This window comes from Hypanus sabinus, unplaced genomic scaffold (assembly GCF_030144855.1).
Source record: "Hypanus sabinus isolate sHypSab1 unplaced genomic scaffold, sHypSab1.hap1 scaffold_1307, whole genome shotgun sequence".
NCBI lineage: Eukaryota > Metazoa > Chordata > Chondrichthyes > Myliobatiformes > Dasyatidae > Hypanus > Hypanus sabinus.
The window spans coordinates 33,176-105,264 of NW_026779375.1; the positions used below are offsets into that span (position 1 = coordinate 33,176).

At 47.3% G+C, this 72,089-nt stretch overlaps 2 protein-coding genes across 2 annotated transcripts; one reads left to right on the forward strand and one right to left on the reverse strand.

The window, feature by feature from the left end:
• Positions 1-8,067: 8,067 nt before the first annotated feature.
• On the forward strand, positions 8,068-12,318 carry LOC132386776 (cystatin-B-like). The gene is made up of 3 exons (XM_059959107.1): positions 8,068-8,223; positions 9,648-9,758; positions 11,980-12,318. Exons 1-3 carry the CDS (start codon positions 8,161-8,163, stop codon positions 12,109-12,111), a joined length of 306 nt encoding a protein of 101 aa, XP_059815090.1. The 5' UTR covers positions 8,068-8,160; the 3' UTR covers positions 12,112-12,318.
• A 12,454-nt stretch (positions 12,319-24,772) lies between these two features.
• On the reverse strand, positions 24,773-41,207 carry LOC132386777 (carcinoembryonic antigen-related cell adhesion molecule 5-like). Its single transcript, XM_059959108.1, has 8 exons — positions 41,134-41,207; positions 30,960-31,247; positions 29,072-29,195; positions 27,025-27,080; positions 26,561-26,625; positions 26,324-26,365; positions 25,951-25,994; positions 24,773-25,591 (listed from the first exon to the last, which is right to left on the reverse strand). The coding sequence occupies exons 1-8, from the start codon at positions 41,186-41,188 to the stop codon at positions 25,588-25,590; spliced, it is 678 nt and encodes a 225-aa protein (XP_059815091.1). The 5' UTR covers positions 41,189-41,207; the 3' UTR covers positions 24,773-25,587.
• Between the last annotated feature and the right edge of the window lie 30,882 nt (positions 41,208-72,089).

The window sequence follows — 72,089 nt, forward strand, 5'->3', positions numbered from 1 at the left end:
AGTTTCTGAAATCAACATGCTGACGGTCCAACGGGATGAGAGGCCGTACTGGACCTCATGCCAGGTAAAGAGCTTGTCCAGGTGCCTCAAATGTCAATAGACAATAGACAATAGGTGCAGAAGTAGACCATTCGGCCCCTCGAGTCTGCACCGCCATTCTGAGATCATGGCTGATCATTCACTATCAATACCCAGTCACTGCCTTGTCCCCATATCCCTTGATTCCCCTATCCATCAGATATCTATCCAGCTCCTTCTTGAAAGCATCCAGAGAATTGGCCTCCACCGTCTTCCGAGGCAGTGCATTCCACACCTCCACAACCCTCTGGGAGAAGAAGCTCTTCCTCAACTCTGTTTTAAATAACTGACCTCTTATTCTCAATCCATGCCCTCTGGTACTGGACTCTCCCATCATCTGGAACATATTTCCTGCCTCAATCCTATCAAATCCTTTAATTATCTTAAACGTTTCAATCAGATCCCCTCTCAATCTCCTCAATTCCAGCGTGTACAAGCCTAATCTCTCCAATCTCTCTGCGTAAGACAGCCCTGCCATCCCAGGAATCAACCTAGTGAATCTACGCTGCACTTCCTCAATTGCCAGAATGTCCTTCCTTAAACCTGGAGACCAAAACTGTACACAATATTCCAGGTGTGGTCTCACCAGGGCCCTGTACAAATGCAAAAGGACATCCTTGCTCTTGTATTCAATTCCCCTTGTAACAAGGCCAACATTCCATTTGCCCTCTTCACTGCCTGTTGCACTTGCTCATTCACCTTCATTGACTGGTGAACTAGGACTCCTAGGTCTCTTTGCATTTCTCCCTTACCTAACTCGACACCGTTCAGACAATAAAGATGGCTAAGTCAACTGGACCAGGTGGACTACATCCAGAGTCCTGAGACAGATTGCTGAAGAGCTTTGGTCGTCATCTTTCAAGAATCACTTCCCCCGGGCATGGTCCAGAAGGACTGTTAAATCGCAAAGGTCACTCGAGTATTTAAAAAGGGAGGAAGGCAAAAGAAAGGAACCTGTCGGCCACTTCATCTAAACTCAGTTGGTGGGAAAGCGTTGGAGTCTATGATTCTGGTTGAGGTTTCGAGGTACTTAGAGACAAATGCTGAAATAAGTCAAAGTCAGCATGGTTTCTGTGATGGAAAATATTGCCTGGCAGATCTCGCTTGACCTGATAGACCCTGGAAAATTTCCAAAGTAATATATGTTCTGCACAACATTGTGGGCCAAAAGGCCAGAATTGTGCTGTAGTTTTTTTTATGCTTCTCATTAACGCTAGGTATGTAAATCAGCTAGATTTCAGGTTTCACGCGTTCAGATTTTCACCACTTCACTCTCAGTCGGGGTCAGGTTCCTGCAGAGACCCCAGTCAGCTCTCGGCGGTCCAAGGGAACAGATTGCAACACAGCCTGAGACAGTTGGAAGAACAAAGAGGAAGTGAGCTGATTACACAGCAGTGTCGGGAAAAGCAGATGACGGGTAATGTTTCAACACTCTCAGACTGTGGAGTAGGAAGCGTGCAATGAGACTGACAGGAGCCCCGAACAGCCTTCGGGACATTGAGGAACAGATAGACAATCAGATTAAGGAAATCTGTAAATATAAGGGTGTTGTTGACAGGGCAGGGAGGAGCTTGCCCTGGAGGATTAGAGGGGGACACTGTCGGGGATGACGGTAGACAGAATAGTTCACATTTGCCGGATAGACATCTCCCACAGAAGGAAATGCTCCGAAATGACAGGGTTAGGCAATTGTGGCTGACAGAGGAACTGAAAGACTGCACAAAAGTCAATGAAAGGGTGTATAGTGCACAGACGTCTGTGGGAAGTTGGATGATTGGGAACTTTTCCAAAGCAAATAAAAGGCAACTGAAAAGACATAAGATGAGAAAAGACGAAACACGAAGGCTGACTAGCCAATAATATAAAGCATAATGCTAAAGGTGTTTTTGCTCAGTGACGTAAAGAGTTAAAAGGAGGTGGAAGTTGATACTGGGCCACTGAAATGGCGTTGGTGGGCTAATTATAAAATAAGTCAAAGTCAGCATGGTTTCTGTGAAGGGAAATCTTGCCTGACAAATCTGTTCGAGTTCTTCGAGGAAGTAACAAGCAGTTTGGACAAACGAGAGGCAGCGGATGTCATTTACTTGGAGATTTCAGAAGGCATTTGATAAGGTGTCACACATGAGGCTGCTGAAGAAGATAAAATCCTGTGGCATTGCAAGAAGGATAGTGGCGTGCTAGAGGAATGTCTGTCAGGCAGGAATTAAAGTGGCCTTTTCCGGTTGGCTGCCAGTGTCCCTCAGGGGTCTGTTTTGGGCTCGCTATTTTTGACATTGTTTGTCAATGATTTCGATCGGAATTGATGGTTTTGTGTCAGGGTTTACTAGGATAGGTTGAGGGGTAACTAGTGCTCAGGAAGCAATGCGATTGCAGGAAAACTTAAACAATTTGGAGGAACGGGCATAAAAGTGTCAGATGTTATGTAGTGCTTGGAAATGTTTGATAGTAACAGGAGCAATGGTGCAGACTATTATATGAATTGGAAGAAAGCTCAAACATCAGAATTGCAAAGGAAGTTGGGAGTCCTCGTGCAAGACGCCAGAAGATTAATTTACAAGTTGTGTCTGTGATAACGAAGGCAAATGCAATGTTGGCATTTATTTCAAGGGGAATAGAATATAACAGCAAGGAGATAATGCTGAGCTTTTGTAAGACACTAGTCAGGTCGCACGTGGAGTATTGTCAACAGTCTCGGGACCCATGTCTCAGAAGGGATGTGTTGTCATTGGAGACAGTCCACAGTAGGTTCACGCGGATTATTCCGAAAATTAAGGGGTTAACGTATGAGGAGTAGCCGGTACTAATTTCCATGCTTGTAGATTTCCTATAATACTGTGGTCTCTTAACTTGTTAAACGGCCTCGTGTGGCTCCTTGCCAACGGCCTTCTGAAACCCAGGGGCACGGTACCCACCGACTCTCACTTGTCCAGCGTGTTTGCTATTTCTACAAATATTCCCAACAAATTTCTCAGGCAAGATTTTCCCTCGAGGAAACCACGTTGACTACGGCCTATTTTATCATGTGCCTCCAGGTCAACCGAACCGACATCCTGCACAATCGACTCCAACATCTTCCCAGCCACCATGCTACCATACATATTCTCGCCTCTCTTTTATTACTTAATAACTCGGAAGAAATGTTTTGCTACCTTCTTTTATGCAATTAGCTAGTTTATAATTGCATTCCATCTATTCGTTCTTTTTGACTTTTAGGAAGACGAATGCGTCTAATGGCGACTCCTTTGCTTCTATCTTCGGAAACAGCTCTATTTATATCTCTGATATCTCTTTCTTTTTTCCTTGACCAGTTTCTTTAGAAGACCCCGACCTGGAGTTACACGCTGACTTTGATTCCTTGCGGGGCCTCACGACCGGCCGCTTCTCGACATGCCAAGGGTGCGGCCTAGAAGACGAGTGCGCCTTCGGTGTGCCGGAATTTCCTGGCTCTGGAGACGGCCAGATTCCAGGCCGGTGACGCCGCCTGCTGGGTCGAGGAACACGAAAGATCGTCAACAGCGAGCAGGCTGCTGGCTGTGCACCCTGGGACCCGAGCTCGGAAAAAACAAAACGACGCAACAGACTTTTAACACCACAGATTGGCGAGCTGCTTTGTTGATTCTCCCCTCTCGCTGGGAAACCGAGATATCACTTTCTCCCTTGTTCGTGAGAGAGAGAGAGAGCCCGGTGAAAGGGTAGTCTTAGAAGAACATAGAACATAGAATAGTACAGCACATTACAGGTCCTTCGGCCCACAATGTTGTGCCGACGCACAAACCCTGCCTCCCATATAACCCCCCCCCCCCACCTTAAATTCCTCCATATACCTGTCTAGTAGTCTCTTAAACTTCACTAGAGTATCTGCCTCCACCACTGACTCAGGCAGTGCATTCCACACCAACCAATAAAAAACCTTCCTCTAATATCCCCCTTCAACTTCCCACAACTTACCTTAAAGCCATGTCCTCCTGTATTGAGCAGTGGTGCCCTGGAGAAGAGGCGCTGGCTGTCCACTCTGTCTATTCCTCTTAATATCTTGTACACCTCTATCATGTCTCCTCTTATCCTCCATCTCTCCAAAGAGTAAAGCCCTAGCTCCCCTAATCTCTGATCATAATCCATACTCTCTAAACCAGGCAGCATCCTGGTAAATCTCCTCTGTACCTTTTCCAATCCCTCTGCTATCTAGTCCGGTTCCATACACATTTTTTGAGGATGTGACTAAGCACATTGACGAAGGAAGAACAATAGATGTAGTGTATATGAATTTCAGCAAGGCATTTGATAAGGAACCCCATGCAAGGCTTATTGAGAGAGTAAGGAGGCATGGGATCCAAGGGAACATTGTTTTATGGATCCAGAACTAACTTTCCCACAGAAAGCAAAGAGTGGTTCTAGACGGATCACAATCTGCATTGAAGTCGGGCTCCAGAGGTGTACCTCAGGGATCTGTTCTAGAACCCTTACTCTCCGTATAGTACGAATGGGTAAGACTCTTGGTAGTGTGGAGGATCCGAGGGATCTTGGGTTCGAGTCCATAGGACACTCAAAGCTGCTACGCAGGATGACTCTGTGATTAAGAAGGCATACGGTGCATTGGCCTTTGTCAATCACGGGATTGTGTTTTGGAGCCGAGAGGTAATTTTGCAACTTTAAGAGGACCCTGGTCAGACCCCTCTTGGAGAACTGTGCTCAGTTCTGGTCGCCGTGCAACAGGACGGGTGTGGAGAGCATAGAGAGGGCGCAGAGAAGATTTAACAAGGATGTTGCCTGGATTGGGGATCATGCCTTATGAGAAAAGATTAAATGAGCTCGGCCACTTCTCCTTGGAGCGACGGGGGATGAGAGGTGACCTGATAGAGGTGTATAAGATAATGAGAGGCATTGATCCTGTGTATAGTCAGAGGCTTTTTTCCCAGGGGTGAAATTGCCAGCACGAGAGAACACAGTTTTAAGCTTCTTGGAAGTAGGTACAGAAGATGTAGGGATATTCTCATCGCAAAGTACAAGACGTATGCTAAAGGGGGATATCGCGACCATAGCTGACAAGAGAAGTTAAAGCCAACATTTAGCCAAAGTGCAATCATAAAAGTAGTGAAAATTTAGAGGATTGTGAAGGTTTGAGAAACCAACCGAAGAAGGAAAAAGCGGAATATGAAGCTAGCCAATAATATTAAAGAGGACACCGAAAGTTTCTTCAGATATATAAAACATAAAAATGAGGCTGCAACACATATTGGACTGCTAAAATAACGTGAGGGAGATGTGATAGGGACAAGGAAATGGCGGAAAAAATCTGAATAGTTATTTTGCGTCAATGTTAACTGCAGAACAGTCTGCTGTAAGTTCGAGAGTGTCAGGAGGAAGAAGAATGTGAAGTTGCCATTACCGGGGAGAGGGTACTTGGGACATTGAACGGTCACCAGGCAAGAAGATAGACATCCCAGTGTTCTGAAAGTGGAGGTGGAAGAGATGTTGGAGGCATTAATAATGCTATTTCAAGAATCAATTGATCCTGGCATGTTCTTGTTGGAATAGAAAATTACAAATGTTACTCCACTCTTCAAGAGGGGAGGGAGGTAGAAGGAAGAAAATTACAGGCCAGTTAGTCTGACCACAGTGTTTGGACTTGGTTGCGAAGTAGATGGTTTCAGTGTACCCGGAGGAACATGATGTAATAGGTCGCCGACAGTACGGTTTCCTTGGGGGAAATTTTTGCCTGACATATCTGTTGGAATTATTTGAAGAAATAACAAGCATGTTAGTGACTGGGGAATCGGTGGATGTTGTTTAGTCAAATCAAGTCAAGTCGCTTTTTATTGTCGTTTCGACCATAAGCTGCTGGTACAGTACACAGTGAAAACGAAACAACGTTCCTCCAGGACCCTGGTGTTACATGAAACAACACAAAACTACACTAGACTATGTGAGACAGCACAAGGCTACGTAAAGCAACATAAAAGCTGCACCAGACTACAGATCTACACAGGACTACATAAAGTGCACAAAACAGTGCAGGGCAGTACAATAATTAATAAACAAGATAATAGGCACAGTAGAGGACAAATTTCAATATAATAATAAATGCTGAAGGTGTCAGGCCAGGCTCTGGGTATTGAGGAGTCTGACGGCTTGGGGGAAGAAACTGTTACATAGTCTGGTTGTGAGAGCCCGAATGCTTCAGTACCTTTTCCCAGACGGCAGGAGGGAGAAGAGTTTGTATGAGGGGTGCGTGGGGTCCTTCATAATGCTGTTTGCTTTGTGGATGCAGCTTGTGGTGTAAATCTCCGTGATGGCGGGAAGAGAGACCACAATGGTCTTCTCAGCTGACCTCACTATCCGCTGCAGAGTCTTGCGATCAGAGACGGTGCAATTTCCGAACCAGGCAGTGGTGCAGCTGCTCAGGATGCTCCCTATACAACCCCTGAAGAATGTGATAAGGATGGGGGTTGGAAGATGGACTTTCCTCAGCCTTCGCAAAAAGTAGAGACGCTGCTGGACTTTCTTTGCTGTGGAGCTGGTGCTTAACAAGTTAAGACCTGATGATATTACAGGAAAGATACTGGCATGGAAAAAACATTGGCTGTTTGCGGAGTCAAGGGATATGGGGAGAAGGCAGCAACGGGGTACTGATTGTATATGATCAGCCATGATCACAGTGAATGGCGGTGCTGGCTAGAAGGGCCGAATGGCCTACTCCTGCACCTATTGTCTATTGTCTATTGTCTATTGATTGGCAGCCAAAGAGTGGGAAGTAAGGGAACTTTTTTTGGTTGGCTCCCGGTGACTAGAGCTGTTCCACAGGGGTCTGTGCTGTGACTGATTCTTTTTACGTTATATGTTAATGATTTGGATGATGGAATCGATAGCTTTGTTGCAAACTTTACAGAGTCATAGAGATAAACGACATACAGTCATGCCCTTCCGCCCATCTAGTCCATTCACAGCTGGATCATAGACTTCCAGAAGCCTCCTGTCCACTCCTGCTCGCAGTTCATTCCACACTCTCACGACCTTCTGAGTGAAGACTTCCCCCTCATGTTCCCCTTAAACTTCTCACCTTTCACCCTTGATCTTGATCTCTGCTTGCAGTCTCGCCCAACCACCGTGGATAAAGCCAGTAAACCTCTATCAAATCCCCTCTCAATCTTCTACCTTCTAAATAGTGCAGTCCTACCTCATTCAATTTTTCCTGAAAACCCGGGTCCAAGTCAGACCCCACTTGGAGTAATGTGCTCAGTTCTGGTCGCCTCACTACTGGAAAGAGGTGGAAGCCGTAGAATGGGTGCAGAGGAGATTTACAAGGATGTTGCCTGGATTGGGGAGTATGCCTTATGAGAATAGATTCAGTGAACTCGGCGTTTTCTCCTTGGGGCGACGGAGGATGAGAGGTGACCTGCCAGGGGTGTATAAGATGATGAGAGGCATTGATCACGTGGATAGTCAGAGGCTTTTTCCCAGTGCTGAAATGGCTAACACAAAAAGGCAGTTTCAAGGTGCTTGGAGGTCGGTACAGAGGAGATGTCAGGGGTAAGTTTTTTACTCAGAGAGTGGTGAGTGCGTGGAATGGGCTACCGGCATCGGTGGTGGATACAGATACGATAGGGTCTTTTAAGAGGCTTTTAGATAGGTACATGGAGCTTAGTAAAACAGAGGGTTATAGGTAAGCCTGGTAATTTCTGAGGTGTGGAGATATAGGGCACAATTTTGTGGGCCGAATGGCCTGTATTGCGCTGGAGGTTTTCTATGTTTCTATACTGACCCAGCAACATCTTTGTGAATGTTCTTTATGCTCTGTACATCTTTCCTGTAGATAGGTCACATTCGAGCAGTGCCTGGGTCAGGTTCCATGCCCCAGGAGGAGGGGAAGAGCCCAAGAGAGGGCAGAACGGGGAGGGGAATAGCTGAGCGGGGGAGGGGCCAGATCTTTAAAAGCAGCCCTGACAGGTTGCGAGACAGCGAGTGACTGAGAGAGAGAGAGAGAGAGAGAGAGAGAGAGAGAGAGAGAGAGAGAGAGAGAGAGAGAGAGAGAGAGAGAGAGAGAGAGAGAATCAGCGAACGAACAAGTGCAACAGAGAGAGAGAGATGGCTCCAGTGTGGACAGGTGAACGGCCGGCCACGTCAGACGTCCAGAATATCGCAGATGCGGTGAGTTGCAAAATCTTTCAGAACCCTTAAACTACCCTTCCTCGGGTACATACATGCGAGAGACGGGTAGAGATGTAAAGGCATGGAAAAGGCAGTGGAAGTCCATTTGGTGAAGGGAGAGGAGAGGATTGAGTGTAGGACGGGGAGGATAATGATGACACTGACAGGACAGAGGCTGGATGAAGGAGGAGAGTGCGGGAAAGGTGTGAGGGGGCTATATATGGGAGAGGATAGGGGAGGGCGTCGGTACCGGGGAGGGAAGGGAGGTAGAGGGAGAAGGGGGGTTGGGAAGGGAGGTGGACGAAAGTGGGAAGGAAGGAGGAGGAGGAGGGTTTGGATTAGGGTGCGGGAGGAAAGTTGGAGAAGGAAACGGAAAACGGAATGCGAGGGGCAGGAACAGTAGGAGAAAGGGAGGTGGAAGGAGGAAGAGCCAGGAGTGGAGAGAGCGAGAAATAGCAAAAGGGGGGAATAGCGAGATAATTGAAAATCGAAGAGAGAGAGAGTGAGAGAGTGAGAGAGTTTGAAAGAGAGAGTGAGATAGAGTGAGAGAGAGAGAGAGAGAGAGAGAGAGAGAGAGAGAGAGAGAGAGAGAGAGAGAGAGAGAGAGAGAGAGAGAGAGAGAGAGAGACGGGGAGAGGAAGGGGTTAGATCAGGGGAAGTAGGGAGAGGTGGGAGGGTGGAGAAAGGAGAAAGAGTAGTGGGAGTGGGGAGATGGGAGAGAGAGATAGGAATACGGGGAGAAGAGCAGGGAAAATAGAGATATGCGAGAGGCCAGAAAGGGGAGGGAGGGCAGGGGAATTTTCGAGCGCGGAGAGGAAAGGAGAAGGAAAGAGTGGGAGGTAGAGAGAGAGAGAAAAGGGAGAGACGGATGAAAGGTGTGAGTTCCAGCAGGAGAATTGGAGAGAAGGTAAAGGATAGAGACGGGGAGGGGGGAAGTGCGAGAGCGTGACGGGAAAAGTGTGAGAAAGAGCAGGGGCTGTGGAATGAAGTAACAGAGAGTGAGACGAAGGAGGTGTTGGCAAGGGCAGGGAAAGTGGAGAAAGATCAGTGACGGAGCGACGCGAAAGAGGAAAGAGGAAATGCCCGGATAGGGTAAAGAGTATTGAGGCACACAGAAAGGGGGATAAGAGCAGTGGAGGAGGAGAGGGGGGAAGAGGGAGACGGTGAGTGTGGGTGAAAGAGCCGGGGAGGCGGAGAGAGGGGGGAAGAGAGTGACGGATTGAGGATGAAATGACAGTTTGGAGAGAGTCGAGGGAGAGTGAGGATTAAGGGTTCGATGTGAAAAGCGTGCGTCGGAGCGAACAAAAGCGGGGAAATGGAGAGAGGGGTGAGAGAGAAAAAATGATACCGCCACTCGGTTCCAGACACCGTTCCTCGTCCCGCTCTCTCCTCTCCGGGAGATTCAGATGTCTGTGTTGTTCCAGGTGAAATCCAGTGTGGAACATCACATCGGCCATAAACTGCCAACGTACATCGCGAAAACCTGCCGTGACCAGGACCAGCCTTCTATGCTGGGAAAACTTTACCTGATCAAGGTCGAGAAGGGGGCGGGGTTGGGAATGGAATGGAGTCCGCGAGAGGGTGGGAGGGGAATGGAGATCGGGATGTGTGGGAGGGAAATGGAGACCGGGAGGGGGTGGGAGAGAAATGGAGACCGGGAGAGGGTGGGAGGGGAGAGGTGTAGGTTAGGAATAGCAAAGACGGGAAGGGTGCAGGGCTGGGAGAGGAATGGAGACGGGAGGGGAATAGAGACGGGAGGAGGTGGGAGGGGAATGGAGACCGGGAGGGGGTGGGAGAGGAGAAGTGTACGGGAGGTTAGGATTAAGAAAGACGGGAAGGCTGCAGGACTGGGAGGGGAACGGAGACCGGGAGAGGGTGTGAGGGGAGAGGTGTAGGGGAGGTGATCGAATGGGGTAGGTCTGTAGGGGTGGAAGGGGGCGACAGAGACGGAGAGGTGTGTAGGGAAGATTGGAAGTGCCGCAGACGGGGAGGGGCATAGGGGATGGGGAGGGGTGTCGGGTAGGAAGGGACGATGGAGACGGGGGTTGTAGGCGAGGGAGGGGTGATGGATACAGGGAGTTGTGTAGGAGTCGGAGGGGCAATGGAGACGAGGAGGGGTGTATGGAGGGAGGGGCGATGGAGTCGGGGGTGTAGGGGAGGAGGGGCGATGGAGACGAGGGTGTAGGGGAGGGAGGGTTGACGGAAACGGGAGTGGTGTAGGGGAGGGAGGGGTGACGGAGACGGGGAGGGGGTTAGGGGAGGGAGGGGGTGACGGAGACGGGGAGGACGGTAGGGGAAGGAGGGGGTGACTGAGACTGGGAGGGGTTAGCGGAGACGGGGTGACTGAGACGGGGAGGGGGTAGGGGAGGGAGGGGTGACGGAGACGGGGAGGGTGTAGCGGATGGAAGACGTGACGGAGACGGGGAGGGGTTGTAGGCGAGGGAGGGGTGATGGAGACGGAGTTGTGTAGCGGACGGAGGGGCGATGGAGACGTGGGGGACGAGGGGAGGGAGGAGTGCTGGAGGCAGGGTGTGTAGGGGAGGGAGGTGTGCTGGAGACGGGGTGTGTAGGGGAGGGAGGGGCGATGGAGACGGGGGTGTGTAGGGGTGGGAGGGGCGATGGAGACGGGGGGCTTTAGGAGAGGGAGGGGCGATGGAGACGGTGGGTGTAGGGGAGGGAGGTGTGCTGGAGACGGGGTGTGTAGGGGAGGGAGGTGTGCTGGAGACGGGGTGTGTAGGGGAGGGAGGGGCGATGGAGACGGTGGGTGTAGGGGAGGGAGGTGTGCTGGAGACGGGGTGTGTAGGGGAGGGAGGGGCGATGGAGACGGGGGTGTGTAGGGGAGGGAGGGGCGATGGAGACGGTGGGTGTAGGGGAGGGAGGTGTGCTGGAGACGGGGTGTGTAGGGGAGGGAGGTGTGATGGAGACGGGTGGTGTAGGGGAGGGAGGTGTACTGGAGACGGTGGGTGTAGGGGAGGGAGGGGCGATGGAGACGGGTGGTGTAGGGGAGGGAGGTGTGCTGGAGACGGGGTGTGTAGGGGAGGGAGGTGCGATGGAGACGGGGGTGTAGAGAAGGGAGCGGTGATGGAGACGGGGTGGTGTAGGGGAGGGAGGTGTGCTGGAGACGGGGTGTGTAGGGGAAGGAGGGGCGATGGAGACGGGTGGTGTTGGGGAGGGAGGTGTGCTGGAGACGGGGTGTGTAGGGGAGGGAGGTGTGATGGAGACGGGGTGTGTAGGGGAGGGAGGGGCGATGGAGACGGGGGGTGTAGGGGAGGGAGGGGCGATGGAGACGGGTGGTGTAAGGGAGGGAGGTGTACTGGAGATGGTGGGTGTAGGGGAGGGAGGGGCGATGGAGACGGGTGGTGTAGGGGAGGGAGGTGTGCTGGAGACGGGGTGTGTAGGGGAGGGAGGTGTGCTGGAGACGGGTGGTGTAGGGGAGGGAGGTGTGCTGGAGACGGGGTGTGTAGGGGAGGGAGGTGTGATGGAGACGGGGGGTGCAGGGGAGGGAGTGGCGATGGAGACGGGTGGTGTAGGGGAGGGAGGTGTACTGGAGACGGGGTGTGTAGGGGAGGGAGGGGGCGATGGAGACGGGGTGTGTAGGGGAGGGAGGTGCGATGGAGACGGGGAGGCGATTAGCGCGGGATGAATGACGGAGATGTGGAGGGAAGCCTGTCGAGAGTGCGGATCAGGGAAGTGGCAATGGGAAGGAGGGGTTGTCGGACGGGTCTCCCATGACTAACCGAGTGACTCTCCCCACAGATCGATATCAGCAACAACAACGTCCTCCACATTGAGGTGTTCGTTCCTCGTCAGCACTCTATCTCTGATTCAGTTCTGCTGGCGGTCGTGGAAAACTTCAGGATGAGCGATCCGCTGGAACCCTTGGTCTGAGAAACGAGAGTTTCCTGACCGATGCCAACCCCTCGCTGTGCTTGCGGCCCACCCCTCGGGAATATACCCCTCCCTCCCTACAAAGCTCGTCACGGGGTAGTTGGGACACCCTTCAGCTACCCACAGTTTAATGCGGGGTTTGGTTCTTCCTGTCCACAGATCCCAGACACACTCCCACCTCCCCGAGACCCTACAACCCCGCCAACTCACCGACAGGTCCCGCGGTCCAGGAATACCAGCAGACCCACCTCTCCAGCTCGCTGAGGCCACCTGAACCGTCAGCTGTTCGACGCAGAATCTTTTGGCTAATAAAACGCGTTGATCCGATTGGTCGTCTGGTCGTCTTTAACCATCCCCTCTTTCCGATGCTGGGGGCGGGGGCAACGCTGCGGGGCAGCCAGTGCGGATGTGAGGGGGAGAGGGGGAGCTGGACGTATGCGGGCCGCTGAACTACAGTCTGACGGAGATCCAATCGGAGGGAGGCGGTCACGGAGACAAGGGGAGGGGGCGCGGTTCGAGGTGGCGTGTGGAGGGGAATCACTGCGAGGTGTGGATGGTGTCAGTGGGATGAGAGGGCGGGGTGTGTGAGGTGGGCGGGATGAGAGGAAATAGAGGGCGGGGTTCGTGGGAGAAGGGGGCGCGTTAGGGACGAGGGGCGGGGTTTGCGGGAGGAGAGGTCGGAGACAGTGGAGAGAGGGGGCGAGCGGAGAGAGCGGTTCGCGTTGTACAATCTGCGGCAGGGAGCGCGTAAGAGGGACACTTTTCAATCGGGGCGGCGATCGAGATTTTCAAAGGCAGAGTTTCGGGGCAATTCACGAAGAAGAGCTCCGACCAGCGACCAGCCGGCCTCTGGGATTGGTTAGCTGGAGCAAGTTAAAGGAAGGCTGTGCCAAGCGCGGCGGCGGTGGTTTGCGTGGTGTTAGGTACACGCAACCCTGGGGAGAGTTCCTGTTACATGCTCGCAACCCTGTAAAACTATCACCCGCAATAGGACGCACTTTAGTTTGCGGTCAACAGTCACTATTTTATTAGTAACTGCTAAATATAGTAAATTAACCAGGTAATCAAAGGTTAGCAGCATTATGCGGACATAGGAGTACAGATAAAGTTCGCCAAACAAAGACAAGCTCAGCTGGTAATAGTTACAGTCTGACGATGGGATGTTAGAAAGTTCGGTTCAGTTCCAATGCAGAGCTGATTCGGTTGTGTTGAGGGAGATATTTGTAACCCAAGGCGAAATCCACGACAGGGGGAACGCCAGTAAACAGGTGTCGTCGATCTTCCCGCTGTCCTGCGAATCCTCGCACGCAGCTTCACCAACAGTAGCTGATCAAAGGGGGACCCGAGTTCAACCCGGGGAAGTGTGAGGTGTGCACTTCGGAAGGACAAACTCCAAGGCAGAGTACAAAGTAAATGGCGGGCTACCAGGTAGTGTGGAGAAGCGGCAGGGGACATGTCCACAGATCCCTGAAAGTTACCTCCCTGGTAGACAGGGTAGTTAAGAAAGCTTATGGAGTGTTGGCAATGGAACAACTTTGGTACCGTCGGTTCGTTGCTGCGTTATCAATTATAACCCAAACATTCCGACTAAACAGACCATTACCTCAGCAGTTACCCACAAAAAAACCACTTCTTTATAACGCTGCAGAGAAGCCATTTTATATATGCAGTTAACATACAGTTAATAATGTGGACCCTACCATCGTTTACCCCTCCCCGTGCTACACGTTTCACATCCTTACCCGCGGAGTCATTTCCACGCCACTCCGCATTATTCTTTTTGGAGTGGCTTTTGACTGTCAATTTCTGACGGCAGTTTTGTGTCACTTATGAGTTCTTGTTCTGCTTGGCCGTTCTTGATTGGAGTTCCGACCCTGTCTTTAGTTCTGCCCGTTGCACTGAGGTAACGGGAACCATGTTTCCTGAAGTCACTATTTCACATCCGGAAACAGCAGCCCACTCCAGCTATTGAAATTACTCTTTCAATCATTGAGGGGCCATCACTGTGCAGAATGAAATCTCAGGCAGAAGAAGAAACTGCCATAGATTTGGTGCGCTACCTCGGGAGAATATGTGCTGCGGCGTCCAAGGAGGGGTTGATTCAGGAGTGTTCATTCAGGAAGATATCAAGCTGTATTGTGCTGGATTGTAGATTTCCGCAACATAAATGGAAACAGGGTCTCAGACTTTATTTTCCTGTGTCACTTCCATCCTGTGTTTATCGTTAACGTCTCGGATAAGTGGTTTATCTGTAGCAGTGAATCTTAATTCAGGTGTAGACAATGGCGATTTAAATGTTTGAAACACTTTCAGTTCTTCATTTACAGCGACAGAGTCGGCTGAGCACTGAATGTCTCTCAGGAGATTGCCAATCAACTGATCAATTGTTGTTGGAACTGCCACCATTGGTGTTAGCTTGCTAATGTATTGATTAACAATATCGATAACCATATAACAATTACAGTATGGAAACAGGCCATCTCGGCCCTTCTAATCCATGCCGAATGCTTACTCACACCTAGTCCCACAGACCTGTACGCAGCGCATAACCCTCCATTCCTTTCCTGTCCATATACCTATCCAATTTTCCTTTAAATGACAATACCGAACCTGCCTCTACCACTTCTACTGGAAGCTCGTTCCACACAGCGACCAGTCTCTGAGTAAAGAAATTCCCCCTCGTGTTACCCTTAAACTTTTGCCTCCTAACTATCATATCATGTCCTCTTGATTGATTCTCCCCTACTCTCAATGGAAAAAACCTATCCACGTCAACTCGATCTATCTTCCCATTATTTTAAATACCTCGATCAAGTCCCCCTCAACCTTCTACGCTCCAAAGAATAAAGACGTACTTTGTTAGGTCTTTCCCTGTAACTGGGTGGTGAAACCCAGGTAACATTCTAGTAAATCTTCTCTGTCTATTTTGTTGTTATTTTTCCTATAATTCGGTGACCAGATCTGTACACAATACTCCAAATATGGCCTTACCAATGCCTTGTAGAATCTTAACGTTACATCCCAACTCCTAAACTCAATGTTGTGTTTTACAAAGGCCAGCATACCAACAGCTTTCTTCATCACCAGGTCCACGTGAGATTCCACATTCAGGGAACTATGCACCATTATTCCGAGATCACTCTGTTTTGCTGCATTCCTCAATGCACCTTTTACGAAGTATGTCCTATTTGGTTTATTCATACCAAAATGTAGCAACTCACACTTATTAGCATTAGACTCCATCTGCCATCTTTCAGCCCACTCTTCTAAATGGCCTGAATCTCTCTGCAAGCTTTGAAAACCTACTTCATTATCCACAGCGCCACATATCTTAGAATCATCTCCGTACTTACTAATCCAATTTACCAACCCATCATCCAGATCATTAATGTATATGACAAACAACATTGGACCCAATACGGATCCCTGAGGCACCCCGCTAGTCACCAACCTCCAACCTGACAAACAGTTATCCACCAATCCACCAACAGTTTCACCTTCAATCCTGGGTGAATTCACTCCCTTCACATGGCATATCTGTCCGTCTTTTTGTTTTATCGCTGTCACCCACGCTTGACGCGCTAGGGGTCGCAGTAGTGCACATATCATGACTGGCCTGCAGTGTCTCGGAGTTCGGATGGTGTCACCGTATCGGGAGACTAACCGGTGTGGTCTGAAATCCGGATGGGGCCGCTATCTCAGAAAGGTGATTCTCAGGTCAGAGCTTAAAAATGGCGTCACCTATCACTTCCTTCGAATATGGCCAAGCGCGGACAGACAGACTCTGAAGTAGGTCGGTAGTTCCCAAACATTCAAGCGAACAGAGCTTAGAGGGAAAGGAAAGCATTAAACGCTCGGTTTCTTGCGGTGAAGACCAGTTCGCTAATTTCTCTCCCAGCTTGACAGTGATGGGCGCTCAGGACTTCGATTGCAGACGCACCATCGCTGTTCGGCCAGATGGTGGCGCTCCAGTCCGTTGTATTGGCAGAGATGGGCGATCTCACACCGCAGAACACTGGACTTCTCATCTGAGGGCCCAGGCACCGTCGCTGCTCAGGAGCTGATTATAAACAATTCCGTCATGGACGGTGCCAAGACCGGCTGCGGAAGGAGGAGATGCAGGAAAGATGTCGCGACTTTGCGGAGGATGCAGACGAAATTTAGCAGGATACAGCCTTGGATCAAAGTGCATGTGCTATAACGAGAGCTTCGGGCAAGCTTGGAGGCTGTCAGGCACACCTGGAGTGGACGGTGGGTATATCTTTTGCAATGTCAAATAGCAGGGGTCAGAAATTTAAGATAAAATGGAATTATTCAAAGGAGATGTGACAGTTTGCGTATTTTTTTCAAAAAAAAACTGCGGTGGATGCCTCGGATTCACTGCAGGGGATGCCGGTTGAGACAGATGCAGTGGGCAATCTTACGAGATGTTTAGATGGAACATGGAGTGGCCGGGGTGGAAGCGGAGGGTCGGCGCACAGATGCGCTTGGATGAGGCGGGTAAGGAGAGTGGGCGAGGGAGCAAGGAGAGTGGGCGAGGGAGAAAGGAGAGTGGGCGAGGGAGAAAGAAGAGTGGACGAGGGAGAAAGGAGAGTGGGCGAGGGAGAAAGGAGAGTGGGCGAGGGAGAAAGGAGAGTGGGCGAGGGAGAAAGGAGAGTGGGCGAGAGAGAAAGGAGAGTGGGCGAGGGAGCAAGGAGAGTGGGCGAGGGAGCAAGGAGAGTGGGCGAGGGAGCAAGGAGAGTGGGCGAGGGAGCAAGGAGAGTGGGCGAGAGAGAAAGGACAGTGGGCGAGGGAGCAAGGAGAGTGGGCGAGAGAGAAAGGAGAGTGGGCGAGGGAGCAAGGAGAGTGGGCGAGGGAGCAAGGAGCGTGGGCGAGGGAGCAAGGAGAGTGGGCGAGGGAGAAAGGAGAGTGGGCGAGGGAGCAAGGAGAGTGGGCGAGGGAGCAAGGAGAGTGGGCGAGAGAGAAAGGAGAGTGGGCGAGGGAGCAAGGAGAGCGGGCGAGGGAGAAAGGAGAGTGGGCGAGGGAGAAAGGACAGTGGGCGAGGGAGCAAGGAGAGTGGGCGAGGGAGAAAGGAGAGTGGGCAAGGGAGAAAGGAGAGTGGGCGAGAGAGAAAGGAGAGTGGGCGAGGGAGAAAGGAGAGTGGGCGAGGGAGCAAGGAGAGTGGGCGAGGGAGCAAGGACAGTGGGCGAGGGAGAAAGGAGAGTGGGCGAGGGAGAAAGGACAGTGGGCGAGGGAGCAAGGAGAGTGGGCGAGGGAGAAAGGAGAGTGGGCAAGGGAGAAAGGAGAGTGGGCGAGAGAGAAAGGAGAGTGGGCGAGGGAGAAAGGAGAGTGAGCGAGAGAGCAAGGAGAGCGCGTGGACGAGCGGGAATGAATAAGCTGCCCCCGATTCCCCCACAGTCACACACAATTAACTGTCCGGCGACAACGAGTGACAGGTTGAATCCTCAGTCCCGTTTCTCACCGACACTTCGCATCCGGGAACCGGCGGTCAGAAAATCACACTTCAGGGCCGTGTCCGAGATCGCTGCAGATCCAGGGTCACTGCCGAGGGATTTGCCAATTTAACGTCATTATATTGGCCAGACTGTCGAATGCAGCGTCCTCTGCCCAAAGTGCGCAAAAAGATTCTCTCCCCGGATAATCCCACAACCGGATACTGGTTTCTCAGTCTGAGCACCGGCCCCCCGGGCTCTTCCTGTGTGTGAAATTCCGGCTGATCTCCCGAGAGCAAACAACACGGCGGATGCAGCGTCACCGGACAGGCGGCGGAGTCACGTGGGTGCGGGACCTCCTCTTACGTCACAGAGTGCTCGGCTGGAGCCAGCGTCGTTTCAGAAGTTGGGAATTACCTGAAGCGTGGCCCTTAAAGGGGAAGGCGGCCATTAAAGGCGATGCCAGGAAGTCGGCCAAAATGTCCCCGTCCCGTCGATGAGGATTTTTCACACATTCAGAAGTTCACAGTCACACAAGACCTCCGGCTCTGGTATCCGGGCAAAACTTCAGTTCCTCCTTCCCAGTCTCACTGAATTGATTACTCGTCAGTCTGAAACAGATGGAAGAACAAAGATGAAATAAACAGAATACACAACAGTGTCAGTAACAGGGGACCGAGGTTAATGTTTCAACAACACTCACAGACAAATATCACCAGAAAACCTGCGGATCCGCTGATATTATAGCACATTGAACATTAACACAAACACTCATAGGATCCGCTTCAGACTCGGGAGGGTCAGTATGAGGCGGCGGAGAGCGGGGACAGATCGGTCTGTCAGAGAGTTTAATCCCAGGTCCAGCCCCGTCAGTGATGGGTTTGTACTGAGAGCGGAGACGAGATCCTCGGCACCAGAATCTGTGAGACCGACACCGCTCAGCCTGGAGATGAGAGAGAGTGAGGGTGAAGGACACAGAGAGACAGGAGACGGTACAAATCCCCAGTGTTTATCAGTAACACAATTAGTGATCACATTAATGCTCAGTGTCAGACACCCAGTGACTGTAAACACAATCTCCCACAGTCTGGTACTTACCACAGTCTCTGTATTTTACACTCCGGGTTCCTCAGAGCCGCAGACACCAGTTTCACTCCTGAATCTCCCAGTTTATTATTGTTCAGTCTAAACACAAACGGACAAATTGATGAACAGATCCACCATCAGTCCGTGTCTGACTCCCTGTAGAGATCTCAGTTCCTTCATCCCGGTCTCACTGAACCGATTCACCACATTCAGATGTTCACAGATCCACTGTCAGTCCGGGTCTGACTCCCCACAGAGATCTCAGTTCCTTCCTCCCGGTCTCACTGAACTGATTCCCCCCCAGCCTGAAACAGATGGGAGAATAAAGATGAAATAAACAGATCACACAACAGTGTCAGTAACAGGGGACCGGGGTTAATGTTTCAACAACACTCACAGACAAATATCACCAGAAAACCCGCGGATCCGCTGATATTTTATCACATTGAACATTAACACAAACACTCACTGGATCCACTTCAGTCTCCGGAGGGTTCAGTAGGAGGCGGCGGAGAGCGGGGACAGATCGGTCTGTCAGAAAGTTTGATTTCAGGCTCAGATCCGTTAGTGATGGGTTTGTACTGAGCGCGGAGACGAGATCATCGGCCCCAGAATCTGTGAGACCGACATTGGAGCCTGGAGATGAGAGAGAGTGAGGGAGAAGGACAAAGAGAGACAGGAGACGGTACAAATCCCCAGTGTTTATCAGTAACACAATTACTGATCACTTTAATGCTCAGTGTCAGGCACCTAGCGACTGTAAACACAATCTGCCACATTCTGGTACTTACTCCAGTTTCAGTATTTTGCACTCCGGGTTCATCAGAGCCGCAGACGCCAGTTTCACTCCTGAATCTCCCAGTTTATTGCCCACAATTCTAAACACAAACAGACAAATTGATGAACAAAGTGATTCAAACCGCGGGTCTGGGGGTATTTCTCTCACTCGAATATTTCAGGAAACATTAAACCCTTCAGTCAATCACTGATCGGAGTCCCATCACTGTCAATGTCCCTCACTGACCAGCTCCACGGTATTCACCAAATGTCAGTAATTTCGTCTGTCGGTGTGACCTTATAGGCTCCACACATTCTCTAACGTTCAGGAAAAAAAACCTTCCTGACGTGAGTGGTCAGGAAAGAATGGCGGGAAAAAGACCCACCGGGGAAATCTGGCGTAGGCGGCTAAATAGATGGCGTAATAGTGATGGGAAGTTGGATGCCACAGGAGGAAGTATGTGGGAGAGAGTAATACCACAGGAGGAAGAGGAATGAGGAAGAGGGATCGGACAGGAGGAAGGGGGATGGGAAGAGGGATGCCACAGGAGGAAGGGGGATGGGAAGAGGGATTGGACAAAAGGAAGGGGGATGGGAAGAGGGATGCCACAGGAGGAAGTGTGCGGGAGAGAGTAATGCCACAGGAGGAAAAGGAATGGGGAAGAGGGATCGGACAGCAGGAAGGGGAATAGGAAGAGGGATGCCACAGGAGGAAGTGTGCGGGAGAGAGTAATGCCACAGGAGGAAAAGGAATGGGAAGAGGGATCGGACAGCAGGAAGGGGGATGGGAAGAGGGATGCCACAGGAGGAAGTGTGTGGGAGGGAGTAATGCCACAGGAGGAAGAGGAATGGGGAAGAGGGATCGGACAGCAGGAAGGGGGATGGGAAGAGGGATGCCACAGGAGGAAGTGTGTGGGAGGGAGTAATGCCACAGGAGGAAGAGGAATGGGGAAGAGGGATCGGACAGCAGGAAGGGGGATGGGAAGAGGGATCGGACAGCAGGAAGGGGGATGGGAAGAGGGATGCCACAGGAGGAAGTGTGTGGGAGAGAGTAATGCCACAGGAGGAAGAGGAATGGGGAAGAGGGATCGGACAGGAGGAAGGGGGATGGGAAGAGGGATCGGACAGGAGGAAGGGGGATGGGAAGAGGGATGCCACAGGAGGAAGTGTGTGGGAGAGAGTAATGCCACAGGAGGAAGAGGAATGGGGAAGAGGAATCGGACAGCAGGAAGGGGGATGGGAAGAGCAATTGTATATGGATTTTAGCAAGGCATTTGATAATGTATCATATGCCAAGCTTATTGAGTAAATAAGTAGGCATAAGTAGGATTTGAGGACCAAGAAGTGGTTTCTCCACAGAAAGAAAAAAATGGTTGTAGACGGGTCATATTCTGCATGGAGGCCGGTGTGCCTGGGGGATCTGTTCTGGGACCCTTACTCTTCATGATTTTTATAAATGACCTGGATAAGGAAGTGGAGGGATGGGTTAGTGAATTTGCTGATGACTACAAAGTTTAGGGTTGTTGTCGATAGTATGGAGGGCTGTCAGAATATACAACGGGACATTGATAGGATGAAAACCTGGGCTGAGAAGTGGCAAATGGAGTTGAACCCAGATAAGTGTGAGGTTGTTCATTTTGGTAGTTCAAATATGATGTCAGAATATAGCATTAATGCTAAGCATCTTGGCAGTGTGGAGGATCAGAGGGATCTTGGGGTCCGAGTGCATAGGACACTCAAAGCTGCTACGCCGGTTGACTCTGTGGTTAAGAAGACATACGGTGCATTGGCCTTCATCAATCGTGAGATTGAGTTTAAGAGCCGAGAGGTAAAGTTGCAGCAATGTAGGGCCCTGGTCAGAACCCACTTGGAGTACTGTGCTCAGTTCTGGTCAGCTCACTACAGGAAGGATGTGGAAGCCATAGAAAGTGTCATTTTCAAAGATGTTGCCTGGATTGGGGAGCATGCCTTATGAGAATGGGGAGAGTGAACTCGGCCTTTTCTCCCTTGGATCGACGGACGATGAGATGTGACCTGACAGGTGTACAAGATAATGAGAGACTTTGATCGTGTGGGTAGTAAGAGGCTTTTCCCCAGTGCTGAAATGGCTATCACGAGAGAGCAGTTTCAAGGTGCTGGGGAGTAGGTATAGTGGAGGTGTCAGGGGTAAGTTTGTTACGTGGAATGGGCTGCCGGCGGCGTCGTTGGTGGCGGAAACGATAGGGTCTTTTAAGTGACTCTTGGATGGCTACCTGGAGCTTAGAAAAGTAGAGGGGTTGGGTAAAGCCTAGCTAGTTCTAAAGTAAGGACATGTTCGGCACAGCTTTGTGGGCCGATAGGCCTGTGTTGTGCTGTAGGTTTTCTATGTTTCTAAAACAACCTCTTCTGCAATGTCGCAGAAGGGAAGAAGCAGGCTGTGAACGACAGGAGGAATGGAGACATGCTCACCACTATTGATGTAAACATCACCGAGGATTTTACCTGGTCTGTACATACCGGCTGTGTGGTGCCTCATTCTCCTCAGACGGTGGAAGAAACCGGAGACGGTTGAAGGGTCCTCTATATCTGCAATAGTACCTCTCGGATCCTAAACTCAGTCCCACGATTGCTGAAGGCCAATACACCGTATGCCTTCTTAACCACAGAGTCAAAACACTTTGAGTGTCCTATGGGCTCGGAACCCAATATCCCTCTGATCCCCCACCTGCCAAGAGTCTTACCAGTAATACTAGATTCTGCCATCATATTTGACCTACCAAAATGAACCACCTCACACCTATCTGGGTTGAAATCCATCTGCCACTTCTCAGCCCAGTTTGGCATCCTACTAATGTCCCGCTGTAACCTCTGACAGCCCTCCGCACTATCCACTACAACCCCAAACTATTAAAGGTGTCATCAGAAAATTTACTCACCCATCCCTCTACTTCCTCACCCAGGTCATGAATAAAAATCACCGACCTCAATGCAGAATACGACCCGTCTACAACCTCTCTTTGCCTTCTGTGGGTAAGCCAGTTCTGGAGCCACAAAGTAATGTCCCCTTGGATCCGCTGCACCCTTACGTTCCCAATAGGCCTTGCAAGTGGTCCCTTATCAAATGCCATTCGTGAAATACTACATCTACTGTTCTTCCTTCATCAATCTGTTTAGTTACATCCTCAAAAAAAAAAATCAGGCTGGTAAGGCATGATGTGCCTTTGACGATGAATTGCTACAGGTTTAATACTATCTGATGAGAAAAAAATGTAACATTGTCTAACAGCAGTGTCTGTAAAAAGAATTCACCCGCCTTGGAGGAGTTTCATCTTTTATTGCTGTACAACGTTCAATCACAGCGGATTGAACTCGTCTGTAATGATACGGATCAACAGAAAAAGACTCTTTCGTATCAGTGAAAACAAACCTCTACAAAGTGATCTAAATTAATTACCAATATAAAACACAAAATTATTGATTTTGTTAATATTCAGTACTTTCCCACCACCAAATCATCACAGGTGCAGCCAATTGGTTTTTGAAGTCACATGATTAGTTAATTTGAGATCACCCTGTTCAGTGAAAAGTGTTTCAATTGATTCTGGTAAAATCAATTGTATCTGTATCTGGAAGGTCCGGCTGCTGTAGATCAGGATCCCGGCAAAACTACACCATGAACACAAAGGAACACTCCAAGCAACACCTCGAAAGGTGACTGACAATCACCAGTCAGGAGATTGAAGCATGAAAACGTCCATGTCACTGAATACTTCTTGAAGGACAATGAAGCCAATCATTAAGAAATGGAAAGAATATGGCACAGCTGTAAATCTGCTTAGAGCGGGCTGCTCGCAAACACTGAGTGACCATGCCAGAGGGGGACGAGTGAGAGAGGCCACCAAGAGACCCATGACAACTCTGGAGGAGTTACAAGCTCCGGTATCCGGGATGGGTGGGACTGGGCACACAACAACGGTTGCCCGGGTGCCTCACCGGTCGCAGCTTTATGGGAGGCTGGCAAAGAGAAAGCCGCTGTTGACAGGAACCCACATGGAATCTCGGCTGGAGATTGCCAGGAGGCATGTGGGAAACGCTGATGTCAGCTGGAAGATGTTTCTCTGATCTGATGAAACCAGAATAAGCCTTTTCGGCCATCAGACAAAATCCTACGCTTGGCCTAAGCCAAACAAGACATATCATCAAAAACACACCATCCCTACCGTGAAGCACGGTGGTGGCTGCGTCATGCTGTGGGGATGCTTCACTGCAGCAGGCCCTGGAGGGCTTGTGAAGGTAGCGGGTAAAATTAACGCAGCAAAATACACGGGAAAGTTTCCCGCTTATGCAAGAACATCTGTTAAAGATAGGAGAGGGGAGAGAGACTTGTTGATTTGCTATATTATGACTTCTGCGAGGGTTATTTATCTTCTACCATTTTGCTCATTAACATTCCTCAGTGGACAGCTGGAGTGTGCTGGTTTGATGGACACAGTCATTCAAATTTGATTGAGAGCTGAGACCCGGTGAATAGGGATAAAAGTCAGGTCTGGAGAGACACCCTTCAGGCACACCAGGAGACACACCAGTGGACACTGATTGAGTGTTGGAACCCACAGGAAAGGTGGGGGCACCTGAGACCGAACCAGGAGATCGGTCAGTAAAGCTCACAGTGTCAAAGCAGGGCCGGTGGGGACTTGTGTGTGTGTCCACACATGCCAGAGTGACAAGTCTATCACAGAAGAACGGTCTAGCAGAAGGACGAAGAGGTCACAACTGAATGACCACACCGATCCGACAGATTAAGAAAGCAAAATAAGGTTTGCCGGACTGTAGCTGTTACATCCCGCTCGCTCACTCTCTCTCTCTCTCTCACTCTCTCTCTCTCTCTCTCTCTCTCTCTCTCTCTCTCTCTCTCTCTCTCTCTCTCTCTCTCTCCAGCGATTACAATACAACAACCATAACGACATAAGCACTCATGAACTAAACTGAACTTTATACTTTTCTATGACAATTTATTTACCGCTAGACATCGATAGCTTGTTTATTATTGATTATTATTATTCCTACACTTTTAGGTTTATTACTGTTAACTTGTTTTATATGTTTATTTGCATTATTGATATGGTTTTTTGCTTATTTTTTATTAATAAACACCTTTAGTATAGTACCACCAGACTCCAACAAATTCTTCTTTCTCTGCTGGTTAGACACACAGTTACGGGGTACTAACAAATTGGGGGCTCGTCCGGGATTGATAAATGAATTGGGGTGCCAGTGAATCGGGATAAAAGTCCCTTAACTGATCTAGTTGCATGGATAACCAGGCGGGAAACCAGAAAAGATGGAAATAGACATATTTCTAAAGAACTCGACTTCGGGGTCATTAGAAGGTGCCAGGAAGGCGGAATTGGTGAGTGTTGGGAAACAATTAAATCATTCAGCGGTGAAATCGTGGATGAGAAAGTTGAATATAGAGAGCAATAGCTATGCATTATGTATCAGTGGGCGTGTTCCAATCGGCTGTATACAAGTATACGATTTTCTGACATTAGATTCTACCTTTGAAACTTTTTAACATTGGAGAATGATCCCAAAACAAATAGGGCTGGATGTCACGGATAAAAATCTGGTTGCTGGATAAGACGAGACTCACATCATACCGCTCACTATTCAGTGAGCTAATTCTTATAACTTGCTGATACGAAGAGCCGGGACGGGAAGGACGGAATCATTGGAATTATTGTCACGTGACCGTTTCAGCCGCTGCACCAGTCTCCCGGACAAGATGAAATAGAGGCTTGTCTGAAGGTTGAGAGTCACACACTGCTACTTTTCAGATCTGTGCGAAACATGTCTTTAGAAACTGAACCGCCTATAATGTGGACAATGAGTTTATTGAGATCGTAACGCAGAGCAAAGTTGAGAGGGCAAAGGTTGGTGAAAGCGTGAGGCTGCCTATCATGGGCTGGAGGAGTCTAGGTTGAAGTGAGAGAACTAAGCCGCTACGATAAAAAAAATGTGTCACACCCTTCAGTGATGTCTCGGAGTGAAGATGTGACACTCGAGAGAGAGATGCCGGAGACACGGATAACGGTCGCATATAAAAAGTAAGAGACGTGCGGCACGGTGGCTTCTTCCACGATGGTTGTCCTTCTCATGTGTGAATTCCCGGCCAACCGTCCTCTTCTATTCAACAGTGACGTCATCTGACGGAATAAATAAACAATTCATGTTGGCTCTCTCGGCAACTGGAAGGAAATAAAGATGGTGAGATCAAATACTGGCGATATTTACTTATTCGGTGTCAAAGAGAATTTGCAGACAATTTACCTGTTTCGCAAGGCCACAGGCCCAGGACGATTATTCCTCTGAATAACAATGTTTGCTGCCCGGCGACGCCTGACCACAGTCCCACAGTGTTACATGTCTCTCATCTGTTAATCACTGGGTAACTTGGCAGCACGCACAGCCGGGGCTCTGCTCAACTCATCGGCTTGGCCATAATGGACATGTTCCCTTTGCAAGTCACATTTTTCATTGACAGCCTCATGTTCTGCTCACTTACCTCTTCAGATCACTGTAAACAGATCGATCCCCCAGAACCAGTCCCTGTTAAACGGAAATAAATCATTGTGATTAGCAAAAGTTAATAACAAACGCAGTCTGTGAGGGAGGAGAATTGAAAGAACTCCGAAAAGGACGTGGACACATGTAACAAATCGGCTCGGAAAGACCGTGGGACAGAGGGACCAGGTTGTGCTCCACAGTCCAGACTAACACATGATACTTCATGAGTTCATCCGCCATTTCTGCGGCCCCCATTGCCGCCTCTTCGACGTCATTATCGCTGTCGAATGTCTCACTTCAGGGTCTGTTTCTTACTGTGTGAAGTGGAAACAATTACTTCAAAAAGGGAGAGACGCAAATAATTCCCTCACCGTGTAAGTGGAGTTTCCATCTTGTGCATTGTGCCTTGCGCCCTGGAAAGAGAAATTAAAGATTTCTATTGTGACGTTTAACCTTGCGCTCGACAATTGTATTCTGTCTCTCCACGTGTAAACCCCGAGTGTATCAATCTTCACATTCATTGCTGCTCGGACGCGACCCATCACATTACTTATCTTCTTATCTTTGAAACAATGACTGAGATCATAAACATAATACAAAGATCCAACCTGTTCATCCCTTGAGAGATTTTCATAGATTCCCGATGAGTTCACCGTGTTTGTATCCAAGGTGCCTGCGGGAACAGTACAGATACGTCACAGCGGTGAAGAGCATCATGGGCCGTTGTTAATACAGCGGATGTCAATGCGGCCACAAAACAAAATGCCAGCGACAGCACGAACTACTTTCCCACAAACGCCAGAAACCGGTCACCCCCTGTATAGACGACCAATAATTTAGGTCAGATACAGAAAGGGAAATACCATACCGCCCCGCCAATGATATTGTAATCCTGTGTTGAAAATATTTACTTATTTAACCGGACAACACAACAACCCAAGCAACACTATTCGTGACCATTCTCTCGGATGAAACCCTGCAGATTCTGTGCACTAGGAACTGCCATATTTAAATGAAATGTTAAGAGTTCCAGGGGCCCAGTAACAGAACAGATGAAATGCAATTCACTCACTGTTCCGTCCGGAATCGATGCTCGTGTCGTATTGGGATTGTGGGGGATCTTTGATCCTGAATGAACAGAAACAATGTACAAAACATGAATTCCGGAGGAGTTGACTTTCCTGCGCTGATACACAGAGTGAAAACGGCTCCAATCATTCCATTGCATTCTGCCTGGTTACTCCTTGATACTGTCCCGGTTATCGGATGCCCGGTTCCAGGCCTGCTCGATCGCAACAACAGTGACGACAATGGGTTTCACAGAGAAAGAATTGCTTTGGCCAATTGGATCACCGTTTTCCAGGGGAAAGTGTCTTTCAGTCAAATGTTCCCATTTCAGGGGGAAAGCTCAATGCTGATTCTGACCACAGGTGACCCCTGATCTGTGGGATAATTCCGGAACTGCTGATCAATTTAACATGTCCTTGGGAAGCTAAACTCTTGTTCCCCTGATCCTGTTCCCGTTTACAACACTGTCCTATATCAATATCTTTCAGCCTCGTTCATCCCACCGAAAGACTGTAAGACCATAAGAGATAGGAGCAGAAGTGGGCCATTCGGCTCAGCGAGTCTGTTCCGCAATTTAACCCTGGGCTGATCCAATTCTTCAAGTCGTCCCATGTCCCCTGCTTTCACCTGATACCCTTTGATACCCTGGTTAATCAAGAACCTGTCCATCTCTGTCTTAAATGCACCCAATGACTTGGCCTCCACAGCCGCTCGTGGCAACAAATTCCACAGATTTATCCCCCTTGATGAAAGTAATTTCTCCGCATCCCGGATCTAAAAGGACGTGCTTAATTCTGAAGTCGTGCCCTCTTGTCCTAGACTCCCCTACCATGGGAAATAACTTTGCCATATCTAAACTGTTCAGGCCTTTCAACATTCGGAATGCTTCTATGAGATCCCCCCTCATTCCCCTGAACTCCAGGGAATGCAGCCCAGACCTTCCTCAAACGGTAACCCTTTCATTCCTGCAATCATTCTCGTGAATCCTCTCTGAACCCTCTCCAATGTCAGTACACCCTTTATAAAAATAAGGAGCCCAAGACTGCACACAATGCTCCAAGTGTGGTCTCACGAATGCCTTATAGAGCCTCAACATCACATCCCTGCTCTTATATTCTATACTTCTAGAATTGAGTACAAACATTGCATTCACCTTCTTCACCACCGACTCAACCTGGAGGTTAACCTTTAGGGTATCTCGCACAAGGACTCCCAAGTCTATTTGCATCACTGGATTTTGAATTCTCTCGCCATCTAAATAATAGTCTGCCCGTTTATTTCTTCCAACAAAGTGCATGAACGTACACTTTACCACATCATATTTCATTTGCCGCTTCTTTGCCAATTACCCTAAACTATCTTGCTCTCTCTGCAGGCTCTCTGTTTCCTGAACGCTACCGGTTCATCCACCTCTCTTTGTATCAAGGGCAAACCTAGCCGCAGATCTATGAATCCCTTAGCCCACATCATTGACATACATCGTGAAAAGTAGCGGTCCTAGCACCGAGCCCTGTGGATCTCCACTAGTAATCAGCAGCCAGGCAGAATAGGATCCCTTTATTCCCGCTCTCTGTTTTCTGCCGAACAGTCAATGCTCCACCCACACTAGTAACTTCCCTGCAGTTCCATTGGCTCTTAACTCGGTGAGCAGCCTCATGAGTGGCCCCTTGTTAAAGGCCTTCGGAAAATCCAATTAACCACATCTACTTTATCTCCTTTGTCTACACTGCTAGTAATTTCCTCAGAAGGGTTTGTCATGCTGGCTTTAGCCTATCTTGTCGTGTGCCTCCAGGAACTCCCTAATCTCAACCCTAACTATAGATTCCAACAACTTCCCAGCCACTGATGTCAGTCAATCTCCTTCCACAAAGGCCGTCGGTTCATGTTCCCCACCAGTAATGCCCGACTCGCCAGTTTCCTCCAGCTCCGGCTTGTGTAAATTGCTTCGGTCATCGGTTCCCGTTAAACCTTCCAATATCCCACTTCTGCAAAATAAAGATCTCCCGCAATAATTAGAAGAAGAAGCGATATTCGGAGAAAAGGGCATTTACCCGCCAATTTTCCTTGCGAATAACCATGCGCAGACTCCGCCGATCAGTCCTCCGGCAAGAGAACCCAGTACAATGCCCACGATCGCGGCAGCGCCTAGGGTGAAATTGTCGCCTGTTTCTGGGGCTAACACACACACAAAAAAACAACAAATATGTATCTTACATTGCGCAAACCCGTCTTTTTCAGTGTCAAATGGATTTTATAGAACCTTAGAACATCACAGCACAGAAACAGGCCTTTCGGCCCTTCTTGGCTGTGCCGAACCATTTTTCTGCCTACTGATCTGCACCTGGGCCATATCGCTCCAAACCCGTCTCACCCATATAACTGTCCAAGATTTTCTCAAATGTCAAAAGTCAGCCCGCATCTACAACTTCATCTGGCAGCTTATTCCACACTCCCACCACTCTTTGTGTTCCATTTAATCTTTTCCCCCTTCACCCTTAACCCATGACTTCTGTTTTTGTTTTCTCCCCTAGCCTCAGTGGAAAAAGTCTGCTTGCATTCACTCTATCTATACCAATCATAATTTTATACATCTCTATCAAATCACCGCTCATTCTCCTCCGCTCCAGGGAAGTCCTAACCTATTCAACTTTTCTCTGTAACTCCGTTGCTCAAGTCCCGGCAACATCTTTGTAAACCTTCTCTGCACTCTTTCAACCTTATTAATATCCTTCCTGTAATTAGGTGACCAAAACTGCATACAATACTCCAAATTCGGTCTCACCAATTTCTTATACAACCTCACCATTACATTCCAACTCTTATACTCAATACTTTGATTTATAAAGGCAAATGTAGCAAAAGCTCCCTTTACTACCCTATCTTCGTGTGACGTCACTTTTAGGGAATTTTGTATCTGTACTCCCAGATCCCTCTGCTCTACTGCCCCCCTCAGTGTCCTACCATTTGCATTGTATGTTCTACCTTGATTTGACCTTCGGAAGTGCAATGCCTCACACATGCCGCATTAAACTCCATATGCCGTTTTTCAGCCCATTCCTCCAACTGGTCCAAATCCCTCTGCAAGCTTTGAAAACCTTCCTCACTGTCCACTGCACCTCCAATCTTTGTATCATCAGCGAATTTGCTGATCCAATTTGCCACATTCTCATCCAGATCATTGAGATAGATGACAAATAACAATGGACCCAGCTCTGATCCCCGTGACACATCACGTCATTGTTCCCATTGCCACTGACACAAGGGTGAGTTCCTGCCCTGTCTGCCGGAGATTGTTCCCGTTGTCACTGACACAAGGGTGAGTTCCTGCCCTGTCTGCAGGAGATTGTTCCCGTTGTCACTGACACAAGGGTGAGTTCCTGCCCTGTCTGCAGGAGATTGTTCCCGTTGTCACTGACACAATGGTGAGTTCCTGCCCTGTCTGCAGGAGATTGTTCCCGTTGTCACTGACACAAGGGTGAGTTCCTGCCCTGTCTGCAAGAGATTGTTCCCATTGTCACTGACACAATGGTGAGTTCCTGCCCTGTCTGCCGGAGATTGTTCCCATTGTCACTGAGACAAGGGTGAGTTCCTGCCCTGTCTGCAGGAGATTGTTCCCATTGTCACTGAGAGAAGGGTGAGTTCCTGCCCTGTCTGCAGGAGATTGTTCCCATTGTCACTGAGACAAGGGTGAGTTCCTGCCCTGTCTGCAGGAGATTGTTCCCATTGTCACTGACGCAAGGGTGAGTTCCTGCCCTGTCTGCTGGAGATTGTTCCCGTTGTACACCAGGGACTGACAGAGCATTTTCAGGTTTAAAACAATATTTTAAACAACTAGTCGCTCCGGTAAAATTCGGACCTTCTTTGACCCATCTATACATTGCGAAAATATGTTTGTTATAGTGCTTACCGATATAAAAAAAAATGAATGTTGTTATTTACCTGTGCAGCCGCAGTAAACTTGCACGTACGTCTCTCCAGCGCCACCGCTGAAAGAGTTGCTGGCGATGCACTTGTACGTCCCTGTGTCGTTTCTGTTCACAGTGATTACAGTCAGTTTCGAGTTGCCGAAAGATGTAAATATTCTGCCGTTTTCCCGGATGGGTTGGTCATCCTTGAACCATGTCAGTGTCTGAACAGTGCCCAACGCGTCACAACTCAGTGCGATGGTATCGAGGTTTTCTAGGGGAGTGGAATTATTGGTCACCACGGCAACCCCACTCACCGACTCTGTAAATACAATTAAAATGCAAATAGTTCTTCACTTGCGTTTACCTGCAACACGTCCGCAATATTTGGATGCCGCCAACTGAAGATTGTCTCCATTCATAGCTCTTATCGCCCATGCCTTTCGATATCAGGTTTCATTCCTGATTGAACTAAATTCCGACACAGAGTTTAAAGTTTTAAAGCTGTCACTTACGGTGAACAACATATTTACCATATAACCATATGACAATTACAGCACGGAAACAGGCCCTCTCGGCCCTTCTAGTCCGTGCCGAACGCTTACTCTCACCTAGTCCGACTGACCCGCAGACAGCCCATAACCCTCCATTCCTTTCCTGTCAATATACCTATCCAATTTTACGTTAAATGACAATACCGAACCTGCCTCTACCACTTCTACTGGAAGCTCGTTCCACACAGCGACCAGTCTCTGAGCAATGATATTCCCCCTCGTGTTACCCTTAAACTTTTGCCCACTAACTCTCAACTCATGTCCTCTTCTTTGAATCTCCCTAACTCACAATCGAAAAAAGTCTATACACATCAACTCTATCTATCCCCTCATAAATTTAAATAACTCTGTCAACTCCCACCTCAACCTTCTACGCTTCAAAGAATAAAGACGTAACTTATTCAACCTTTCCCTGTAACTTAGGTGCTGAAACCCAGGTAACATTCTAACAAATCTTCCCTGTACTCTCTCTAATTTGTTGACACCTTTCCTATAATTCGGTGACCAGAACTGTACACAGTACTCCAAATTTGGCCTTACCAATGCCTTGTACAATTTTTACACTACATGTCAACTCGAATACTCAATGCTCTGATTTATAAAGGCCAACATACCAAAAGCTTTCTTCACCACCCTATCCACATGAGATTCCACCTTCAGGGAACTATGCACCATTATTCCTAGATCACTCTGTTCTACTGCATTCTTCAATGCCCTACCATTTAACATGTGTGTCCTATTTGGATTATTCTTACCAAAATGTTACACTTCACACTTAACAGCATTAAACTCCATCTGCCATCATTCAACCCACTCTTCTGACTGGCCTAAACCTCTTTGCAAGCTTTGAAAACCTGCTTCATTATCCACAAAGCCACCTACCTTGGTATCATCTGCATACTTACTGATCCAATTTACCACCTCATCGTCCAGATCATTAATGTATATGACAAACAACATTGGACCCAGTACAGATCCCTGAGGCACAAGACCAGTCACCGGCTTCCAACCTGACAAACAGTTATCCAGAGAATTATATATACCATCCCGAAGAATACTTTCCATTAATTTACCCACCACTAATGTCAAACTGACAGGCTTATATTTGCTAGGTTTACTCTTAGAACCCTTTTTAAACAATGGAACCATATGAGCAATACGCCAATCCTCCGGCACCATCCCCGTTTCTGATGACATTTGAAATATTTCTGTTAGAGCCCCTGTTATTCTACACTAACTTCCCTCAAGGTCCTAGGGAATATCCTGTCAGGATCCGGAGATTTATCCACATTTATATCCCTGAAACGCGCCAATAATTGCACCTCTTTAATCGTCATAGTTTCCATAACTTCGCTACTTGTTTCCCTTACCTTACAGAATTCAATATCCTTCTCCTTAGTGGATACCGAAGAAAATAGTCTGTTCAAAATCTCCCCCATCTCTTTCGGCTCCACACACAGCTGACCACTCTGCTTCTCTAAGGGATCAATTTTATCCCTCACTATCCTTTTACTATTTATATAGCTGTCAAAACCCTTCGGATTTATTTTCACCTTACTTGCCAAAGCAACCTCGTATCTTATTTTAGCTTTTCTAATTTCTTTCTTAAGATTGATTTTACTTTCTTTATATTCCTCGAGCCCCTCATCTCCTCCATGCTTCCTGTACTTATTGCAGATATCTCTTTTTTTCGGAACAAGTTTCCAATATCCCTTGAAAGCCATGGTACTCTCAAACTTTTAACATTTCCTTTCAACCTAACAAGAAAATAAAGATTCTGTACACTCAGAATTTCACCTTTAAATGACCTCCATTTCTCTATTATATCCTTCCCATAAAACAAATTGTCCCAATCCACTCCTTCTAAATCCTTTCCCATCTCCTCAAAGTTATCCCTTCTCGAATCGAAAATCTCAACCCTGGGTCCAGCCTTATCCATCTCCACAATTATATTGAAACTAATAGCATTGTGATCACTGGACCCGAAGTGCTCCACAACACATACCTCTGTCACCTGGCCTTTCTCATCCACAAACAGGAGATCCAACACACCCCCTTCTCTAGATGGTACCTCTATGTAATGCTGCAAAATAAAATATCCTGCACACATTTTACAAACTCCAAACCATCCATCCCTTTTACAGTGTGGGCTCCCCAGTCTATGTGTGGAAAATTAAAATCTCCCCCAATCACTAACCTGTGCTTAGGTGCCAGATGACCTAATATCACCTGGTCAATGCACACACAAATGACAGGACGCAGTTCATGGGCTGCAGCTCGGCATTTAACACTGTCATTCCCGCATCCTGACTGAGAAGTTACGGGGCCAGCTGTCCCCGTTTCTTTCACAAGAGGAAATCTTGCAGCTCAGTTTCATATCTTCAGTTCTGTTAACTATTGGGCAACGCTCTCCATTTCTGTTGTGTCCTTGAATCACACTGGTGTTGATGCTTGCAGAGTTTCCAACGGGGAAACACGGAAATACATTGGAACAGCAAGGGCCCCTCACGCACACCTCTTGTTGGTCTGTAACTGGCGTTGGAGTTGACAGTGATGAGAGTTTTGAATCCATGGTCGGATCAGTACTCCTCAGATCAACGCGCTCCAGACTTCCGCCGCCTCCTGTGAAGGAAGTCAAACCCTCACGAAACTGCGGTTTGTATCTTAGCAACCGACTGTTGCAATTCATTCCACCGCTGATGCACACTTCCAGTCAACGTGTTCTTGCCTTCCGAAAAGAGGACATGTTCAGGATGTATGTTGAGCAATTTCGGAAACAGAATCAGCTTATTACGGCCAAAAAGGCAACGGTCTGCGAGCTGGTGTTTCAACATCTCTGCCTCTGATCTCAACGTGCAAAATGTACAGTTCAGCGGTTGGTTCAGCAAAGACACTAACAGTTAGAGTCACACAAAGCTGAATCAGGACCTTTGCCCCAACTGGTTTATCCCACCGAATATTCTGCCTGAGGTGGTAGCATTTACTCGCTCTTGTTTCATCGCAATTGACCAAATCGATTTTAAACAACCCGATTACGTCCGCATCTACCAATCCCTCCGGCTGATCTTTCTACATCAGCATCAAGCTCTGTGTGAGATCTTTGCTTGTCGCCACCGCTTGAAATGAAACCCCTTTCATCTTAACAAAGGCCCCGTAGTGTTGCCTTCTCTGCCCTGGAAACTGATTAACAATTTATATCCTGTGTTATATACCTCATCTTTCCGTTCAACTAGATTCACTACAGCCTTTGAACACCACGGTTCCTGTACCCTCCCATAACATCTCTGTCTTATTGGAAAGTACCTTTGCAGAACTCCACACAAACATCCGCTGAACATTCGCCACATTTCTTCCGTCCCTTTCCCTGAGAACAATATGTTCCCAATTTAAGCCTCCAAGTTCTTGCCTGACGGCCTCATCGTTCCCCTTACTCCATTTAAACGCTTCGCTAACATGTCTGTTCCTATCTCTCTCCAATGCTATTGTGAAGGAGATGGAATGATGATCACTGTTTCCAAAATGCTCTAACACTGAGAGATGTAACAGCTGATGAGGTTCTATTCCCAACTCCAAACACCAGGTTCAATTCCCAATACCAAACACCAGGTTCTATTCCCAATAACAAACACCAGGTTCAATTCCTAATAACAAACACCAGGTTCATTTCCCAATAACAAACACCAGGTTCAATTCCCAATACCAAACACCAGGTTCTATTCCCAACACCAAACACCAGGTTCAATTCCCAATAACAAACACCAGGTTCTATTCCCAATAACAAACACCAGGTTCAATTCCCAATACCAAACACCAGGTTCTATTCCCAATAACAAACACCAGGTTCAATTCCCAATAACAAACACCAGGTTCAATTCCCAATAACAAACACCAGGTTCAATTCCCAATACCAAACACCAGGTTCTATTCCCAACACCAAACACCAGGTTCAATTCCCAATAACAAACACCAGGTTCTATTCCCAATAACAAACACCAGGTTCAATTCCCAATACCAAACACCAGGTTCTATTCCCAATAACAAACACCAGGTTCAATTCCCAATAACAAACACCAGGTTCAATTCCCAATAACAAACACCAGGTTCAATTCCCAATAACAAACACCAGGTTCAATTCCCAATACCAAACACCAGGTTCTATTCCCAATAACAAACACCAGGTTCAATTCCCAATAACAAACACCAGGTTCAATTCCCAATAACAAACACCAGGTTCAATTCCCAATACCAAACACCAGGTTCAATTCCCAATACCAAACTCCAGGTTCATTTCCCAATAACAAACACCATGTTCTATTCCCAATACCAAACTTCAGGTTCATTTCCCAATAACAAACACCAGGTTCATTTCCCAATACCAAACACCAGGTTCATTTCCCAATAACAAACACCAGGTTCAATTCCCAATACCAAACACCAGGTTCAATTCCCAATACCAAACACCAGGTTCAATTCCCAATACCAAACATCAGGTTCAATTCCCAATACCAAACTTCAGGTTCAATTTCCAATTCCAAACATCAGGTTCAATTCCCAATACCAAACACCAGGTTCATTTCCCAATACCAAACACCAGGATCAATTTCCAATACTCTGATCAGTTGGTCATGACTAGAATGCCACCCGCTGCAATTTGCTTTTCCCAAAAGCGGATCTACAACCGATACAGTCCCACTCGCTTTGCACTGGGCCTTGGGCCAACTGGCCGATATTGAAACCAATGGCAGGCTGTTGATCATTGACTGAAGTTCACCACTCAACAGAAACATTGTTCTCAATTCCCATTGATTCGCTCCCAACTCTGGGTGGCTGTATCCTCCCCTGCATCTGGATCCTTGACTTCCTCACCGAAAGACGGCAGCCTCTGTGGATCTGGAATAACGTCGCTTCCTCGCAGACAATCCACACTGGATGCACACGGATTGGGAGCAGTCTAAATATGCTGGTTGTCAACCTTTCTGAGAATCTATCCCGGGCCCAACATATTGATGCAATGGCCGTGAAGGCAATTTTTCATAAGGAGATTGAGGGAACTTGATATGCTACTGGAAATACTCGCAAATTTCTAAAGTTGTGCCGTTGGGAGCATTCTAACTGCTTGTAGTACGCGCTGGTCTTGGACCCAGCACGTAAGTGCAAAAGCTACGATGGCGTGGCAGCGCCCCCACTTCCTTAGGAGTCTGCGGAGATTCGTCCTGACGTCTAAAGCTTTGACAAACGTCGACAGATGTTTAATGGTGAGAGTATTGACCTTCTACCTCACGGCCTGGAATGAGGAAAGTCGATGCCTTTGAATGGAAAATCCGGCAAAAATTAGTGGATTCAACCCTGTCCACCATGGGTAAAGCCCTCTATAAAGAATAGAGGGCTATGGGAAACGATAGGTAACTTCTCTGGCAGGGACATTCTCGGCACAGCTTTGTATAGTCCTGTAGGTTTTTCAATGGTTCTACGTTTTTTCAAAGACCATTGAGTGCATCTGCATGACGCGTTTTCATCCATTATCAGACACCCTCACCACCCAGGAGTTGAGCCTCCCGCGATGCTGCCATCAGGTGGAAGGTACAAGAACCTCAAGACTGTCCCCATCGAGCTGAAGGATAGTTATAATCCTTCAGCCATCAGGCTCTTGAACAAAGCGGATAACAACACTCAGTTGGTTCCCACAACCAATGATCTCTCTTTAAGGAAACTTTATCTTGATATTTCATGTTCCCATTACTTATTACTCTTTGTATCTGCGCAGTGTGTTGTCTTGTCCACTCTCGTGGGTTTTCCATTAATCCTGTTAAAGTTACTAATCTACAACTTTACTGAGTATGAGTGAGAGTTGAGCAGTCCGGAAAGTGGGACTGGCCGGGTACACTGGAGGCCAGGTGCTGCGTCCACAGTCACCAATCATCGCCGAGGCCTGTCCGAGATGGACTTCAAACTAAATCTAATGCGGAACTGTGTTGTTCACTCGGTCTAGTTTTTCATTCGGAAAGAATCCGTCGTTCAGCAACGAACAGTAAGGGTTAGATTGTATTCTATAACAACGGGAATGAAATGAATGTTATAGTCGGAGATGGCAGAACTCTGTATAACTCTGTCTCACTTACCAAGGACATACAGATGGAGAGATGGTCGCTGAGGTTTGTGAGCCATTAGCTGGAACCATATTCACACGGTATACCCCACTGTCCGACGTGATCACCGATATCTGGATTCTGACGTCACAAGCGGCAGCGCTGATTGGATCAGAGAATCTGTGCTGAATATCTGGATCAAATCCTGTGTGCTGTTCCACAACTATCTGCTGTTGTGTGGAATCCGATAATGGTCTCGAAGAGAGTTTCTCTCACCCACCGACATGAAGAGAAAGAGAGAGAGTAAAGTGAACGTCATGCACGCGATCCCGAGAGAGCTGAGACTGTCTCTGTTACCCTGGGCGAGTGAGCCACATCTCCCGGTCACTATTGCAGTCCTCGGGAGTCTCTTATCTGAAAACCCGGAGCTGAATGGATCGCACAGCGAGAAGGCGGACACTGAACGCACATAAAACACTGCGGAAACAGGGGGCTATTCTGCCCTTGATATTCTTCTGCCGTCCTCTATCAGCACACGTAGCATTTTTCTCAAAACTGTTTTCCTGCGAGATTGATGGACTGGTCGGGTGATGTCATCGCATTTGAGTTTGCACACAAAGTCAGCGAGACCAAGGAATAGATTGTAACCTCAGGAAGGGGCAGTCGGGAGAACACTCACCAGTTCTCATTGAAGGGTCAGCGGAGGTAAGGGTGAGCAGCTTTAAGCTCTTTCTTAGGGTATCTCTGTTTGGCTGCACATATGTTTACCTTCACAAAGAAAGTCACGTCAGCGATTTTATCCTGTTACGTCATTGAAGAGACTTGGTATTGGTTTGACACCAAAGACCGGGAAATATGCAAGGTGGGGAGCACTCTGCCTCTGACTGTTCCCATTGCCCTCTGATCAGCACGCTCCAATGCCCAGGATCGGCAAAGATTGCAGAGGGCTGGGTACACAGTCACATCCATCACCGTACAAGCCTCACCATAATCCAAGACATCTTGAAAAGGTGGTCACTCAACAATAAAAGGTCCAGAAATAAGGGCCACCACCTTCCGTGACCTGGTCTCGTCTCATTACTACCATTGGGAATATGCTCTTGTCTCATTACTACCATCCGTGACATGGTCTCTTCTAATTACTAGCAGGCGGGACATGCTCTCGTCTTATTACTACCATCCGGGATATGCTCTTGTCTCATTACTACCAGTCGGGATATGCTCTTGTCTCATTACTACCATCCGGTATATGCTCTTGTCTCATTACTACCAGTCGGGATATGCTCTTGTCTCATTACTAGCCTCCGTGACATAGTCTCTTCTAATTACTAGCAGGCGGGACATGCTCTCGTCTCATTACTACCATCCGGAATATGCTCTTGTCTCATTACTACCATCCGGAATATGCTCTTGTCTCATTACTACCATCCGGAATATGCTCTTGTTTCATTACTACCATCCGGAATATGCTCTTGTCTCATTACTAGCCTCCGTGACATAGTCTCTTCTAATTACTACCATCCGGGACATGCTCTCGTCTCATTACTACCATCCGGAATATGCACTTGTCTCATTACTACCAGTCGGAATATGCTCTTGTCTCATTACTAGCATCCGTGACATGGTCTCTTCTAATTACTAGCAGGCGGGACATGCTCTCGTCTCATTACTACCATCCGGAATATGCTCTTGTCTCATTACTACCAGTCGGGATATGCTCTTGTCTCATTATTACCATCCTGGATATGCTCTTGTCTCATTACTAACAGCCGGATATGCTTTTGTCCAATTACTACCACCAGGAATATGCTCTGGTCACATTACTACCATCCGGGATATGCTCTTGTCTCATTACTACCACCAGGAATATGCTCTGGTCACATTACTACCATGCGGGATATGCTCTTGTTTCATTACTACCGTCCGGGATATGCTCTTGTCTCATTACTAACATCCGGATATGCTTTTGTCCAATTACTACCACCAGGAATATGCTCTGGTCACATTACTACCATGCGGAATATGCTCTTGTCTCATTACTACCAGTCGGGATATGCTCTTGTCTCATTACTACCATCCGGATATGCTTTTGTCCAATTACTACCACCAGGAATATGCTCTGGTCACATTACTACCATGCGGGATATGCTCTTGTTTCATTACTACCGTCCGGGATATGCTCCGAGGGAGCAGCGCCTGTGTCTGATATATCTGGGGACTGAGCCACACTTCCTGGTCCTCGGGTCAGATAATTGGACCCTTGAGTCATAAGCTTCAGTCTTGAACAGAAACAATATTTTCTTCAACAAATGATCAATTGTTGTGAACTATTTCGCAAACATCTGCCACTGTCTCAGAATGAATTGCTCGGTCTGGGCCTTCCTCCCTTCTTGGCTGTGCCGAGCCGTTCTTCTGCCTTGTCCCACTGACCTGCACCAGGACCATTTCCCTCCAAACCACTTTCATCTATGTACCTATCCAAGATTTTCTTAAATGCTAAAAGTGAGCCCACATTTCCCACTTCATCTGACAGCTCATTCCACACTCCCACCACTCTCTGTGTGAAGAACCCGCCCCCCATGTTCCCTTTAAACATTTCCCCTTCACCCATAACCCATGTCCCCTGCATTCCTTCTCCCCGAGCCTCAGTGGAAAAAGCCTGCTCGCAAACGACCATAAATCCTGCCTCTCGCGATCTTCTCCAACATCCTTCCCACCGCTGAGGTAAGGCTCACTGGTGTATAATCCCCTGGATTAATTTAATTATTCGTTCATTCATTTCTGTCATCAATTTACTCATTTTCGTGCTTCGTCTTCGCCCGGAGAATAGAGACGATTGTCTCCCCAATCCGCACAGGTAAAGTCCACCACAGCGAGAGGAAGGACAGGTCGGGTCTGTATTTTGGACAGTATTTCAATAGGCAAATGACACCTGAGTTACGGACTCAGAGACCGGGTCTGACTGTCACGTGACAGCTGAAGGATTATAGTTCATTATTATTAATATTATTATGATTATTAGTAGTAGTGGTAGTAGCAGTATTTTTTTCCTCTTCTTCTATTTCTGTATTAGGTATTGCATTGAACCGCTGCTGCTAAGTTAACAAATTTCACCACACGTGCCGGTGATGATAAACTTGATTCTGATTCTGAATCTACTGTGGAATGAGGTTGAAAATCTCACCGCGGACAAATATTGTCTCGGCACTGGAGTTCCCTCCTTTGGCCTCTCAATGTCAATAGAATTTCACCGGCTCCTCGGAACAGCAGCCACGATAAAATAGAGAGTGGACAAAGAACGTTGAACCAGGTGTAACTTACTGCAGTAAACACAGATTCTGTTTACAAACGGAGCAGCCACACAGGGTGTAGTGGCGACCTGACCTAATAGGGGGACTGTTAAGTGTCACTGGAGGCTGGAACCTGTGGCTCTGTCTTGTTTAGTCGATATCGTTTCTATTTCGCAACGAACAAACAGTAAAGGTGAAATTGTATTCTTTCACCACAGGAATAAAATGAAAGTAATCTTCCGGGAATGCGTGACTGAATACGGCGAAATCTCACTTACCGAGGACATGCAGAGTGACGAACGCTGAGGTCTCGGAGCCGCTGGTTGGAAGCATATCCACACGGTATTCCCCACTGTCCGCGCTGTTCACCGACTTCAGCAGAAGCGACCCGTTGGAGGCGAATAACTCAGCCCGAGAAGTGAATTCTTTGGTCACGTTCTGATTGTTCCAGTGGGCGATTATTTCATCCTTAACAAACCAGATCACTCTGCTGAGCCCGGCCGACGGCCGCACGGAGAAGAACGCATCAGCCCCCTCGGGGACATTTATCCGGCTGTGCTCCACGTGGATGGTAAACTTCTGAGAATGACCTGAGGAAGGGAAAACCGGATCAGGGAAAAGCGACAGAGGCGGATAGTCTCGAACTACACAGATACTAACACAGAACAATAAGTACCGACATTTAAGCTGTAACATCTCTCGTAATCTATTTTCTACAGCAACCACCTGCCGTTCTGTCGGTTCTCTGAACACTACCGGCCTGTGAGAGAGAGACCCTCACCCGCAGGAATGAAGAGACAAAGAACAAACGCCGAGAAGGACAGTCCCGCCATCCCGAGAGAGCAGCGCCTGTCTCTGTCACACTCGGAGACCGAGCCGCACTTCCTGGTCCCCGGGCCGGATCACTGCAGCCCGTCATCGGAAAAGGCGGAGCTGAATGGATGGCCGAGCGAGAACGTGTCGGGGAGAATGAACGAGCCTGAAACACGGAAGATGTAGAAGCCCTTTCAGTCCTCGCTCCTCTTCATTCCTCCTCTACCAGCTCACGTGACTTTTACCTGAAAACTACTTTCCAACCAGATAGGTAGACTGGCTGAGTGGCGCCGCCACGACAATTTTGCACACAGAGACAACACGACGAAGGAGTTGATTGTCGACTTCACGAAAGAGAAATCGGGAGAATATACACACGTCCACATTGAAGTGGTGCAAATGGCGAACAGCTTTAAGATCTTCGGCGCGGAACTTCGTGGAAGATCTCCGCTTGGCCTGACATACTGATACATTCACAACGAAAGGCACATCAGCGGCGGCAGCTTATTAAGAGTGTGAAGAGACTTGGCATGTCAGAAATGGCACGGGGTGGTGTACAGCATGGGCAGAGGCTGCAGAGGATTGTCGGCACAATCACATCCATTAACGGCACAATCCTCACCATCACGGAGGCACAAAGTCGAAACGCCCCTCAACACTCAAACAGGAGCTTCTGCCCATCTGCATTGACCCATCGACCTCGTTGTTGTACAAAGTTAATGCTTGATATCCCACACCCTATCGCTGCTTATTTGTTCATTTGTCATTCTTTCTGTATGTTTCATTCCTACAATGTGCTGTCGTTTGCAACCTGCTGTAACACGTCGTGGATTTGCCGTCTCCCTGATTCTAATACGGTTATCAAGCCATGGATTTACTAAGGATGCCACAAGAAAATTATCCCCGGGGTTGTATCTGGTTACAAAAGTGAACTTTGATAAACGTCCTTGAAAGAGATGGAGCAAGTAAATTTGTGTGCAGTTAGCCCCTCCTGATTCGTCACCATCGGTGGTGTCGTCAGCAGACGTCAACATGTCATTGGAGCTGTGCATAACCTCATAGTCTTCCATCAGTGTAAAGCAAATAGAGCAGGGAAGAGAAACTCGCTTCTGTTAAACCTAACTTATTGTACCAAAGACAAACAGCCACCATGAGATGCTCCAGAGCTGACCTCAGCATCCTGGATCGAAGCAGAAATCAGGATGCCTCAGTGAAGATGTCCCACACCTCCCTTGGGAGGACTGAGAAGGTTCACGTGTGAGTTTGTATCTGAGAGAACAGTGGATCAGAGAGATCACGTTTGCGACCGAGGAATTTATTTTGCACGATTTCAATGGAGGTGAGGTCAGAAAATTCAAGATACTCTGCACGTACAGACACATGAGTGGAACCCCATTTTACCGGGCGCATCCAGAAACACCGCTGTTTAGCCCCTCGTTAACAGGCCAATCAACACAGCGGTGAGAAAACTATTTTTCTCGAACTCCGCACCTCTAGCCGTGATATGACTTGTTTCTCACCAAACAGAGAGACCCGGGATATATTGTCCACCCTCACCCCAATCTGAGCGAAGACTGTGGAAATGCTGCCCTCTTGCAATTTCCCGTCCTCAAGATATCACCGATCGTACACTGTATACAATAGGAAAGGTTTATTTATGAAAGCCGACTTAATCAAACAATGGTTCAGGAAGAAAAGAAAGGGAGAAAAATTAAATATTATTGCCCATTATAATCAAGAAAATAAAAATGTGCACAAAGTTGGAGCTGAAATTTTCCGGAAGCTGGATGTGTCTTCCCGTCTTCAGCCTTCACCCGGCAAACTGGCCAAGCTGGCATCAGACCCTCCAGTCCGAAAGGCGTCGCCACCGAACGGTCAGCCAATTCAATCCGCAAACACCAGGAAATCTGCAGATGCTGGAAATTCAGGCAACACACACAAAGCGCTGGTGGAACACAGAAGGACAGGTAGCAGACGTTTCGGGCCGAGATCCTTCGTCAGGACTAACTGAAAGGTCAGATAGTAAGGGATGTGAAAGTAAGAGGGGGAGGGGAATGCGAACTGATAGGAGAAGACCGGAGGGGGTGGGGTGAAGTTGAGAGCCGGAAAGGTGATTGGCGAAAGGGATATAGAGCTGGAGAAGGGAAAGGAGCATGGGACGGGAGGCCTCGGGAGAAAGAAAGAAAGAAAGGGAGAAAGAGGGGAGCACCAGAGGGAGATGGAGAACAGGAAGAGTGATGGGCAGAAAGAGAGAGAAAAAAAGGAGCAGAGGGAAGAAAACTAAGTATATCAGGGATGCGGTAGGAAGGGGAGGAGGGGCATTAACGGAAGTTAGAGAAGTCAATGTTAATGCCATCAGGTTGGAGGGTATACAGCCAGTATATAGGGTGTTGTTTCCCCAGCCTGAGTGTGGCTTCATCTTGACAGTAGAGGAGGCCATGGATAGACATATCAGAATGGGAATGGGACGTGGAATTAAAATGTGTGGCCACTGGGAGATCCTGCTTTCTCTGGCGGACCGAGCGTAGGTGTTCACCAAAACGATTTAGCCAATTTAATCCTCGCTGAGAGCACCAAACGCCTTGTTACGACTCATCCTCCAGGCCTCAGTTGGGCGAATCTAATCTGTTGATCCTATCTCTCTTGCTTCCTTGACTACTTAATAGAAGAGACAGCTTCCAGTTCACGGGCCTTCAGCAGATCCTCCTCAGATTAGCCAAGTCAATAATGAAGGTCTTCTGTGCGATGTCTCTCACTGCCAGTCCTAAAACAGAGATCTACAGGCAACCTCGCATCGCGCCCGAGCGTCAAGTAGTTCGGCGAGTGTCCAGGACCCTCATTCTATGCCCAGCTGTACCCGCTGACCATCTGCCTGGAATGGTGACAGTACGTGTTCCTCTTGTTGATACCATGGCTCCGAGCAGGTCCCGCCGTATCCTGTTGAAACCACCAGGCTGGGGATCATCCTGAGGGCGATGAGGCGTGGTTTCCACTGGATCAGTCGTTCGCGAATCTCCTGTGTTACCCACAGAATCTAAGGGACGGGCGGACAGCACGCATATTCTTCAGCCGTGAATTTAGAGAAGATCATTACAGCACAGAAACAGGCCCTTCCGCCCTTCTTGTCTGTGCCGAACCATTTTTCCACCCAGTCCCACTGACCTGCACCTTGACCATATCCCTCCATCCACCTTTCATCCATGTACCTGTCCAAGATTTTCTTAAGTGTTAGAAGTGATACCACATTTACCACTTCAGCTGGCAGCTCATTCCACACTCCAACCCCTCTCTGTGTGAAGAAGCCCCGCCCCGATGTTGGCTTTAAACTTTCCCCCTTCACCCTTAACTCATGTCCTCTGCTTTTTCTCTCCCCGAGCCTCAGTGGAAAAAGCCTGCTCGCAAATGGCCATAAATCCTGCCTCTCGCGATCTCCTTCCCACCGCTGAGGTAAGGCTCACTGGTGTATAATCTCCTGGGTTAATTTAATTATTCGTTCTTTCATTTCTGTCATCAATTTACTCATTTATGTGCTTCGTCTGTCTGTCTGTTTGTTTATTCTGCCGCGACGTTCGCCCGGAGAATAGAGACGATTGTCTCCCCAATCCGCACAGGTAAAGTCCACCACAGCGAGAGGAAGGACAGGTCGGGTCTGAATTTTGGACAGTATTTCAATAGGCAAATGACACCTGAGTTACGGACTCAGAGACCGGGTCTGACTGTCACGTGACAGCTGAAGGATTATAGTTCAACTTAGCAAGTAAATCACAGTCAAAGTAAAATATATCATCAGTGTACATACATACACGTCACCACAAGCACCCTCAGATTCTTTTACTGTGGGCATGTCAGCAAATCTATAGAAGTGTAACTGTAAACAGGATAAATGTAACTGTGCAAATGCAGATATAAATAATAACAAGAAATCACGACTGCGAGATAACAGGATAACAGGGTCCTTAAATCAGCGTGGTAATCTCCTTTCGGTGAAGAGTCTGATGGTTGAGGGTCAGCGACTGTTCTTGATTCCGGTGCTGCCAGTCCCGAGGCAGCGTTACCTTCTACCTCATGGCAGCAGCGGGAAAAGTGCACACACCGGGTCGTGAGGATCTTTGTGACGGTGGATGATGCTTTTCTCCGACGCGTTTCACGTGGATCTGCTCAGTGGTTTGGAGGGTTGTGCCCGTGATCTACTGGGACGACTGCGCCACCTACTGGGTGATTTGCCGCTCGGAGACATTGGTCTTCCCACACGATGTCTGACTGCAGACTCTCAGTGCACTTCCCGCAACACATCCACAGAGGTTGTCCGAGGTATTTCATGACATGCCGGATCTCGTCAGGCTCCTGAGGAATTAAAACAGTTCTCGTGTTTTCCACGCAATTACATCTCTACTGTGGTTCCAGGCCTGGTCTGATGAGAGAGTAGCAACCAGAAATTTAAAGTTACTGACCCCTCCACCTCTGATCCTCTGATGATTACTGGCTGATGGACCTCTGATTTCTCGAAGTCCGAACATTTATGTGATGATTACGTCGCTTTGTTCGTGACTCTCCCTTCGATGAAAACAATTTACTATCACACATAGAGCTGTACAATGCAGGAGCAGAGCCTTCGCCATCGAAAAAAAAGTAAATCACATGCCCTCTCCATGACCTGGAGGAACTGACGCTGCGCCCTCCTCTTCACGAGCCCGTGTCTCGTGTCAATGTAAACATCAACTACTGCACTCTTAGAAAAAACAATGATAAAGTTGTTTTCCCCTGTGACGCTAAGGGCTCAATTCAGATAGAGCATGATTAGAATACATCTGACCGAACTGATATCTTGTATGTACGCAGTTGGATCATTACGTTAGTTTACACTCAATATCACCGATCACAGAAACAGCATACAACCTCTATTTCTGTTGTAGATGGGTCAGGCAACTTGGGGATTTAGCCGCAGGGTCCGGTTGTCACAGATACTGTAACAAGTCTGAAATTAACTTGTTCTGTCCAGTCAGTTCCCAATGCTGACTCTAGATGGCGCAGTGGAGCTGACAGCAGACAGGACAGGGCGACACCATCGAGTCAATTGTCAACGTTGCCAGTGGAAATTGTACTTGCCAGGTTCAGAACGACGTAACGGTGAAACGCAGCGGCTTTTCTGTAAAGATCAGTTTGTCGCGTAAATAAAAGTTTCTGCCCATATTCCACTTCAATGGACCGCTTAAACGTCCAAGTAATTTCATTTCACAATTTAGCCATTTTCATGCTATGCTCTTCTGTCGACGTCGGTCACCAGAGGGATAAAATGGAATATGGAGCAGAGTTCCAGATATCACAGAGGGTCTGGAGGGATTTATTTCGATGTCAATTTGCCGGAAATTTAAAATATTCATTTAAGTGTAAGGCGAATAATATTACTCGTGTCCCAGAGGATACAGAACTAAAGAGCGGGTAGAACTCTTCTGTTAAAGTTATGGACTGCCCTGTCGGGTTTTCAGCCTCAGTAACCGCGGGCCGGTGCTTGTCATCAGGATCGCTCAAAGCCGCTCTTCACAGTATCAGCTTCACTTGACATCACCACCTATTGTCGGGTGAAACTCCTGACGTTTTGAGAAGTCGATGCGTTTATCAGAATACAGATCCCCGAGCAGTGCAAGCCTGACTTCACTAAGTTAAGGAAGCTACCCCTTTGTGAATAAAATACAGCCGCCGGACACAGTGAGCGAACCATCTTGGAGCCAGTTACCGGGGGTAAGAGTAACATCATATTAAGGCGTAGAAGCATAAACCGCTGAAAAAACTCAGCAGATCGGGCAGCATCTGTGAAAAGAGAAGCAGCAGTCGACATTGCGATGCAGGACGGGAAGGCGGGGAACAACAAAGCGGCACTAAAATGTTAAATGAACCTTCGCCGGAGTTGGAGAGACATGGGAATGAAGACATTCGTCCAGCTGTTCTGACGGCGGATTTCAACTTGAAATCTTTAATGTTCCTTCTCCACAGGGGCTGCCCGACCTCCTGTGTGTATTCCGGGGAGCCCTTTCTCTTGATATTTCCAACAACCCCAGCACCTGCGTTGTCATAAAATTCAGTCAAATCCAGTTGAGAGGTGAAAGGAAAGATCTCTTCAGGTTACCCGTCCCGATGTGTGACCACTGGGAGATCCCGATTTTTCAGGTCCTCGGCAACAGGGTCTCCCAGTCCTTGCCGGGTCTCAGCGCTCTCTGTCTGTAAATCCGTCAACACCGTACACACCTCTATCCGAACCTCCCCTCCCCTTTACCCTTCCCTGTTTCTGAAGCATCCGGCAAGAACTACACATCTCTCCATTTCTGTCCCCTACAACCACCCTGTCTCTGTAAACACCTCCATTGCTGTTCCCATCAGAGTCTCCGCAACCCTCTCCGGTCCCGAGAACCTTCCCCATCTATGCAACTGTGTACACTGTTAATAAATTAAGATTCCCGGGGAGATGTGAACATTCTGTTGTGAAGATGCATTTTTCTTACCAGCTTCGTTACTATTTGTGGATGGGACAGAATTGCAAAATTGAATCCGTTGTGTTTGGGAAATTCTGTTCTGATTTCAGGAATCATCTACCCAGGGTGGAAGTTGAAGTCCCATGGAAAACAACGTTTTGGTTGAAATCACTTATGACGAACAAGGGAATTCCTCAAAGAAGAACATGGATAAATGATGATAAACCCATCCAGGATAATGACAGGAGGTCTCAATCTTCAGAAAAAGCTGATCTGAACATAGCCCATCTTTACAGAAACGACACAGGAAAATATAAATGTACCGTAAGCAATGATCTCAGTTGTGACCGCGCTGAGATCTATCTACCTTCAAGTGAACTGTAAGTTTGCAGGTAGCTCATTACGTCAAATTGCCTTCCGGATTACTGATTACAGAAACAATGATTACGGATGCTGACACTAGAGGGCGCAATGGGACAAGTTATGGACAGGACAGGACTACGCCACCGAGTCGGTAATCAACGTTGACCCTAGAAATTATACTTGTCAGGTTGAGTACAAAGTAACCATCAAACACAGCGGCCATTCTGTTAAGATCACAGTGCCGGGCAAGTGAACGTTTCGGTCAATATTCCAGATCCAACCACCGCTTCAACATCCGAGCAATTTTATTTTGAAACTTTCACGCTATTCTATTCTGTCTACTTTAATCGTCAGAGAAGAAAGAAGCTGCGTTGTCAGGGACGGGAAAGATGGAGCAGATATACTACAGGGCCTTAAGGGACATATTTGTAAGTCAAAGAGCCAGGTTTATTTCAAAACCAATTTGAATTAGATGCTTATTTAAGTCTACAGTGAATAATGTCTCATTCTTGTTAGAACATTTTAACTCTTTATTTATAAAAATAATGTAGAACCGTGCCGGTTTATCTGCCTCTGTTATAGAAGGCCGTTCTGTACCCGTGCTTGTAAACAGGATTGCCCATCGCTTCTCTTGACACCCGCAGCTCTATTTGGAATCACCACCGACTGTGCAGTGAACCTGCTGAAGTTTTGAGAAGCAGTTCTGTTTCTCAGAGTACAGACCTCCGAGCAGGGCGGACGTGACTTCACGAAGTTAAGGAATCGATCCGTTTGTGAACGAAGTTCAGTTGCTGGACATACTGAATGAACCAAATTCAAATCAAATTAAATTAAGCCAGCAGTGAAAAAAGAGACCGACAAAATAAATCCGTAGAATTGTGGCCGCGAACTCCTTTTCATAAACACCATTTAGTAACTTGGTCTACAGAGCCCAGCTGATGTGGTTGGACTGCAGTAGAAAGGAGAGATTCCATTCCTCCTTCAGTTCTAATGGCAGAGCCCGTGTCTCGTGTCAATGTAAACATCACTATTTCCCTCTCAGAAAAAAAACAACGATAAAGTTGTATTCCCCTGAGAGTCTAAGGGCTCAATGCAGATAAAACATGATTAGAAGACATCTGACCGAACTGACATGTTGTAGGTACGCAGTTAGATCATTACGTTAGTTTACACTCAATATCACCGATCACAGAAACAGCATACAATCTCTATTTCTGTTGTAGATGGGTCAGGCATCTTGGGGATTCAGTCGCAGGGTCCGGTTGTCACAGATACTGTCACAAGACTGAAATCAACTTGCAATGTCCAGTCAGTTCCCAATGCTGACTCTAGATGGCGCAGTGGAGCTGACAGCAGACAGGACAGGGTGACACCATCGAGTCAGTTGTCAACTTTACCAGTGGAAATTGTACTTGCCAGGTTCAGAACAACGTAACGGTGAAACGCAGCGGCTTTTCCGTAAAGATCAGCCTGCCGCGTAAATAAAAATATTCTGCCGATATTCCACTTCAATGGACAGCTTAATCGTCCAAGTGATTGAATTTTGCAATTTTGCAATTTTCATGCTGTGGTCTTCTGTCGACGTCGGTCACCAGAGGAAAAAGAAAGTATGTGGTAAATATAGAGCAGCGTATCATGGAGGGTCTGGAGGGATTTATTTCGAGGTCATTTGCCGGATATTTAAAATACTATTTTAAGAGCAAGGCGCATAATATTTAATGTTAAATCCCTGACGTTTTGAGAAGTAGATGCGTTTCTCAGAATACAGATCCCCGAGCAGTGCAAACCTGACTTCACTAAGTTATGGAAGCTACCCCTTTGTGAATAAAATACAGCCGCCGGACACAGTGAACGAACCAATCTTGCCGGGGGTATGAGTAACATAACATTAAAACACCCAGCAGGTCGGGCAGCATCTGTGAAAGGAGAAGCAGCAGTCGACATTGCGATGCAGGACGGGAAGGAGGGGAACAACAAAGCGGCACTAAAATATTAAATTAATCTTTAAAGATGGAGGACATGGGAACGAAGACATTCGTCCAGCAGTTCTGACGGAGGATGTCAACTTGAAATCTTTAACGTTCCTTCTCCACAGAGACTGCCTGACTGCCTGTGTGTATTTTTCTTGATATTTTCTTGATATTTCCAACATCTTCAGCGCCTCCGTTGTCATGAAATTCAGTCAAATCCAGTTGAGAGGTGAAAGGAAAGATCTCTTCAGGTAACCCGTCCTGATGGGTGACCACTGGGAGGTCCCGATTTTTCAGGCAATCGAAGCTTAGGTCCTCGGCAACAGGATCTCCCAGTCCTTGCCGGGTCTCACTGCTCTCTGTCTGTAAATCCGTCAAGACCGTACACCCCTCTATCCGAACCTCCCCTCCCCTTTACCCTTTCCTGTTTCTGAAGCACACGGCAAGCACTACATATCTCCCCATTTCTGTCCCCTACAACCACCCTGTCTCTGTAAACACCTCCATTGCTGTTCCCATCAGTCTCTGTAACCCTCTCCGGTCCCGAGAACCTTCCCCATCTCTGCAACTTTGTACACTGTTAATGAAAAAATTAAGATTCCCGGGGAAATGTGAACATTCTGTTGTGAAGATGCATTTTTTTACCCGCTTCGTTACTATTTGTGGATGGAACAGAATTACACGATCGAATCCGTTGTGTTTGGGAAATTCTGTTCTGATTTCGGGAATCATCCCAGGGTGGAAGTTGAAGTCCCGTGGAAAATAACGTTAAGGTTGAAGTCACTGGTGACGAACAAGGGAATTCCTCAAAGAAGGACATGGATAAATGATGACAAACCCTTCCAGGATAATGACAGGAGGTCTCAATCTTCAGAAAAAGCTCATCTGAACATAACCCATCTTCACAGAAACGACACAGGAAAATATAAATAAATGATTTCAGTTGTGACCGCGCTGAGATCTACCTTCAAGTGAAATGTAAGTTTGCAGGTATCTCATTACGTCAAATTGCCTTCCGGATTACTGATTACAGAAACAATGATTACAGAAGCTGACACTAGAGGGCGCAATGGGACAAGTTATGTGCAGACAGGACAGGACTACGCCACCGAGTCGGTCATCAACGTTGACCGTAGAATTATACTTGTCAGGTTGAGAACAAAGTTACCATAACACACAGCGGCCTGTCAGTAACGATTACAGTGCTGTGCAAGTGAAGGTTTCTGTCAACATTCCACATCCAACAAGCGATTCAACATCCGAGCAATTTTATTTTGCAACTTTCACGCTATTCTATACTGTTTACTTTAATCGTCAAGAAAGGAAATGCAAGCTGTGTTGTCAGGGACGGGGAAGGTGGAGCAGATATACCAGAGGCCCTTAGGACACGGTCATGATCCGGTCCGTGAAATTCCCATTCCTGTTCACGGTCCGGTCCTGGTTCCTTATTCCAGGTTTTCCGCGTTTCCCCAGCTTCTGTTGAGGCAGCTAATTCTTGTTTGCGCTGGCCTCATAAATAGCTTCAGGATTCAGCCCTTGGCCAAGCACCCTGGCTTTATCCCTTCGCTTCAAGTCCCTCCTGCAGCCTTGCCTCGCCTCGCTTTGCCTCTGCCTGGAGCCTCGCCTCGCCTTGCCTCTGCCTGGAGCGTTGCCTCGCCTCGCCTTGCCTCTGCCCGGAGCCTTGCCTCGCCTCGCTTTGCCTCTGCCTGGAGCGTTGCCTCGCCTCGCCTTGCCTCTGCCTGGTGCGTTGCCTCGGTTAGCCTCGCCTCTGCCCGCAGCCATGCCTCTCCTCGCCTCGCCTCTGCCCGGAGCCTTCCCATGTCCTTTGCTTGCCGGTGAATTTCAAGTCTGAAGATAAAATAATGGAGAACCGTGCCGAGTTATCTGCCTCTGTCACAGAGGGTCATTCTGTGCCCAATGCTTGTAAGTATTACACCGACAGCTTCATTTGGAATCACCGCCGACTGTGCAGTGAAGCTCCTGAAGTTTTGAGACGTCGATCTGTTTCTCAGAGTACAGACCTCCGAGCAGGGCGGGCGTGACTTCACGAAGAGAAGGAATCGATCCCTTTGTGACTGAAATTCAGCCTCGGGGCATACTGAACGAACCAATCTTAAATCAAATGAAAATATGCCGGCAAGGAAAAAGAGGCAAACGAAATAAAAGGCGTCTTCTCCATGATTCCGTACGACTGTAGCCGGGAACCTCTTTTCATAAGCTCCAAGTCATTTGCCATTCAGGCCAATCTGTCGGTCCCGATTGTATCCTGGTCTGCAGAGCCCAACTGATAAGATCGGACTGCAGTGGGAAGGAGCAATTCCATTCCTCTATCAGTTCGACTTGCAGAGCCCGTGTCTCGTTTCAATGGAAACATCAACTCTTACAGTTCTCAGGAAGAAAACAATAAAGTTGTATTCACCTGTGACGCTAAGGACACAATTCAGATAAGAGATGGTTAGAAGACACCTGACCGAGAGAATATCTCTGCTTTCTGAAAAACCTAATCTGAACATAACCCGTCTGAGCAGAAATGACACAGGAAAATATAGACGTACTGTCAGTATTGATTACAGCGCTTACATCTCTTACTCCCTTTCCTTAGTCCTGACGAAGGGTCTCGGCCCGAAACGTCGACATGTGCTTCTCCCTATAGATGCTGCCTGGCCTGCTGCGCTCCACCGGCATTTTGTGTGTGTGTTGCTTGGAGAATTGTGTCCAGTCCTGGTCGCCTCGCTATAGAAATAATGCGGCAGCGTTGGAAAGGGTAGAGAGGGGGTTTACCAGGATGCTGCCTGGTTTAGAGAGTATGGATTATGATCAGAGATTAAGTGAGCTAGGGCTTTACTCTGTGGCGAAGAGGAGGAGACTTGATAGAGACATGATAGAGGTGTACAAAATATTAAGAGGAACAGATGGAGTGGACAACCAGCGCCTCTTCTCCAGGGCACCACTGCTCACTACAAGAGGACGTGGCTTTAAGGTAAGGGGCGGGAAGTTCAATGGGGATATTAGAGGAAGTTTTTTTACTCAGAGAGTGTTTGCTGCGTGGAATGCACTGCCTGAGTCAGTGATGGAAGCAGCTACACTAGTGAAGTTTAAGAGACTATTATACAGGTATTTGGAGGAATTTAAGATGGGGTTTATATGGGAGTAAGGATTAATGGTCGGCAGAACATTGTGGGCCGAAGGGCCTGCACTGTGCTGTACTGTTCTATGTTCTATGTTCTATAAAGGAATACTGAGTTGCTCTGACCATATTTCTGGTTCAATTTTGAACGGCTGAAAAATGAGGAAATGATGACAACAGCTTCCCATTCTGTTTTCTATAATTAGCAGACACTGCAGTTTGAGACATTGCTGCAGAGCAAACGAATTCAATTACAACATGCACCTTCCCTTGCTCCAGGACCAGCAGGGAATGGCCGATGTCTGCAGTGTCTATAGAATGCAGCACAGTTACTCGCCAGGACTATTCTGCAAGAACATTCGGACCACCATTCACACCACTACCAACTACCTGACCCCCAACTAACAACCGTGCTCGTCAGCAAGGTCAAATAAGAGGGCGAAAGTCAGCAAGAAAAATGAGGAACAAGGCGATTAAGCGTCACTTTTGCTAGCAAGGAAATCGTTGTGTATGTATGTTATGTAAATTCTGCACGGACATGGGAAACAAGCCGACAGTCTTTCCCGCTGCCCACTCCCTTCCTGAAAGATTAACGAGGCTTTGCAGGCTTTACCTTGTAAAACATTTTCATTCTGATTGAATTTCATTTTGAATTTTTCACCCCATCCCCCCGTTGGCTCCTGGGATCTCTGCGACTGCGTGCAGGGCCTCAGTTTTGGCGACCCTACTTCTTCACGGGGGACGGACTAGAGTCAGGCACTGCTCGCTAGCTGGGTTTGAACAACAATGCCGACCTGGCTGATATCACCATCATCGGAAACTTGCAGGAGGATTGGTTCTGTAGCCTATATCTTAATATTTATTATATTCCTACGGAATAGAATCAGGGCTTGAGAATGGGCTGAGAGGGTCCTGAGTGCGGTGTAAGTATTATACCTAGTACAAGCTCCAACTACGATGAATAAACAGGCTATTATTTACATCGATGTGTAAACCGTGTTCACCGTGATCTTGGGGGTAGGGGGGTATGATCGGTAGAGGTGAAAATGGGTTGTTTTGACCGTATGTCAGGTTCAATTACAACAGCTGTAGAACTGTGAGGGAGTAATTACAACAATTTCGTATTTCTGACATCCATTATTAGCAGACTGTGTAGTGTTAGACCCAGTGTAGTGTCACGTACACCGTGACCGGGTTACCGAACCAGCAGAAATGTAATACACTTTAGAGTCTGGTATTACTGTAACTAACAGTGTTTATTAGTAAATTAACAAATACAGTACTGTAAAAGTGCAAATTTATGAAACAGGTTAGCAATGATATATACAGAAGTGCAGACACAGTAATCAAAACCAAGCGGTTTCAAAGTCTAGGGGTAAATGGATAGTCTTACGATGGTGAAGACTTCAGTTCAGTTCAGGTCGACGCAGCTGCTGGTGTAACGTTGGCTGGAGAGAGAGTTGGATTGAGACAGAGGGAGCGGAAGGCTCGTCACACTGACTTACCTATTATTATCTGTCTGGGTAGTGTTAGACCCTGCTACAGAACAAACGAATGGAAAGGCAACATGCAAGTTCCTTTCCCCCACAACCGGCACGTAATGGCCGATTTCTACACAGACTACAAAATGTAGCACAGTAACCTACCACGAGTATTCTCGTAGAAACTCCGGACCATCACTCCCACCACTATCAACAACCCCTTCCCCACCTTACCTAATGATCTAGAGTTGAAGACGAAGATCAGCAAGGAAAAAAAGTGGAACAAGGAGATTAAACACTACTATTGTCCTAAAGATTATTTTGTCCCGGACGAGCCCCCGATTTGTAACGTACGCCGTGACCGGGTTACCGAACCAGCAGAAATGGAATACACTTTGGAGTCTGGTATTACTGTAACTAACAGTGTTTATTAGTAAACTAACTAATACACTACTATAAAAGTGCAAATATATGAAACAGTTTAGCCATGATATATACAGAAGTGTAGACACAGTAATAAAAATCAAGCGGTTTCAAAGTCTAGGGGTAAATGGATAGTCTTACGATGGTGAAGACTTCAGTTCAGTTCAGTTCAGGTCGACGCAGCTGCTGGTGTAACGTTGGCTGGAGAGAGAGTTGGATTGAGAGAGAGAGAGAGAGAGAGAGAGAGAGAGAGAGAGAGAGAGAGAGAGAGAGAGAGCGGAAGGCTCGTCACACTGACTTATCTATTATTATCTGACTGTGTAGAGTTAGACCCTGCTACAGAACAAACGTATGCAAATGCAACATGCAAGTTCCTTTCACCCACAACCGGCACGTAATGGCCGATTTGTGCATAGACTACATAATGTAGCACAGGTAACCTACCACGGGTATTCTCGTAGAAACTCCGGACCATCACTCCTACCACTACCAACTACCACTCCCCCACCTTATCTAATGATCTAGAGCTGATACGAAGATCAGCAAGGAAAAAAAGTGGAACAAGGAGATTAAACACTACTATTGTCCTTCAGTTAATTTTGTCCCGGACGAACCCCCGATTTGCAACTTACGCCGTGACCGGGTTACCGAACCTGCAGAAATGGAAAACTCTTTGGAGTCTGGTATTACTGTAACTAACTGTGTTTATTAGTAAGCTAACTAATACAGTACTGTAAAAGTGCAAATATATGAAACAGGTTAGCAATGATATATACAGAAGTGTAGACACAGTAATGAAAATCAAGCGGTTTCAAAGTCTAGGGGTAAATGGATAGTCTTATGATGGTGAAGACTTCAGTTCAGTTCAGTTCAGGTCGACGCAGCTGCTGGTGTACCGTTGGCTGGAGAGAGAGTTGGATTGAGAGAGAGAGAGAGAGCGGAAGGCTCGTCACACTGACTTATCTATTATTATCTGACTGTGTAGAGTTAGACCCTGCTACAGAACAAACGAATGCAAATGCAACATGCAAGTTCCTTTCCCCCACAACCGGCACGTAATGGCCGATTTGTGCACAGACTACATAATGTAGCACAGGTAACCTACCACGGGTATTCTCGTAGAAACTCCGGACCATCACTCCCACCACTACCAACTACCACTCCCCCTCCTTATCTAATGATCTAGAGCTGAAGACGAAGATCAGCAAGGAAAAAAAGTGGAACAAGGAGATTAAACACTACTATTGTCCTTCAGTTAATTTTGTCCCGGACGAACCCCCGATTTGCAACTTACACCGTGACCGGGTTACCGAACCTGCAGAAATGGAAAACACTTTGGAGTCTGGTATTACTGTAACTAACAGTGTTTATTAGTAAGCTAACTAATACAGTACTGTAAAAGTGCAAATATATGAAACATGTTAGCAATGATATATACAGGAGTGTAGACACAGTAATCAGTTCAGTTCAGTTTAGGTCGAGGTAGTTCGGGTGTAACGTTTGAGAGAGAACGAGTGCGAGAGCGTGAGAGGGAGAGTGAGAGAGAGAGGCAGAGAGAGAGAGAGAGAGAGAGATAGAGAGAGAGAGAGAGAGAGAGAGAGAGAGTGAGAGAGAGAGAGAGAGAGAGAGGTGATACCGTTGCCGTGGATCTTTCCGTTGTCTTCCTGTTGCGGTGACCGACTGTGATCATACCAGTCACGACCTTTCTTCAGTGGTAGACCTGTCACCTAGGCAAGGGTGGACACGCAAATAAGCCCCTGCCGGTCGCACACTGTGAGCCTCTGATCGATCCTCCAAATCTCCACCATCACGTTGGTGCATAACACTCTTTTAGTGTCCCGTGGTGTGCCTCCCTGGAGTGTCTGCCTACGTCTTCGCAGACCTGCTTTTTATCTCCTCTTGCAGGGCTCCGACCGTCTATTAGGCCCCGGTCCCTGCTTGCTGTCTCTGCATGAATTTCACAAGCAGGTAAAGAAAGTGTCCTTGCAGCAAAGACATAATATTAAATCATGTTTCTCTCTCCCTCATCTGCGCAGATATCTCTCTCATCTCTCATTAGCAGCATAGTTCATGGGGGTGGGGTCAACTCTGGACCATGTTAGCTTGGTTTGCTCATCACACCCTCACCCCTCATCCTTTTAGGACATTTTTACGTGGGGGGGAAATTAAACATGCATGTACATTACATGTCATATGTCATTCAATCTGCTGTTTTCAAGCGGAGATCAGAGCAAGACATGATTGTGTCTATGATCTAGGATCAGAAGCATAAAATAAATAATAAATCAAAACAAGAAGAAAAGTTGCGGCAGTATTCATGGGTCCAGAGGTCATTCAGATATCTGATGGTGGAGGAGCGCCACTGTCCCGGGTGGACTGAACGACTGCCTTCATGTTTATATACCCCTTCCCTGAGAGAAACATCAATAATTGGACATAAATGACCTAATAATTCATGACTGTTAATGGAAATAAAACAACTTCAGAATGTTTTAAAAAGAGAAAACAGTAAACAATGAAGGGCAATTTCCCTGTCTCTGATATTCTAGCCTCTACACCACTCCCTCTCTGAAACCGGAACCATTCTATGCACACCCTCCCTGTCTCTTTAGATATCTTGCCCCCACGCCCATCCGACTCTATGAGTGCTCCGGCAGCAAAACCGATCTGTTTCTCTGTAACCACAGCCTGTCCCCAAAACCACCTGCACCACTACACAGCTGCCGGACTCTTCACCCCGCTCCTGCCCCGCATCTGTAATCTGGATCCTCCGCCAGTCCCCAGACCTTTTCTGTTTCTTTGTCCCTCTTCAAGCACTACACCCTTCCCCGTTTCTCTATGGCCTTCTGGCCTCTACAGAAACTCTCTCTTTGTATCCATATCAATCGCTACTCCCCTCACTGTCTCTGTAACCCTCCCAGGCCTCTATCGCCTTCTACATCTCTAAACCTGCCTGTACCCTCAATGAAACAGTCAATGCCGTTGGGAGACATGGCCGTGCACATGTGTAGATCATATTTTCACTTGTCGGACGCATTTCTTGTCGGGAAAAATTGTGTTTGAATCTGGTTTGGGTGTGGCAAATATGGATATATGATATATATGTACATTATATTAATTACATCTTACGGAAATGAATGTTTGAGAAATTCTAACCCAAACCGCTCAGTGAGGGGTTTGTTAAGGGAGAGGTGATAAATTCCTGCCTTGCCAACAACACCCAGACCCATCCCTTAAAAGAACAAACAATCCGCACCACTCTTTGATGAAAATATTCCTCTGGAAATTATTGATTATTAAATATCGCAGAAAGCACTATAAGTTCACAAGAGCATAAAACACAAGAGCAGAATTAGGCCCTTCGGTACATTGGCCTCCTCCACCATTCTATAATGACGGATGAATTTTCCCTCCCAACCCTAATCATCTGCTTTCACTCTGCAATACTTGAAACTATCAACGTTGCTTCGCGTAACCCGGGGCCTTTGACCCCAGAGCCATAAGGGACAAACAAATTACAGAGATACACCACACTTCGGCAAAAGATATTCCTCCTCATCGCTCACTTCTGAAGGGTTCTCTGCATTCCATCGTAGAGGAATTAGTACTCACACCATCCATTCCGTACCATGCATTCCACAGCGCCGCCCTCTGGCCCCAGACCAGCACCCCCTCCCTCAGGTTGAGAGAATCGCTCCACGCCCAGTCAGTATAGGTCTTCCAATTATTCATCATTCAATGAGCTCACCCTTTCCTTCTTCAGACCTGCAGTACACAGAGGCCTCAAGCTAACAGGCGTATCAGCCCCTGTCGTTTACTTCCTTTTCTTCAAGAAGAGCAAAGTGATGTTTGCAAATTTCCAATCCTCCAAAACAATTCCATGATGGTACGAGTACTAATTCCTCTACGACCACTTCACCGGCCTATTTCAGACGCCTGGCGTGCAGTCAATCTCATCCATTCACCCCAGGTTATTTATCCACCTTCCAGATTGTCTAGCATCTTCTGCTTATTATAGTGGCGGCAACCACTTCCGTGTCCCGACACTGTCATACTGATGGTGTCTTCAACAGTGAAGGCGTACACGTGATACTTAATGAGTTCCTCCGCCATTTCTGCCTCCCCCCGTTACTGAAACTTCGACATTTTCGCTGTCCAGAGTCTCACTTCAGGTTCTGAAGTGGAAACAATTACTTCAAAAGGGATTGACGCTAATGTTTCCCTTACCGTGTAAGTGGAGTCTCCATCCTGCGCATTGTTCCTTGCACCCTTGAAAGAGAAGATTACGTGTTATTTTTGAGACGTTTAAACAGGTTCACAGCAATTGTATTCTGACTCTCCGCCGATAAACCCCGGGAGTATCAATGCATCACATTAGTTTGTGTTTGGGGTAATATTGCCTCGTTCACCATTCGCTGCACCGCGTGTTTCTGATTCAGTGTGTGTGTGTGTGTGTGTGTGGAGTTACTCACATTGATCGGACAATTTAAAAGACTCTTTCATGAAATGAATTACAGCAAGGGTCAGATGTGATTTCGCATCACTCAGGAGTTATGGATTCTGGGGAATTCTGAGGAAATTCTGCAGGTGCTGGAATCTCACACACAAAATGCCGAAGGGCTCAGAGTGTCGGGCAGCATTAATGGAATTCATTAAGCCGTTCACGTTTTGTGCAGAGACCCTTCTACTGGGCTGGAAAGAAGGCAGGAAGACGCCTGGACAGAATGGTGGCCAGGGGAATGAGCACTGGCTGGGAGGTGAGGCCTGATGAGTGGGAAAGGGGGAAAGGCTGAAGAAAAGTAAAAGGTAGAAACATAGAAAACCAACAGCACAATACAGGCCCTTCCTCCCACAAAGTTGTGCTGTACACAACCCTACCTTAGGAATTACTAGGCTTAACTTAATCCCTCTATTATACTCAGCTCCATGTACCTATCCAAAAGCCTCTTAAAAGACCCTATTTTATACGGCCTCCCCTCCATTGCCGGTAGCCCATTCCACGCACTCACCACTCTTTGAGTAAAAAAACTTACCCCTGACATCTCCTCTGTACCTACTCCCCAGCACCTTAAACCTGTGTCCTCTTGTAGCAAGCATTTCAGCCCTGGGAAAAAGTCTCTGACTGTCCACACGATTAATGCCTCTTATCATCTTATACGCCTCTATCAGGTCACGTCTCATCTTCCTCCGCTCCAAGGAGAAATGGCCGAGTTCACTCGAACTATTCTCATAAGTCATGCTCCCCAATCCAGGCAACATCCTTGCAAATCTCCCCTGCACCCTTTCTATGGCTTCCACATCCTTTCTATAGTGATGCGAACAGAACTGAGCACAGTACTCCAGGTGGGGTGTGACCAGGGTCCTATACAGCTGCAACATTACCTCTCGGCTCCTGAATTCAATCCCACGGTTGATGAAGGTCAATACACCATACGCATTCTTAACCACAGTGAACCGATTGCAGAGGCGAGTGTGCCATAGGGGAAGGGGAAGAGGGAGGGTCACCGGAGGGAGTTGATGGGCAGGTGAGGAGAAGAGGTAAGAGGCCGGAGTGGAAAATAGAAGAAGAGAGAAGTGAACAGAAATACTGGTGGGATAAGGTCGATGTTCATGCCATCAGGTTTGGGTCTACTTTGCGGAATATAATGTGTTGTTTCTCCATTAACGGAAAATAAGATCCGGGATCGATCATCCAGGATCTTGTTAAATGCCCCATCTGTGCCGAAGGGCCCGATGGACGCTACCCATCACATTTCTTATGTTCCTTTTTCCCTCTTTGCAAAGAAATGAGTGAGATCACGGACATAATGCAAACATCCAACCTGTTCATCCATTTGGACATTTTCATAATATTCTGATGAGTTTACGGTCTTTGTATCGAAGGTGCCTGAGGAAACAAAACAGATATGGCACAAGGGTGCAGAGCGTCACGGGGCTTTGCTGAACACAGCAGACGTCAAACCGGCCCAATAGAAAAAGCCATTGAGAGCATGAGCTCCCTTCCCACCAATCGCCGGAACCAGGAATTGAGGGCCGATATTGATCAATATGGAGAGAAATTAAGTTGCATGAACTACCATCCCATTACTTCGCTGATATTGTAAAATAACTAAAATAACTGAAATTGCTAAAATAACTGGAAAACCCAACGGTAAAAGTCGCATCATCCGTGACCATTCGCTCGGATGACCAGCTCCAGCTTCAGTGGACTAGGAGCTCCCAGATTAAAATCAAATGCTGAGATTCCCCTGGACTCAGTATTAGGACAGTTGAAACGGTGTTCACTCACTTTTCCATCCGGAATTTCTGCCCGTGCCATTTTTAGATTTCGGTGGATATATGATGCTGAATAAACTGAAACAAAGACAAGAAAATAATTCGTCAGGAACTTAATTTCCTGCGCTGATGCACCGAATGAGAATGGCCTCTATAATTCCATTCGATTCTCTCCAGATATCCCTTAATAACGTTTTGTTTATCGGATGCCCTGTACCAGGCGAGCTCGATAGCATCGACAGATGGGTTAAGTAGACAAAACTGCTTTGGCCTTTTTGACAGATAAGGCTGTTCACACACATATTGCTGAACGCAAACCTCTTTCAGACAAATTTCGGACAGACAACTTCGCCGTGAAGGCGGAATGCTGATTCTGTCCACAGATGGGCCCTGATCCCAGCTGAAGTCGATTCTGCCGAAATTCACATTCAATTATTAAAGGTAGGAACGAAATTCGTAGAGAAATGCAATTACCCGCCAGCTTTTCTTGCGAACAGCCATCCACTGAATCCTCCCACCAGGCCCGTGATAAGTAAACCGAGTATAATGCCCACGATCGCGCCAGCCCGGAAGGTACAATTTTCATCTGTTTTTGGTGATGACACAGAAAACAAGCATATATTTTACATGGCGAAAACTCATCTTTATTTAAGAAATGATAATTGATCCACGCTCCGGAAACTTCTGGTCGCTGGTCTCGATATTGAATCAATTTAAATCAATTACTCTTTTATTCTGGTAGGCCACTTAGAAGGAGGATTGAAGGTAGGGCGTGAGGAAAGCGTAAGAAGGAAACGGTTTGAATCTTTGATCATCGGGTTTACATGAACGAATGAGAGACACATTCACTCACCGTGTGCGCTAACAACACCTTGTAAGATAACTGGTCCTGTTGGTTACGCCGTTATTAATACGACATGTATAACTCCCAACGTCAACCGAGCTCACCGACTCAAGGGTGAGTTCCTGCCCTGTCTGCAGGAGATTGTTCCCATTATCACTGACACAAGGGTGATTTCCTGCCCTGTCTGCAGGAGATTGTTCCCATTGTCACTGACACAAGGGTGAGTTCCTGCCCTGTCTGCAGGAGATTGTTCCCATTGTCACTGACACAAGGGAGAGTTCCTGCCCTGTCTGCAGGAGATTGTTCCCATTGTCACTGACACAAGGGTGAGTTCCTGCCCTGTCTGCAGGAGATTGTTCCCATTGTCACTGACACAAGGGTGAGTTCCTGCCCTGTCTGTAGGAGATTGTTCCCATTGTCACTGACACAAGGGTGAGTTCCTGCCCTGTCTGCAGGAGATTGTTCCCATTGTCACTGACACAAGGGTGAGTTCCTGCCCTGTCTGTAGGAGATTGTTCCCATTGTCACTGACACAAGGGTGAGTTCCTGCCCTGTCTGCAGGAGATTGTTCCCATTGTCACTGACACAAGGGTGAGTTCCTGCCCTGTCTGCAGGAGATTGTTCCCATTGTCACTGACACAAGGGTGTGTTCCTGCCCTGTCTGCAGGAGATTGTTCCCATTGTCACTGACACAAGGGTGAGTTCCTGCCCTGTCTGCAGGAGATTGTTCCCATTGTCACTGACACAAGGGTGAGTTCCTGCCATGTCTGCCGGAGATTGTCCCCCTTGTACCATGAATATATACCACAGGGGACTGACAGAGGAAAGCAAGTTAATGTCAGGTTTGACACTATATTGGACACAACTGGACGCTCCGGTTCAATTCTGAACTTCTCTGATCCATTTATAAAATGAAGAAAGGTGCTGATTAGAGAAAAATCCTGATGGATACGGGATATTATGACCTTCTGTCTTCATTGAAAAGATGAGAGCAAATGTTGTGAAGTGTAATATCTGATACAAATGAACGCGGTTGACTAACTGTTTACTTACAGTAAACTTGCACGTTGGTCACTCCAGCGCCACTGCTGAATGAGTTGCTGGCGATCCACTTGTACGTCCCTGTGTCGTTTCTGTTAGCTCTGATTATAGTCAGTTTCGCCTTGTCGGGGGATGTAAATATTCTGCCGTTTTCCTGGATGGGTTGGTTATCCTTGAACCATGTCCGTGTCTGAACAGTGCCCGACGCGTGACAGCTGAGTGTGATGGTATCGGGGTCTTCAAGGGGGTTGGGATCACTGGCCACGACAGTAACCCCAGTCACTGTCTCTGTAAATACAATTGAAATGTACATAGATTTACACGGGGTTTTATCTACAACAGGAGCATAATATTTGGATGCTGCCAGCTCAATATCGTCGGCATTCCCAGTTCTTATCCCTATGTGTTTCGATATCAAGTCAGTATCCAGCTTGAACTAAACGCCGGCACTGAGTTTAAAGTGTTACTGCTGTTACCCAAGGGGACGGTGAGCAACCTATTCCCGTTTCAGATGTTCCTCAATACATGGATATTCCTGCAGTAAGAACATACATTCTCCAGCAAAGCAGACGAAAACAGAATTGCACTTGGCTACAGTTTAATTGTCCCGTGGAGCATGTGAAAATAAACTACCCGTGCCCCCTGCTGTTGAAGCCAAAAGTAGAGTGACTTCGTATTTAATATCTGGCTGCGGAGTTGGCGGAGGAGGGATGGCATAGGAATAATGATCATGGGTTCCTCCAGGGAAGTTGCGACCTCTAGAGAAGGGGCGGTTTGCTCCTGAACTGGGGAGGGGTAAACATTCCTGTGGGAAGGCTTCTTGTCGCTGCACGATAGGCAACTAAGTGGAGTTGCAATTGGAAGGGACCCAGATTGACAGAAGGATCCGTGGAGATCTGGCGCAGCCAGATTTCGGCATGACGTCGGCTCCTCCGGATTGGCTGATGTGCAATGAGCCGAAATTGATCAGAGAGCTTATGGAAAATAGAATGTTGGTGTAAGTGATCATCATATGATCGACTTCATCCTGAAATGTGACAAGGCGAACCTGAAGAGTCAGATGAACCAGGGTTACAGTGGGTTAAAAGGAGTTAGAGAAACACTAGAGAGGGGTTGGCCAGATTTACATGAGAAATAACACTGGCGGGGATGACGGCAGAGGAGGAAGGAATATTCTAAAGGAAAGATGACATAACCGTGGCGGAGAAGAGAAGTCAAAGCCAACATGAAGATCAAAAGGAGGGTATATGATGGAACAATCATTAATGGGAAGTCAGATGATTGGGAAGTTGTATAAAAAAACAATTGGCAACTAAAAGGTCATTTAGAAGGTAAAGATGAATGAGAAAGCAGCCACTAATATTAATGAAGATCGGCACAGAGTCTTAACGTACAACAAGTGTGAAACGAGAAGCAAGAGTGGATATCGGGCCGTACAGAAACGATAGTGGAGAGGTAGTACGGGGAACAAGGAACTGGTGGACAAACTGCATCAGCCCTCACCGTGGAACACACTGTGAAATGTTGGATGTTTCAGGTATCAGGGGTCATGCGATGTCCGCATTCATTACAAGGGGACTAGAATATAAAAGGAGGGATGTAATGCTGAAACTTGTTGAAGCACCGGTGAGGCCTCACTTGGAGTATTGTGATGCATTTTGGGACCCTTGTCGTTGAGAGAGAATGTGATCAAACTGAAGCGGTTTCCAAGGAAGTTCGCCAAAATGATCCCAGGATTTTTCGGCTCTACAGGAGAAGAGGGTTTGATGGGTCCGGGCCTCTACCCACTGGGGTTCAGAAGAATGTGGGGAGACCTCATGGAAACCTATCGAATTGTGAATGGCCTTGTTGGAGTGGATGTGGGAAAGATGATTCTCATGGCGGTAGAGTCTAAACCCAGAAGACACAACCTGTGCATAGAGTGGTATCCTTTCAGAAACCAAGGCGAAAATGAATCTCTTTCAACAGAACATGATGAATCTGAGAATTATGTTCCACAGGCAGCTGTAGCGGGAGTATCGTTATGTAAGTTTACAGCCGAGGATGACAGATTCACAATTGGTCAGGGCATGAGGAATATGCGGAAACGGCTGTGATCGGGACTGCGAGGAATATTGGATCAGCCATGATGAAATGGCGGAGCGGACTCCATTGGCCAAATGGTCTAAATCTCCTTCCAATGATTAAGGCCTTCTGGTCTTAACTGCAGCAAGTAAAAATTTGCAATTTAATCAGCAAGTCAGAACAATTCCAATTTTCATCTTCATCAATACTCTTATTCATCAATATGCAACGTTGTGGATTGATATCGTTAGAATTTGCTCAGGCATTTAGTTGGATTGCACGGGCCCGTCTGCACCAACACCATTAATTATAGGACCTCAACAAAGGGAGGTACGGACTACCTACCGAACACAATGATTTCCGTGGTTGAGGCATTGTTCCTTTTTGTAACCCTGTTATAGGCCTCACAAGTATACTTTCCCGTGTGGGCCACAGAGACGCTGTCGAGGACGACCTCATGCCCATTTTGTAGGTGGGCACCATTCTGTTCCCAATTCAATTCAGCATCTGGGCGGGACTCCGTGGAACATGTTAACCTGATCGTGCTTCCGGCAATGTAAAAAGATGCGTGCGGTTGAGTGATGACGGATGGACGATCCGGTCCGTCTAAAAGAAACGGACAAAAGGGGTTGCAACAAATCACACAGGAGATACAACAGCGTTCCTCAGCGGAAGAGGAAGAACAGCCCACCACCAGAGAAAGCGCTCCCACACACCGGATAATGCATCCGTCTGGAAGCCACGCGCGGGAAAGAGGAGAGTCGGGACACAGTGTCAGATTATCCACGTCTTCCGAAACTATGAACTGCACAGTTACCTCATATCCCAAAACCTGTCTCCTCCTCCAAGCTGGATACAATGCACGCCAGTCATAAGCGTATCGTTTCGTAAAACTTCCCCAGGTGTGTGTTTTGTGGAAGGGAGTTCAGAAAAACGTTCCAGACAAAATTCAAAGCGTTGCTCTGCGGGGATAGGTAAGGCAACTTGCAGTGTGTAGATGCAATAACTCATATAATCAGTGATCGGGCCGAATGTCATGTAGGCACACACTATACAGTCAAGTCACTGACCACGTGTGCAATTATCGGGACACTCCAGTTTACAGCGTGTTATCGTAGGACGCGTTTTCAGTTCCAATATTCTCGGTTTAGTCTCTATCAGTGAGGCCCGGTGGCTGTAACACCACTGCCCATTGTGATTTTCATCCAGATCTAACAGCTGTAACTTCCCGCTTCCACATGTGCACTGAAGCAATGGATCCCCACCTCGTCGTAGCGATGGACATTTGCCAGAAGGGTTGTGGGGCTGATATGGACTGTGAGCGTTTTACACTCTGAACTTTCCCTGACCCTTTCGGTGAACGGAATTATTACCAAACTTCCTAAACAGCCTTACACTGCGCCGGAGATTCAATGGTGCATTTATTTAAAAAGTAATAACTTTGCATTCACTGTACCAAGTTCGGATCAGCTTCCGTGGTGTTGTGAAAAAAAAACAGAAACTAGAATTAGAATTTTAAAGAGATAATTTCAATATGAATGAATAGAACTATTGCACATCCCAGTTTGGCAAAAGAATAAACCAGGGAAGGCAGTGCACCCGTGGCTGACAAGGGAAATTAGGGATAGTATCCAGTCCAAAGAAGAAACATATAAATTAGCAAAAAAAAAGTGACACACCTGAGAAATGGGAGAAATTCAGAGACCAGCAGAGGAGGACAAAGGGCTTAATTAGGAAAGGGAAAAAAGATTATGAGAGCAAGCTGGCAGGGAACATAAAAACTGACTGTAAAAGCTTTTATAGATATGTGAAAAGAAAAAAAGATTGTTCCGGACAAATGTTGGTCCTTTCCAGTCAGAAACAGGTGAATTGATGACAGGGAACAAAAACGTGGCAGACCAATTGAATAACTACTTTGGTTCTGTCTTCACTAAGGAGGACGTAAATAATCTTCCGGAAATAGTAAGGGACCAAGGGTGAGGGGCCAAGTAAGGGATATAGTAAGGGACCAAGACCATCTAGTGAGATGGAGGAACTGAGGGAAATACATGTTAGAAGGGAAGTGGTGTTAGGTAAATTGAAGGGATTAAAGGCAGATACATCCCCAGGACCAGATGGTCTGCATCCCAGAGTGCTGAAGGAATTAGCCCAAGAAATAGTGGATGCATTAGTGATAATTTTTCAAAACTCTGTGGCGACCCATTTCCTGGCGCATCCGAACCGACTCACAATTAGATAGCCTACGGGGGTTTGCGAGCACAGAGCTTTGGAGCCTCTGCGCCATGGGGGGCCGGTTGAGGGAGGCTTAAAAGTGAGGCTGAAGTTTTCGAATAAAGTTTTTTCCTTCGACTGCAGTTACCGACTCCGTGTCGTAATTGTAGCGCACCAATTGTAGCGGTGTGCTACACGCAGCGCTAAAATTACGCGAGAAGCTCGGTAACCTGGCCCCCATACCCACTTCACAGCACGGGCGGCACCCGACCTGCGTACCCAAAGACCTACAGAACTGTAAGTTTGTGTTTGTACGAAGGGGCGGGCATCGGCCGCCGCTGCAGCGGCCATACGAGGGGCCGTTTATGGTGCTAAGGAACAACGGGTCCAAGTTCGTGCTGGACGTTGGGGGGAAAGAGGAGGTTTTCACGGTGGACCGTTTCAAACCGGCCCATGTGGACCTGGCGCAACTGGCCGAGTTTCTGGCGCCTCGGCGCAGAGGCCGACCTCCCAAGCAGGTTTTGGCCCAGACTGTGGACATTGGGGGGGTGTATCGCCGGTTCTGGGGGGGGTGGTTATGTGGCGACCCATTTCCTGGCGCATCCGAACCGACTCACAATTAGATAGCCTACGGGGGTTTGTTAGCACAGAGCTTTGGAGCCTCTGCGCCATGGGGGGCCGGTTGAGGGAGGCTTAAAAGTGAGGCTGAAGTTTTCGAATAAAGTTTTTTCCTTCGACTGCAGTTACCGACTCCGTGTCGTAATTTTAGCGCTGCGTGTAGCACACCGCTACAACTCCTTAGATTCTCGATTTGTTCCTGAGGATTGGAGAGTGGCTAATGTAACCCCACTTTTTAAAAAAAGGAAGGATAGAGAAACCGGGGAATTCTAGACCGGTTAGTCTGACATCGGTGGTGGGGAAAATGCTAGAGTCGCTTATCAAAGATGTGATAACAGCACATTTGAACAGAGGTGAAATCATGGGACAAAGTCAGCATGGATTTGTGAAAGGAAAATTATGTCTGACGAATCTTACAGAACTTTTTGAAGATGTAACTAGCACAGTGGATAGGGGAGAGCCAGTGGATGTGGTATATTTAGATTTTCAAAAGGCATTTGACAAGGTCCCACATAGGGGATTAGTGTGCAAACTTAAAACACACGGTATTGGGGATATGGTATTGATGTGGATAGCGAATTGGTTGGCAGACAGGAAGCAAAGAGTGGGAGTAAACGGGACCTTATCAGAATTGCAGGCAGTGACTAGTGGGCACCGCAAGGCTCAGTGCTGGGACCCCAGTTGTTTACAATATATATTAATGATTCAGACGAGGGAAATAAATGCAGCATCTCCAAGTTTGCAGATGACACGAAGCTGGGCAGCGGTGTTAGCTATGAGGAGGAAGCTAAGAGGATGCAGGGTGACTTGGATAGGATAGGTGAGTGGGAAAATTCATGGCAGATGCAATTTAATGTGGATAAATGTGAGGTTATACACTTTAGTGGCAAAGACAGGAAAACAGATTATTATCTGAATGGTGGCCGATTAGGAACAGGGGAGGTGCATCGAAACCTCGGTGTCATTGTACACCAGTCATTGAAAGTGGGCATGCAGGGACAGTAGGCGGTGAAAAAGACAAATGGTATGTTGGCATTCACAGCAAAATGATTTGAGTACAGGAGTAGGGAGGTCCTACTGCAGTTGTACAAGGCCTTGATGAGACCACAACTAGAATATTGTGTGGAATTTTGGTCCCGTAATCTGAGGGAAGACATTCTTGCCATAGAGGGAGTACAGAGAAGGTTCAACAGATTGATTCCTGGGATGGCAGGACTTTCATATGAAGAAATATTGGATCGACTAGGCTTATACTCACTGGAATTTAGAAGATTGAGGTGGGATCTTATTGAAACGTATAAATTTCTAAAGGGATTGGACAGGCTAGATGCAGGAAGATGTAATGAGACAAGAGCATATCCCGGATGGTAGTAATGAGACAAGAGCATATCCTAGATGGTAGTAATGAGACAAGAGCATATCCCGGATGGTAGTAATGAGACAAGAGCATAGCCCCGGTTGGTAACAATGAGAGGGGAGCATATCCCGGATGGTAGTAATGATAAGAGAGCATATTCCGGATGGTAGTAATGAGAGGAGAGCATATCCCAGATTGTCATAATGAGAAGGGAACATTGAGCGGTTCTAACTAATGATAAGAGAGCATATTCCGGATGGTAGTAATGAGCGGAAAGCATATCCCAGACTGTAATAATGAGAAGGGAGCATTGAGCGGTTCTAACTAATGATAAGAGAGCATATTCCGGATGGTAGTAATGAGAGGAAAGCATATCCCAGACTGTAATAATGAGAAGGGAGCATTGAGCGGTTCTAACTAATGATAAGAGAGCATATTCCGGATGGCTCTATTGGGAAGGGTGCATATTCCGAATGCCGATGGCGATGGTCTTTAACTGGGGATCTGGACTTCTGCAGGCGCAACGTTTTCAAGATGTCCAGGATTACGGTGAGGCTAGTACCGTGATGGATGTGATTGTGTGCACAGGTGTTTGCAATCTGTGTGGAACCCAGGCATTGGAGCCCGCACACCAGACGGTGATGGAAACAGTCCGAATGCTCCCCACCTTGCAGGTCCGTACATATCCCAGTCTTTGTTGACATGCCGATATCAGACCTCCTCCATCACCGAATAGAATCCAGCCGCTGACGTGCGGTGACAACACTCAACCTTTCTATCTACTTCAGAGGAGGAAAGTGCCACATCAGCTGGTAAAACATGACAGCAGATTTTCGAGGGCAAATCCTGTTCAGACGTTAGGAATCATCTACCCAGGATGGAAATTGAGGGCCAACCACTGGGGGGGGGGGGTAATTAAAGAGGAGACGAATACTGCCCGCAGTGTCGTGGTGGTGAGTTGGCGCGGTATCGGAGATGATGGGGAACCGGGATAGGAGTGACTGGGATAGATCCTTGTGAATGTTTGTGGAGGTGAGAGGAGCCGAGTGGTTCCATTATTGTTGTCTCCATGTGCGCATCCGACATCACATGTTCTGGGCACTGTAGGTACAAAACAAGTCTCTGATCTGACAAAACAGGATTAAGCACGTCAAAGTTTGACATTTTCCAGATGCTTTTCCATTGTTTTCCAGATAATTAAGGGCTGGGTGAATTGAGCTCGGGAAGTGTTCGTTACACTATACCAGTTTGTTCAGAACCGTATTTATTGGGATTTTCCACTTCGCAGCATATGGAGTAGGCCGCATTTTTAGCGGCTCTTTCTCTTTTAATATATTTTATATTGCACGAACTGGTCCCTTTTAGTTGTGATGACTTACTACTTCTACTGCAGGATTTATTATTTCTGCTGAAGGATTTCACGTCTTAATTACAATGGCCGGAAAAAGTCGTTCTGGTTTGAATTGAGAAGCGGCAAGACTTTCCATGAAATAGAACAAAATGAACAAACCAAGATAACGGAGGAATCTGTTACACTAGCGAGAATATTTTCTTCAATACAAGATACGAAGTCGGAATTCGGATCGCTTAATAGTAAAATTGATAAGCTGACCGGTTCAAACGGGAAGCTCGAAAAAGCTATTTCTACGATTCAAGACTCGCTGAGAAACTTGGACTCTCAACTTCAAACACTTCACCAGACTACAACCCGAATCGAGAGTGAGCATGATTTATTCAAGCAGATAAATTCCTTGATTTATCAAGGAATGGAGATATATTGAATTGAAAAGAAAATCAATGAAATTACCATGGAACTATCCAAAACGAAGAAAAGAATGGTTGCTTTAGACAGAAGAGGGCATCAGGGGAATCTGCGTATTCTGGGACTGCCAGAAAATACTGAAACTGGCGATCTGTTAAAATTCTTGTCAGATATGCTGCATTCACTTTTCAATGGGACACTCGAAACTAGTCCCTTAATCGACAGAGCCCACAGAATTCCATTCTCTCGGCGTTCTGCCGAATTCCGTCCTCGAGCATTTCAACACGACTAAAGAAGCTATTCTTTCAGAAGCCAGAAAGAAACGGAAATTACTCTTTAATTCAACACAGATTCGTGTAGTTTAAGACTATCCTCCCGAAATCTTTGCCGAAAGAAAGAAATATCGAGAAGTTATGA

Bases quoted from the DNA above. Each gene is read 5' to 3' on its own strand.
- LOC132386776 (XM_059959107.1), top strand. From the start codon at position 8,161: ATGGCTCCAGTGTGGACAGGTGAACGGCCGGCCACGTCAGACGTCCAG. The intron at 8,224-9,647 runs GTGAGTTGCAAA...GTGTTGTTCCAG, and splicing joins TCCAGAATATCGCAGATGCG to GTGAAATCCAGTGTGGAACA. The intron at 9,759-11,979 runs GTCGAGAAGGGG...CTCTCCCCACAG, and splicing joins GAAAACTTTACCTGATCAAG to ATCGATATCAGCAACAACAA.
- LOC132386777 (XM_059959108.1), bottom strand. From the start codon at position 41,188: ATGCTTCCAACCAGCGGCTCCGAGACCTCAGCGTTCGTCACTCTGCAT. The intron at 29,196-30,959 runs GTAAATAACAAC...TGTGTGTGTTAG, and splicing joins AGTTTACTGCGGCTGCACAG to CCCCAGAAACAGGCGACAAT. The intron at 26,626-27,024 runs GTGAGTGAATTG...CTGTTCCCGCAG, and splicing joins CATCGATTCCGGACGGAACA to GCACCTTGGATACAAACACG.